The sequence below is a fragment of the Trichosurus vulpecula genome, chromosome 8 (genome assembly GCF_011100635.1).
Source record: "Trichosurus vulpecula isolate mTriVul1 chromosome 8, mTriVul1.pri, whole genome shotgun sequence".
NCBI lineage: Eukaryota > Metazoa > Chordata > Mammalia > Diprotodontia > Phalangeridae > Trichosurus > Trichosurus vulpecula.
Genome location: NC_050580.1, coordinates 31,965,030 through 32,035,863, shown reverse-complemented (window position 1 = coordinate 32,035,863; position 70,834 = coordinate 31,965,030). Strand labels below are relative to the sequence as shown.

At 46.8% G+C, this 70,834-nt stretch overlaps 2 protein-coding genes across 3 annotated transcripts; both read right to left on the bottom strand.

The window, feature by feature from the left end:
* Positions 1 to 34,241: 34,241 nt before the first annotated feature.
* On the bottom strand, positions 34,242 to 48,896 carry LOC118829999 (kinesin family binding protein). 2 transcript variants are annotated; one of them, XM_036736861.1, is made up of 7 exons: positions 48,438 to 48,896; positions 45,060 to 45,158; positions 42,511 to 42,590; positions 41,973 to 42,156; positions 39,461 to 39,551; positions 37,583 to 37,692; positions 34,242 to 35,687 (listed from the first exon to the last, which is right to left on the bottom strand). In XM_036736861.1, exons 1-7 carry the CDS (start codon positions 48,876 to 48,878, stop codon positions 34,809 to 34,811), a joined length of 1,884 nt encoding a protein of 627 aa, XP_036592756.1. In that variant the 5' UTR covers positions 48,879 to 48,896; the 3' UTR covers positions 34,242 to 34,808. The 2 variants fall into 2 exon arrangements, with proteins under 2 accessions (XP_036592756.1, XP_036592757.1); XM_036736862.1 differs by having other exon boundaries at positions 39,467 to 39,551.
* A 1,626-nt stretch (positions 48,897 to 50,522) lies between these two features.
* DDX21 (DExD-box helicase 21) lies at positions 50,523 to 70,483 on the bottom strand. The gene is made up of 16 exons (XM_036734678.1): positions 70,335 to 70,483; positions 67,470 to 67,964; positions 66,612 to 66,800; positions 64,928 to 65,003; positions 63,574 to 63,752; positions 62,662 to 62,779; positions 62,343 to 62,528; positions 61,747 to 61,892; positions 60,018 to 60,167; positions 59,314 to 59,475; positions 57,459 to 57,578; positions 56,935 to 57,008; positions 55,471 to 55,630; positions 54,858 to 54,992; positions 53,625 to 53,669; positions 50,523 to 53,324 (listed from the first exon to the last, which is right to left on the bottom strand). Exons 1-16 carry the CDS (start codon positions 70,419 to 70,421, stop codon positions 53,064 to 53,066), a joined length of 2,583 nt encoding a protein of 860 aa, XP_036590573.1. The 5' UTR covers positions 70,422 to 70,483; the 3' UTR covers positions 50,523 to 53,063.
* Positions 70,484 to 70,834: the final 351 nt, after the last annotated feature.

Sequence of the window (70,834 nt, the reverse complement as noted above, 5' to 3'; positions counted from 1 at the left end):
TAGCTTGAAATATCTAACACATTCTAAGAAGCAAGGGGTCTCTCCTCTCCTCTGTCCTGGTCTTCTCCACGTGCTCCTCATAGAACAATGTCCCTGATTCCAGAGGGACAAAAACCTAATGACAGAATGACGGCGACAAATGTAACTTCAGACTGTTTTTCCCCCACAACACACCTGGTTCTTAAAGTCCTAGCACCTGTAGTCCCTAGGAGGGCATAGAGAATCAAGGGTTTAACTGTTCAATTTTAAGTTGTTAAAGAGAAGAGAAATCCATTATAAGGAGGGTTTAAAGTGACTCTGCTGTGATCTTTTTTTAAGCTGCTAAGGCTAAACTTATTGAATAAATTGGAGAAACCTCCTTTTCTAATATAGTTACTCATCACTATATATTAAGTCCCTTAATCTCCTAAGATTAAATATTAAAGTTATTCACTATGTAATTTCTTAATAAAGAAATCAATTGAGACTTTTGGGCCATCTTGTCTAGGGAGGGAGGGAGGAGAGAAGGTCTAGACGGGTCTAGAGCTATCCTGAGAGTTAGAAATCCTGCCTCAGACACACACTGGCTGTATTACTTGGCCAAATATTTAACTTCTCTCTAAGAGACAAAACTCAGACAAAACTCAGTACCCCAACAAAAACTGTAAATTATCAGCAGGTTGCAGATCTCTAATCTGCAAACGGTAAAGAGTGTTCCCTGAAGGGATTGGATGAAATTTTAGGTCTGCTTCATTTAAGTCTGAAGGAGAGCCCTCATCGCAACACCTCAACAAAGCAGGAGGCAGGATTGCCCAGTGGCAAGAATGTTAAGTGTAGAGTCAGAAGACCTGGGTTCAAATCTTGCTTCTGACATCAACCACTGCGGTTACTACGGCTACATCATTTAATTTCTCTAAACCTCAGTCCACCCCTACCCCACCCCCTGAAAAAAAATCCTCTTCATCTACTCTTAGCTTGGAGTTCCTTGGAGACAGCTGATCCTACTTTTAGAAGGCTCTATTTCTTAAGAAGTCTTCCCTCATATTTGGCTGAAATCTCTCTTCCTGGAGCCAAGCAGGACAAATGCCATCCCTCTTTCATGGGACAGTCTCTTCCACTGCCTTAAGACTACTATGGGCCACCCAAGCCTTCTTCAGGCTAAATGCATGGAGGGCTGGAAGGGACCTCAGAGAGCATCTGATTCAACCTCATAACTGGATGGATCAACTCTGAGGCTCCTAGAAGAACAATGATTTGTCTAAGGTCACACGGGTAGTAAGCAATGGAAGAGATGGTTTGGTTATATGAATTCCCTGCGAGAGCTTCTTCAATTAAAACTGAAATAATTATTCGGCACCCCCAATTCCTTTGCATAGATGGTCACTCAGCATGATCTCTTGGCAAACTTGCTTGCCTTCCTCTAGACACATCACCTGGTTTGTTAGTGTCCTAAATGAAGGTACCCAGAAACGTACCCCATACCGCACGTGGAGGCCGACCAGGCAGAAGACAGGTGGCACTGCCCTCACGCACGTCCAGCCAGTTGCCTGAGTCCTACCAATCAAACCCAGCCAGTCTGTCATCTAACAGGAGCCGCATGGCAACAGCATGTTTGACAGCATCAGGAAAGTCGGGGTCCATGTCCTGCCCCCCTGACACTTACTAGCTGTGTGATCCTTGGTTAGTCAGTTCACCTCCCTGAACCTCAGTTCGTCCATCTATAAAATGGGGAGAGTAGCACTGTCTATGGTCTCTACATCCCAGGATGGGTGCAGGAGATAAAAGAGAAAATGTATATATAGAAAGCATTTTGCAGAAATCAGATCCCACATTTAGAAAAGGCCTCAGAGTCTCCCTCATTTTAATGATAAAGAAACTGAGGCCCAAGGTCACATAGGTCATAAGTATCAGAGGTGGGATTCATACCCAGGTCCTCTGACCCCAAAGGCAGCTTCCTACTCCTCCTCCTCCTCTCCCCTCCTCTCGCCCCATGGGGGCAGGGCCTGCCTCCAATGTCCTTTTGTGTCCTTAGCATCAAGCATGAAGCCAGTGACAAAGCCAGGGCTTAACCAATGTCTGTTGAACTGAAGCTTCCTAGGGGTGTGTGTATGTGGTTTCAGCATTTTTTTTTTGGTTTGTCTAAAATAAAACTGGTTGGTGACTTTTCTGTGGTTTCCAAGGCTGAGAAAGGTAACAGCACAACGAAGCGAAAGGAGGCAGATGCTTCCTTGTCATTCATAGCCTGATGGGAGCCTCAGCTGGGGCCCCCACCCGGCAATCCCCAAGGCTTCCCCAGAAACTTGAGCAAAGAGCCCAAAGTCAATTGGGAAGATTTGGAAAGAGGGTTGTACAAAAACAGCTTTGGAAGGAACACCAGAATGGGCCCAGTTTGTGGACAGCTCAAACTGGGGGCCCCCAAAGTTCTGAGACTTGTTCCACTAGAGGGGGGGAAAGGAAGGCCTCAGGAACCTCTCCAGCTCCCGGGCACCTGGCTCCCCCTGCCTGAGGCCAGATGGTGCAGTCAGCCCAGTGGTGAGGCTCTAGGAGCAAGGCTCCCACCAATCCAGCCTGAGTGACTTTACACTTGAACTGATGCTATGTAGGAACTGAGGTAAATTGTAAGCCTAATCACATACCCTGCTCCTCAGACACTCAGGTACTAGCAGGAATACACCCTGAGGTGTCGGTCTTGCTGTATCTTTAAATGAATATCCCTCTGTAAAAGCGAATCTGATGTCAAATGGTTAATGGAACTGGACTGTCACCAGCCTCCACAAGGGGTGAGGTGGGGAGACACAGTTAGTGGAGGTTCTAGCCAATGGCAGAGGAGAGACTTCCCAATGCTTTCAGGGCATCAGAAAACCAGGAGGGGGTAAAATGGCACAGGCTTGGCCCAGAAAGGGGGGCCAGAGCAACCTTGATGCACTGGGCAAATCAATATCAACCCTCTGGGTCTCAACGTCTTCGCGTGCAAGATTGGGATAATAATCACATCTGCCTCACTTATGGGGTCAGTGGAAGGATTCAGTGAGAGAATGCATCTAAAGTGTTTCGCAAGCCTTGTATAAAGTGATATCTAAACTCTAGCTATATTATTATTATTATTAAAGTAGAGAAAGGACTGTGGGAAAAGGAGAAAGAAAGAGGAGGAAGGCAGAAGGAGGCTAACACTCAAAATGTTGCAGAGAACTGGGAACCAGTCAGAAAGTGGGCTTAATGTAGCACAGAGGGCATGTGCATAAAGGGGCTTAATTAAATACAAAGATTCCTTGTGGAAGAAAAATCAGTGGGGAACTTGACCATCAACCTCAGACTTAGGGGAGGAAGAAGAGAGGGAATAGAGGGAGAGAGGAAGTAAGGAGGGAGGGAAAGAAGGAAAGAAGAGAAGGAAGAAAGGAAGGAAAAGAAGGAAGGAGGGAAGGAAGGAAAGAAGAGAAGGAAGAAAGGAAAGAAGGGAGAGAGGGAGGAAGGAAGGAGGGAGAGAAGGAAGGAAAGAAGAGAAGGAAGAAAGGAAGGGAAGGAAGGGAGGGAGCGAGGGAGGAAGGAAGGAAGACAGTAAGTAAGGAAAGAAGGAAGGAGGGAGAGAAGGAAGAAAGGAAAGAAGAGAAAGAAGAAAAGAAGGAAAGGAAGGAAGGAGGGAAAGAAGGAAGGAAGGGAAAGAAGGAAGGAAGGGAAGGAAGAAAGGAAGGGAAGGAAGGAAAGAAGAAAGGAAGGAAGAAAGACAGGAAGGAAGGAGGAAGGAAAGAAGACAGGAAGAAAGGAAGATAAGAAGGAAGAAAAGAAGGAAGGAAGGAAGGAAAGAAGGGAAGGAAGACAAGAAGGGGAGGAAGAAAGGAAGGAAGAAGGGAGGGAGAAAAGTAGGGAAAGAAGAGAGGGAAGAAAGGAGTTAAAGGAAGGAGAGAGGGAGGAAACAAGTCTTTATTAAGCCTTCACTTTGTGCTAAGAGCTGGGGATAAAATATAAAGAGTCAGTCCTTGCCCAACTCTCAGCCCTTTGCTTTACCCTTCTCCAAGCACATTATTAGTTATTGTGATCAGAGGTGTTGTGAGCTCCCTGGGGGCGGGAAGTATTTTGAGGTTTTTTCGTCTTGCATTCCCAACCCCGTAGTAACAGTGCCCAGCACATAGTAGGCCCTTTAAAAATGTGTGTTGATTGATTGATTACTTGGAGGATGTATGATTTTATTCCTCTGGCTGCCCCTTCCACTGGTTCTGTGTTGCTGTGGCCAAAACAATCGTCCCCACCCATGTCTGGGGATGAGCTTCTTTGGTCGTGAGACAATAACTAGGCCAGGGTGACCAGAGCACCAAACTGAGAGGTCACCAGGAGCCCTTGCCTTCTCAGGGAGGTATCTAATGCCAAGAATAATGAGGTAGAATAGGATTCAGATGCTTTCCAGGTGATCTCCTCCCTGACTCTGATGCCAACCCCAGGGGACACTTCAGGCTATTGACTCCAGGCTTGGTTTGGCTTCTCAGGGCAATGCTGCCAGCCTCTTCCTAGACCTCCATCATAGATCATAAATTCATAGCCGGAAGGGCCCCCCAGAGGCCGTCTGGCCCAGGGCTCTGGTTTTCCAGAGGAGGAAGCAGATGTACTTGCAGATGGAGAGCTCAGAGCGAGCAGAGGCCTCCGAGACAGCGAGGGTAGAGAGTGCTTTCAGGTTTGCCAAGCTCTTTACGGACAGACTGTGTCTCATTTGATTCTCCCAACAACCCTGGGAGGTGGTGCTGCTGTTATCCGCATTTCACAAATGAGGAAGTAAGGCCCAAGTAAGTGAAGCTGTTTGTCCAAAGTCACACAGGTAGTGAGCTTGGAAAGCAGGGTTTGAACCCTGGTCAACTGAATATGCGCCATTGGATGCAAGCTTGGGCAGAGCCAGTGGTAACTTGTGTTCTTGGCCTTCAGGAAGAAGGTTAGTTTGGATCACCTCCATCAGAGAAGGCCTTGAGGGTCAGCGCCCAAAGCAGAGTAGCAATGGCCACCCCAGAGAGTACCTTCCCCTCCCCCAACCCCCCCAACCCCCCAGCCCTCAGAAGGGGAAGCTAATGGACAATAACTGTGATTTCACTGGCAGCTGAAAGTGTTCAGTGGGAGACCCCCCCCCACTTTCTTCCAGTTCCATCCCCAGGGGAGCCTCACAATCACAGGCCTTCACTCCTATCGGCTTGAGGCCTTCTCCGGGAGTCTGGACACACCTAGAACCAGCACCAGGTGTGTTTGTACCTGGAGGCAGCCTCAGGGCAGGGAGACTCCATCCAAAGGCATTTATTAGGCATTTACTATGGTCCAAGCTCTGATAGGATCTGGGGGTACAATGAAAGGCAAAAAGCAGTCGTTGCCCTCAAGGAGCTCCTAGTTTAAGAGGAGGTAGGGTATAAATCATTACATCCATTCAAGGTATCAGCAGAGTGGACAGCAAGGAATCTCAGAAGGGAAGGCACTAGTAGCTGGAGTGGCAAGAAAAGGCCCTGTAGAAGGTGGAGTTTGAGCCCAGAATTGAAGGAATCCAGGAGGCAGAAGTGAGGAGGGACAGCATTCGAGGCAGAGGGGACAGCCAAGCCAAAGGCCTGGAGGTGGGAGATGGAATATGATGTGCAAGGAATGACAAGATGGCATGGAAGAGAATGAAGTAGGAAATTGGAAATGGAGGAAGAGCTTCAAAGGTCAAAACTAGGGAGCCCTGGGTTGGGAGCCTGAGCATCCCAGTTCGAAGCTGCGCTTTGCTCTTAGTGCTGTATGATCTTGGGGACAGGTCCTCTCTTTCTCTCTCCTCTTCAGCTGAATAAATCAATGGGACTAGATGTTCTCTACAGGCCCTTCCAGTATGGAGGGTTGGCCTTAAGCAAAATAAAGGAAGAGAAATTTGTCTGTTCCCCCTGCTCTGGGAATCACAACTCAGCAACTGGAAAGGGCCTTAGAAACCATCGAGGCCCAGGGGAAGTAACATGCCCAAGGTCACAGCAACAATAAATAATAAAGCGTGTATCTGAAGTAAGCTGCAGGTGCATTCCATCATATCATGTCTCCTTCATGCCGCATAAGCTAAAGTCGGCTAGGCAGAGGTGGGGGCCTATGGGTGTGGAATACTGCATACATTATCAGACTCGTGTAAGATAGGCATGTACATATGGGTTATCTAAATGTAGAAATGAGGTTCCTGGATGGCATGGAGAGGTAGGATCTGACACCTGGCCCATCCCAGTCAAGAAGAGGAAAGCCAAGATCCGGTCTGCAAACTCAGCATGATGGCTAGCAGGGAGGGACAGACGAGCCACTGCTGAGGCTGGACACCCTTTTCTCCAATCTCAGACCGGAATGTGAGGCTAGAAGGACACCTACCTGCCACCCCTCCAGTATCTCTGATCTAGAGGCACAAGTCTGAGCTCAGAGGGACAGCAGCTGCCCTGGTCACTCTTAAGAGAAGCACAGCCCTTCGTCTACACTCGCCAGCTTGGCTCCTTCCCACCAAACACCGGTTACACAACAGACCAACACAAATAACAAACAGTGAGTGAACAAATTTATCCAAGCAAAGCCGCGAACAGAAATCAGGGAAGTTACACACAGGGAGTTAGGATATACAAAAGCCGTGTGAGCATCTATGAGCTTCTTAGCTGGGCCAGGTCTCGCGCAGACGAGGTCCATCCCAGCAGACTCCAGAATTTCAAGGAAGTTCAGAGACATCATGAGTCTGTTTCCTCACACGTTTCTTTGTACAGGGCCGGGCACGCTGTGGGCCTGAAATAAACTGACCAGGGAAGCGGTCCTCCATTTTACGTGTCCAGTGTCTCTACTTTCTGCACTCACTTCCGGGATGGGGAGGAAGGGAAAAAATCAGTCTGTGTCAGATTCATATCCTGGCCCTGCCTTGGAGTCAGGGAGACGGGTTCAAACCCAGTCCCAGACACTCACTTGCTGTCCGACCCTGGACAGTGAGTGAAGGAATTCTAAAGAAGCCCAGAGTCACACAGCCAGTATAAATCTCAGGCCTTCCTGACCCCGTCTTACGTTATTACCTCTGTGTGACAAAAACTGGCAGAGACCTTTGGAAGGACATCAACGGTGCTTGCTGTTCGTTGTGGGTTCTTGTTTTCTTCCTGTATAACTGCTTAATTTCACAATTTATGAAAAGAGGAAAGAACCCCAGCCAAATGTGTCTTAGACCATCGATGCCTGCTGGGCGTGGCGGCCAGGGGTGATGACTCCCTATTCTTTGCCATCTTTCAGAGACTTAGTGCTGGACGGGCCTTACAGATTCTCTCCTCATAAATCTGGGGGCAGAGCAGGCTCTCAGAGAACCAGGCTCCTGGGGCACCAGACCCATCTTTTTTCCCTTTCTATCTCCAGCACCTGGCACACAAGAAACACTTAATACAGGTTTCCACCCCTCCCCCATTCATTCATCTACTCCAACTCTCTTTTTCTGCCAGGAGCCTTCCCCAGCCCACCTAACTCTAGTGCCTTAATTCTGTTGATTATTTTTTATTTATATTGTAGATAGCTTATACATAGTTGTTTACATGCTGTTTCTCTGTCATACTGTGAGCTCCTCCAGAGAAGAAGAAAATGGGTTTTTTGCCTTCATCTGTATCCCTGGTGCTTAGTGCAGTGCCTGGCATACAACAGGTGCTTAATAAATGTTTATTGAGCGCCCCAAAATCTTACAGGCAGCGAGGAGTAGAAGTGGGATCCAAGCGTAGGTTCTCTGCCTCCAGATCCAGGGTACATCTAACTCACTTCTGCTTAATCTGTGATGTTCTAACCCCCTCCTGAGGGAACTGAGACTCGGAAAGAGGAGGCGATTTATCCAACGTCATACGGCGAGTCAGTGGCAGAACTGAGAGCCCATCCTGGGTCTCCTGACTCCTAGTCCAATGGGCTCCCCAACATCCGAGTCTTGAGATGTCAAGATACAGAAAAGGACCCGGCTGGGACCCTCGAGAGTTTAGCCTCCAAGGGATCCTCCATTCACCGAGGAAGCAGATCCATCCCCAGAGGAGCAAGGGGAAGCGTGTGGTACTATTGCATGTGCATCCTTTTGCAGGGCGAGAAAAGAGGATGTGACCTGCCATGCTGTGTCTCTCTCTATCTCAAGACAAACCACCTTTGAGCACCTACCAGCCGGGCATCCCTAGGCTAGTCATTTGACAGCTCTCAATCTTGACTCAGTTTCCTTATCTGTAAAATGAGTCTCCTTCCTATAGGTCAGTAAATAAATAAACCTGCTGTATTTAGAGTCAGGAAGCCTTGGTGGGAGAGCCTGTCTGAGACACTTACTAGCTATGCAACCCAGGGCAGTCACTTCTTTCCTTTCAGACTTAGTTTACTTCTCTGTGAAATGCGAGTAAAAATAGCACCCTACCTTCAGGTGTGGTGAGAACCAAATGAAGGAAAAATTTTGCAAACCTTAAAGGGCTAAATAAATGCAATTATGGAGCTGTTATTATTTTATTATTAGCAACACCACCCCCAAGTCTCTAGAAGCCCCGCCCACAGGTTACCTTTGGGCTGCTCTCCTCAACTGGTGGATCAGGGCTTGGGCACTTCAGGCTGGGCTTCCATCGCTTTACACCTGAAGTCTGAGGCTCTCTTGTGCAAGCCGGGGCTGCTTGGAAGCCAGTCAGCTGATACCCCAAGATGGAGGGAACCAGCTGGCCTTCTCCAATTCCATCCTGCCCCAGAAAAGGTAGCTGCCAAGCCCAGCGACAGGTGCCCAGCCTGCAGTTAAGTCCACCTGTGGCCGGGGAATGATGCCAGAGAAAGGAGGGGCCAGAGTTTCAAGCTGCTCTTTCTTTCTAGCTCCCTGGCTGTGTGACCTTGGACAAGTGGCTTCCCTCTCTGGGCCTGTATCAAAGGAGAGGATCAGGGCTTCCTAACCTGGGATCCACAAACTTGTTTTTTAAAAATATTTTTATAACTATGTTTCAATAGAATTGACTTTCTTTGTAAGTCTATGTATTTATTCTATGCATTAAAAACTATTATACTGGGAAGGGGTCTATAGGCTTCACCAGACTGCCCAAAGAATCTTCCACATTTGAACCCAGGTCATCCTGATTCCAGATCCAGCAGCTAGGTGGTAAAGTGGCCAGAGTGCCAGGCCTGGAGTCAGAAAGACCGGAGTTCGAATGTGGCCTCAGACACTGATAGCTGTGTGACCCTGGGCAAATCACTTAACCCTGTTTGCCTCAGTTTCCTCATCTGTAAAATGAGCTGGAGAAGGAAATGACAAAAAGTAACTGTGTTGGGGGCAGCTAGGTGTCACAGTGAGTAGAGCACCAGCCCTGGAGTCAGAAGGACCTGAGTTCAAATCCGGCCTCAGACACTTGATATATGTCCTAACTGTGTGACCTTGGGCAAGTCACTTAACCCCAATTGCCCTACCAAAAAAAAAAAGTAACTGTGTCAAGAAAACCCCAAAATGGGGTCACAGAAAAATCTCACTCATCTTAAAAAAAAAAGACAACAAAAATGCTAAGAGATAGGAATTCAAAGAAGTGGAAATTGTCCCTGCCCTCAAGGTGCTTACATTCTAAGGAGGGAGACAACAGGTACATAAATAGCTGACTACAGAGAACCTCTGAAGACCTCTCCAATGGGCTGGAGGCATTCCTAGAGGTCATTTTCTATTTTGCAGAAGCTGGTTATCCCTGACTTTCTCAGTAAGAGGCTGACGCACTTCCTTTTCCAGCCTCATGTTTCTTGGATCCTGTTTTTTTTTAATGACATTCATTGTTCTACTGTCATCATCAGCAATATGAGACAGATCACATGTGCCCTCCAAGCATCTCTTTTAATGATTTAGTGATCTATCCTTCCCATAATCATCCAATGAGCAAATAAAAAAAAAAAGGAAAAGAAAGCGCCAAATACGTATTTACTGAATCCCACCATTGGACAAGTCTAAAAATATACATCTCTGTCTTCATCTTAAGTTCATCGCCTCTCTCAGGAGGTGAGTGATGAATTTCACCTTTGTTTCTCTGAATCATGCTTTATTGTTGTGTTGATCAGAACTCCAGTCATTCAACGTTGTTTTCTCCGTGATACTGTCCATATATAAATCATTCCCTTCATTCTGCTCTCTTCACTCTGCATCAGTTCATAAAGCTTTTCTCTGTTTCCTCTGAAACTGTCCATTTCATCATTTATTATGGCAGAATAATATTCCATTATATTAATATACCAAAATTTGTTCAGCCCTCCTTCGAATAGGAGGACACCCCCTTGAGTTTCCACTTTGGGGCCACCATTAAAAGATGCTACATGTACCCATGGTTTTGAACATATTTGTACATTTCTTCCTTCTTTGATTTCTCCAGAGAGTGGGTCTGCTAGTGGTATTGTTGAGACTTAGGGGTGCTGGGACCCTGAAATAGCGACACACGGGTCCTGCACAAATGAATTTGACTCAAGCCTTCTTTCAGCCGAAGAAAAACAAAGTTCATTTAAAAATCCTCCATTTTGGTTAAGTGACTTGCCAGGGTCACATAGCTAGTAAGTGTCTGAGGCTGGCATTCATCTAATTATTAGCAATTTGAGTATTTTTATGTGGTTGTTGATAGCTTGGATATCTTCCTTTCAAAATTTCCTATTTATATCTTTTGACCATCTACAGGGAATGACTTTTGATCTTACAAATTTAAATAATTTCCTTGCATATGAGACTTTTATCAGAGAAATTTGTTGCAAAGATTTTCCCCCTACTTACCTGCTTCCTTTCAAATTTTTACTCCATTTGATTTCATTGTTCAAAATCTTTAAGATCTTACATAAATACAACCATCCTTCTCGCCTTCTGTGATCCTCTCTGTCCCTTGTTCAGTCACACACTTCTCTCCGTTCCACTGGCCAAAAGGTGATTTCTTTCTGCTCCCCTAATTTTTTTAGGATGAGACCTATCAGAGCCACCCATTTGGATCTTCTCTTGCTCTGTGGGATGAGGCTTGGGTCCAGTTTCTGCTAGGCTGCTGTCCAGCTTTCCCAGCAGTTTTTGTCACAGTCCTTCCCCCAGTCACTGCAGCCTTTGGGATTCCCCACCCCTGATCCAACGTATGCACTAGGTCTGTTTGCTTCTCTATGTAGTGTCGGACTTAATCTGCCCCACTGTGTCCCCCCCCCCCCCCCGCCTTTTTTAAAGCAGTGCCAAATCCTTTTAGCGACTCTCGCTTTGTAGCACAGTTTGAGGGCAGAACAGAACAGAACGGGAACAGCATCATTTTTCCATTGATTACTGCTGAGGCTTCTTTTGCCTTTTATGGCCACATCCTCAGGAACCGAAACTATTCATTGAGGTAAATTTTGACAAATGATAGAAAAATACTTATGAGTCGATTTTGTGAAAGACCCATATCCCTGGAATACGGACACCCAAGTCCAAGGAAATTGAGTCACTTGGCTCCTCTTCCCTGGGATTTAACAACCCTGACTCCTCCAATAGACCCTCCCACACAGCATCTGGAGGTCTTGCCTCATCCTGGTTGCCCCACTCTGGGGGGCCCTTCAGCTCATCAGTGTCCTTTCTAATGAAGAGGGTCCATCATCCATGGAGCCTGCTCAGCTTGCTGAGGTTAAAGGACCAGGCTTTTGTTTGGAACTCTGACCATGTTTCCTTGATAGATCCCTCCTTTGAGACTTGGATCCCCCATCTTCGGTAGCCCCTTGATCTGGGCTCTCATTGACCCATTCATACCCTACCAGGGATGAGCATGTAAGGCCTGGATAATGTGTTATCTGGTTTGGTTCAGTTTGGCCCAATGCTCTAGCCTGTCAAAACCTCTCTGTATCCTGATTCTTTCATTCAGTGTTTTAGCTCTCCCTCCTAGATTTGTATCATCTGCATATCCTGCCTCTCTGCTTTCATCCAAGTCATTGATAAAAAGAATTAAATGGCAGAACTGCCAAACAGATCACTGGGGCACTCCACTGGAGACCCTCTTCTGAACTGACATCAAACCATCGGTGACTACTCTCTGAGCCCTTTGAAATCCTTCCCAAACTCTATGGAGCGTGTCAGACTATGCCCAGCTGTCCTCTCCTTCCTTATCACAAACCCAAAGATCAAGAAGTCACTTCCTGTTCACAGTTGCCATCATTTCAGCCCCCAGCAGCCAATTCTTTCTTGCTAGTAGGAATCAGATCCTTGTTAATTCCTCTGTCCTTAAGGCAAGTCGAGAAATTATTAGCTGCTCTGATTTTGGCAGAGAGATAGAAACAGATAGAGACAGAGACAAAGGAGACACAGAGATGAGAGAGGGGAGGGGGGAGAGACAGAAGCAGAGAGATGAAAGAGAGGGAGAGAGAAAGATGAGAGAGAGAAGGACGGAGAGAAGGAAGGGGGGGGAGAAAGAGAGAGAGAGAGAGATGAGAGAGAGAGAGAGAGAGAGAGAGACGAGAGACAGAGACAGAGAGAGAGACAGAGAAAGGAGAGAGAAAGAGAGAGAGAGAGAGAGAGAGAGAGAGAGAGAGAGAGAGAGACGAGAGACGAGAGATAGGAGAGAGGAGAGAGAGAGACAGAGAGAGGAGGGAGAGAGGGAGAGAGAGAGAGAGACAGAGAGAGAGAGAGAGAGAGAGAGAGAGAGAGAGAGAGGAACAGGGAAGGAGGGAGAGAGAGGAGGATAGAAGAGACAGAGTCAGAGAGAGCTACTGTAGACATCCAAATAACTGAGCTTTCCAGTCCCTACTTACATGCTAAGATTACGATCTGCCTATCCCTTCCATTTCTGTCCTGGTGGTCTGTAGTGTACATTGATGGCAGTTTCATTTCTGTGTCTGCCTCTATTAATTTTCACCCTGATGTTCTCCATCAGGCTTCCTCATTCCAGGTTCTTGGATTTCCTCACAGGACTGTGCTTTTTTAATATACCTACCCCACTCCCTCACATCTAAGATTTACCTTCTGTCTGTTCCTTCTGAGTAAGGTTTGTCCCTTCAGATTCATATCATGAATTTCATCCTTATTACAAATTGTGAGATGTAGCGGTCATATCCCCCCCAAAGTTCCCATCATTTTCATTCCAGCAACCACATCTTCCTTATTGGTCAGAATCATAGATGGAATGGAATTTCCTCTTGTTGGTTCCTGTACCAAGTCTCAATGACACCAAGGAAAATAAATTTGCCTCCTGGCATTAGGATCTCTGGGCATTTAGGTGGCACAGTGGATAGAGCAACAGACCTGAAGTCAGGAAAACCTCAGTTCAAATCCTGCCTCAGACATTTACTAGCTTATGACCCTGAGCAAGTCACTTAACCCTGTCTGGCTCAGTTACTCATCTGTAAAATGAGCTGGAGAAGGAAATAGGAAACCATTCCAGTATCTGCCAAGAGAACCCCAAATGGGGTCACCAAGAGTTGGACACGACTGAAAAAACAACTGAATGACAAAAATTAGCATCTCTAGCTCACCTTGCGTGCCCCCATACAATGTGCATTTCTGTGTAGACTGTCTGTCATAGCTTTTATCACCACCTGCTTTCTTGGATTTTTGTCTCCTAGGAATTTCTGGGCATCTCTGTTGCAGGTCTTCCTCTGACACTGTTACTTCTCTGATCGGCCTCTAGCTCAGCAGGTGGGCAGTTTTCTTCCTCCCCTTTCCTTTTGAGTTTAAAACTCTTTCCATTAAATTTAGAAGAGTCTGGACAAATTTATTTTTACTAACTCTGGTTAGATACAGTCCACTGAGGGACATGACTCTGTCTTACTTGAATGTCAGGTTGCTGTTTGTCCTTTGTTCTTGAAGAGAACCGTGACATTAGGAATGTGATGCCATGACATGTAAGTGAATTGGATTTAAGTGAGGCAGGGCTGTGCAATGTCACCAGCCTCACTTTCTCCTCTGGAGCCATCTGGGTCCAGTGGCAAGATATACATCAGGACGACTGGAGATGGCCCAGGATGCAGTGGGAGATCCTGGCCTTTTCAAGCTAAGGTCTTTAACAGGTTTCAGTTTGACTAAGGAAGCGCCCCTTCGATAATTAGGGCTTAATAATAAATGAGGCAAAGAATGGCCTCTTTAAAAAAAATAGATCGGGGAGGGGAAGACCATCAGGGTTTCTGGCCAAAACAGAAACAATTGCTATTTACATTCATTCTGAGCCAATCAGAGCCCCAAAAATAACGAATCTAGGACCTACTGTTGGCCAATGAATGAGAGCCAGAGTGATTTGGGATTAAGGCTCGTCTTTAAGAGAAAAAAAAAAGAAAAAGAAAGTTTCAGAGATTAAAATTTACATTCCCAAGATGGCGGCTGGTAAGCGGGGAATAGTGTGAGCTCTGTACGGAGACCCTCCAAAAACTTATGAAAATGTCTCTGAACCAATTCTAGAATGGCAGAACCCACAAAACAGCAGAGGGAAGCAGGGCTCCAGCCCAGGACAGCCTGGATGGTCTCTGGGTGAGGTCTATTCCACATGGAGCTGGGAGCTGGGAGCTGGGAACGGAGTGGAGCAGAGCCCAGCCTGAGCGGCATGGACCATCCAGACCAGAAGCCGGGCGGAGGGGGCCCTAGCGCCCTGATTCAGTGAGCTGCGGCAGTTACGGCAGTTACGAGACTTCTCAACCCACAAACACCAAAGACTGCGGAGAAGGTTAGTGGGAAAAGCTGAGAGAGTGGAAGGAGTTCGGGGTTCAGCTTCCAGCCCCGGGGGCAGCGGAGGTGGGGCAGCTACAGCTGTTGTTACTTCTGGCTCCAGGCCCACCTGGTGGGAGGAATTAAGTGGCGGATCAGAGCAGTGGTGCACAGCCTGCTGAAGATCTAAGCCCAGTTCGGGTTGGGGGTTGGGGAAGGAGCAGTGCTGGTGTGGCAGAGCTGGCACCTCCCCCCCAAACGTGGAACATAGAACTCTGTAATCTACAAGCAGTCGTACCCCACTGAAAAACTCAAGGGTCAAGTTAGTTGGTTGGGAATATGGCCAGGCAGCGAAAACGCACCGAGATTCAGTCTCAGACTTTGCATTCTTTCTTTGCTGACAAAGAAGATTAAAACATACAGACAGAAGAAATTAATAAAGTCAAAGAGCCTACAACAGAAACTCCAAGAAAAACAGGAACTGGTCCCAGGCCATGGAAGAGCTCAAAAAGGAGTTGGAAAAGCAAGTTAGAGAAGTAGAGGAAAAATTGGGAAGAGAAATGAGAAGGATGCGAGAAAACCATGAAAAACAAGTCAATGACTTGCTAAAGGAGACCCAAAAAAATACTGAAGAAAACAGCACCTTAAAAAACAGACTAACTCAAATGGCAAAAGAGCTCCAAAAAGCCAATGAGGAGAAGAATGCCTTGAAAGGCAGAATTAGCCAAATGGAAAAGGAGGTCCAAAAGACCACTGAAGAAAATACTACTTTAAAAATTAGATTGGAGCAAGTGGAAGCTAGTGACTTTATGAGAAATCAGGATATTATAAAACAGAACCAAAGGAATGAAAAAATGGAAGACAATGTGAAATATCTCCTTGGAAAAACCACTGACCTGGAAAATAGATCCAGGAGAGATAATTTAAAAATTATTGGACTACCTGAAAGTCATGATCAAAAAAAGAGCCTAGATACCATCTTTCAAGAAATTATCAAGGAGAACTGCCCTGATATTCTAGAGCCACAGGGCAAAATAGAAATTGAAAGAATCCATCGATCACCTCCTCAAATAGATCCCAAAAAGAAATCTCCTAGGAATATTGTCGCCAAATTCCAGAGCTCCCAGATCAAGGAGAAAATACTGCAAGCAGCCAGAAAGAAACAATTTGAGTATTGTGGAAACATAATCAGAATAACCCAAGATCTGGCAGCTTCTACATTAAGAGATCGAAGGGCTTGGAATGCGATATTCCGGAGGTCAATGGAGCTAGGATTAAAACCTAGAATCACCTACCCAGCAAAACTGAGTATCATGTTCCAAGGCAAAATATGGATTTTCAATAAAATAGAGGACTTTCAAACTTTCTCAGTGGAAAGACCAGAACTGAATAGAAAATTTGACTTTCAAACACAAGAATCAAGAGAAGCATGAAAAGGTAATCAAGAAACGGAAATTGCAAGGGACTTACTAAAGTTGAACTGTTTTGTTTACATTCCTACATGAAAAGATGATGTGTATGATTCATGAGACCTCAGTATTAGGGTAGTTGAAGGGAATATACATGTATATATGTTTATGTATATATATAAGTGAATGTGTATGTATGTATGTATCTATGTGTATGCGTATGCATGTGTATGTATGTGTATATATATGTGTGTGTTTTATATATATACGTATATATATGTATATATATATGTATATATATGTATATATATATGTATATATATATATGTAAAAGAGAGAGAGCAGACACAGGGTGAGTTGAAGATGAAGGGAAGATATCTAAAAGAAATAAAATGAAATTAAGGGATGAGAGAGCAACATACTGAGAGAGGGAGATAGGGAGAGATAGAATGGGGTGGATTATCTCGCATAAAGGTGGCAAGAGGAAGCAGTTCTGTGGGAGGAGGGGAGAGGGCAGGTGAGGGGGGAATGAGTGAACCTTGCTCTCATCAGATTTGGCCTGAGGAGGGAATACCATACATACTCAGTTGGGTATCTTACCCCACAGGAAAGAAGAGGGAGGAAGATAAAAAAAAATAAATAAAAGGGGGGGGATGATGGAGGGGAGAGCAGATGGAGGTGGAGGTAATCAAAACAAACACTTTGGAAAGGGGACAGGGTCAAGGGAGAAAATTCAATAAAGCGGGATGGGTTGGGAAGGAGCAAAATGTAGTTAGCCTTTCACAACATGAGTATTGTGGAAGGGTTATACATAATGATACATGTGTGGCCTAGGTTGAAGTGCTTGACTTCTTAGGGAGGGTGGGTGGGAAGGGAAGCGGGGAGAGAATTTGGAACTCAAAGTTTTAAAAACAGATGTTCAAAAACAAAAAAAAAAGTTTTTGCATGCAACTAAAAAATAAGATACACAGGCAATGGGGCGTAGAAATTTATCTTGCCCTACAAGAAAGGAAGGGAAAAGGGGATGGGAGGGGAGGGGGGTGATAGAGGGGAGGGCTGACTGGGGAACAGGGCAACCAGAATATATGCCATCTTGGAGTGGGGGGGAGGGGAGAAATGGGGAGAAAATTTGTAATTCAAACTGTTGTGAAAATCAATGCTGAAAACCAAATATGTTAAATAAATAAATTTAAATTAAAAAAAAATTTACATTCCCTTTGGGCAGAGCACCTGCAGAGGACAGAGGGAGGGTGGCAGAAAGGAAGGAAGGAAGGAGAAAGGAAGGAAGGAAAGTGAGAAAGAGAGAAAGAAAGAAAGAAAGAAAGAAAGAAAGAAAGAAAGAAAGAAACAAAGCAAGCTTGTGGTCCAAAGGGAAAAGGGGGAGAAGACCCAGTTTCCCTGAATTAAACAAATGCTCCTGAGGTGACAGCATCTAGGCAAACCTCTGGCCTGATTTCTTTTCAGATTTTACTAAAGAAGGTGATTGAAGTTACTAGGTCATGCTGGTTTGGTTCTCAAAGCTCTGAGCCCATGAAGTAAGACTCCTCATCCTTCTCTGGGGAAGTATCAAGGTCAGGGAGGCCATTACACATTTCCTTTTTGCTTCCCCAGAAACAGGGGAGCCCAAGGTGAGATTCCCTGAAGAAAACCCAGCAGCCACATCTCTTCTGGGTAAGTCAAAGTCTCTAAATACAAAATCGAACCCTAGAAAGTTGAGCTAAGTGATAGTTATGAAGCTTGCTTTGTACTCTCTCAGTGTTGGGGGCGGGAGAGGGACAGTGGGAGGCAGTGGGGAAGGGTCCCAAGAGATGTCACTTGGGCAGAGCTGAGGCTAGGGATGAGTGAAGTGGATGGCACCCTAGGGGGCAACACACCAGAGTCTGAGGAGGGATCTGTGGATCACAGGTCTTTTCCAGGCCCTCTGGTCATTAGACACGGAGAAGACTTTAGTTATAACCATTGTCTAGTCTTTGGAATCCCATGGAAGGCAGCATTGAGCTGAGAGCTTTAAAGAATAGGGAATATTTCATTTATTTATTTATTTAGTTTTAGTTTTAGTTTGCAACACACGGTTCTACATAATTATGAGCTCCAGATTTTCTTCCCTCCCTCCCCCACCAAGATGGCATGGAATCCCATATAACTTCCATGTATAACTTCGCATTGAATTAATTTACACACTAGTCAAGTTGTGGAGAAGAATTATGACCAATGGAATGAATCATGAGAAAGAAGAAACAGAACCATAAAAAAAAAAAAACACAACCCAGCAACAAATACAAAAGAGAGAGAAAAAAAAAGAGGGGGAGAAAAAGGCGAGCATGAAGTGTGCCTCAATCTGCATTCAAACTTCATAGTTCTTTCTCTGGATGTAGATAGCATTCCCCATCGTGAGTCCTTTGGAGTTGTCCTTGCACCTTGTGTTGCTGAGAAGAGCGAAGTCTGTCAGGGTTAGTCATCACAGAATCCATATATCTGTGGTTGTGTATAATGTTCTCCTGGCTCTGCTCCGCTCACTCAGCATTATGTCGTGTAGGTTTTTCCAGGTTGTTATGAAGTCCGTATCATCCCCATAAGAACAGGGATTCTAAGGGGCAGAGGGGAGGTGTCCCAGGCACCTCAGACAGACCAAAAACCCTTCCATGAGAGGTAGAATGTCCTTGGGTGAGAAACAGCCCCGGCTGGGAAGTTTGGCTGGATTGTGAAGTGAGTGAAGGAGAGTAAGATGTAAGTAACAAGGCAGGTGTGACTCTGGTTATTAAGAGTTCTCCACATTGATAAAAACCACAGGCCTGGACCAGGAGTAGGTGGGCAAACATTGAGCTCATAAAGAGAACCAGGCAGTCTCTGCCCTTAAGGGGCTTACACTTGACTAGAAAATGACAACTCCCTAGACCTTAGTACAGAACATAAGAAAGAAAGAAAGAAAAAGAAACAAAGAAAGAAAGAAAGGAAGAAAGAAAGAAAGAGAGAGAGAGAGAGAGAAAAAGGAAGGAAGGAAGAAGGAAGGAAGGAAGGAAAAGAAATACTGCGTAATTTGGGAAGGTGAGGCCACTAATTACCCTCCATGTGCTGTATTATTTTAGCCCCACTTTGGAGATGAGGAAACCAATCCTCAAAGAGATAAAGGAATTTGTCCAAGGTCACACAGATGGCCCAAGATTCACAGAGGCAAGACTTCAGCCCAAGTTTGCCAACACATTTCACTGTGCCTGGGACCTCCTGAGAAGCCTCAGGGACTCAGAGGAGTCAGACCCTAGGGAACCAAGCTTCTCTAAAACTCAAACTTTTCTTCATTGTCTTTCTTTCCCTCCCTCCCTCCCTCCCTCCGTCCTTCCATCCTTCCTTCCTTCCATCCTTCCTTCCTTCCTTCCTTCTTTCCTTCCTTCCCTCTTTTCTTCCTTCCTTCCTTCCTCCCTTCCTTTCCTTTTCTCTCATCTCTTCTCCTCTCCTCTTTTCTTTTCCTTGAGACTAGGTCTCCTCACCTCACCCATGCTACAAGTGCTGTGGTCACTCATAGATCTAATCCCACTAGTCATCAGCATGGGGGCTTTGACCTGCCCCATTTCCAATTTGGGCCACTTTGTCCCTCCTCAGGCAGCCCAATGGTCAGTCCTCTGCTCCCAGAAGCTCACCATATTGATGCTAAACATAGTGTGAACACCCAATTGCCTTAGGCTCCTGCAGCTCAGAACTCCTCAGTTCAAGTGACCCACCAGCCTCAGGCTACTCAGTACCAGAGATTAAGGCCCCACCCCTCCCTGTCTTCATTTTCTATCAAAGCTCCTACATGTCATCTGACCAGACTGGGTCAGGCTGGGAAGGTAGTGGGGAACTGGGCATACCAGAGAGTCACCTTCTCACCATCATCCACAAGCCACTTGAGTGATTTCCAGTGGGGCAAGGAAAATAGAAAAAAAAAATACACCTTAAAGAAAAAAAAAAACCTTTTAAGAGCACCGTGGGAAGCTCCTGAGATGAGTAATAACTCACATTCCTGTTGGTTTTCAGACTCACCAAGTGCTTTCCTTCCCCTAACCCACTGAGGTTGGCAGTATGAATGTTATCACCATTTCTGTCCCAAAAAACAACCTGTTTGACCCAGGCCAGCAGTGAATCCAACCAGCAGCCAGGATACTATGTCATGCCAGCCAGGGAATGACTTGTATACAGGTCATGCCAAACCCGAAAGCAAACTGGGTGGCATGAATGGGGAGAGAAATTGTTGGTAGTCACCACTTTAAGTTGGAGTCTATCTCCCTTGGGACTGAGACGGTAGACAGCAGGCTTTTGGTTTTGTACTTAATTCTTGATAGATTTTCTCAGTAAATACCCTTTGTAAAAATTAATTGATGTTAATTGGTTAATTGATATCAGGCAAATGGTTGATGAGTAGTTGATTAATATTGGGAGGGAACTCACCAGATGAAGCTCAGGAGTGACAGTCTTAGAAAGCCACCACTACCCTTTCAGGTTCCCCCCTAGAACCCTAAGGGGAACATTAGCCAGCCATGCTCTAAACCCCTAACCCGCCAGTACAGCCCTAGAACCTCTGTATTCCAAGCACATCTCCTCACTCTTCTCCAGGGCCATTATATTACTCGTAGTCTTGCTATGTTTTGTCCAAGCACACTTTTCATTGCACTACAAAGTCTCTAGATGAGGAAAAAACAAACACCAGCAATTGGTCCATAACTACAGGCCATAGCTTTGACCAATGCGGAGCACAGGGGCTAAGTCTGGCCATAGGGTCTGAGCCAAGGCCTGCTGCCACCCGTCTTCCTGGCGAGTCACGGTCAGAGTCAAGGTTCCTATCATTCAGACCTATCTTATCTTGGCAGACCTGGGTGACACAGCCTCTAATGAAGTCCCTTCTCTGCTCTGGTCCTCTCTTTTTCTTTTCCTTTTTTAAAATGTATTTTTAGTTTTCAACATTCGCTTCTATAAGATTTTGAGTCCTAAATGTTTCCCCCTCCCTCCCATCTCCCCTCCCCAAGACGGCGTGCAATCTGATATAGGCGATGCATGTACAATCATGTTAAACATATTTCTACCTTAGTCATGCTGTGAAAGAAGAATCAGAACCAAAGGGAAAAACCTGGACTCATTTTCAATGGTCTCTTCCAGCCCGAACATTCATTCGTTCATTCGATGAGCACTTATTATTTATTATTCAGCTCCTAATGAATATTATAAGTGCCTACTATATACTGACACTGTGTTAGGTACTGGGGTTACCGGGACAAAAGCACATCAGTCCCTGACTTCCAGAAGCTTCCATTTTATTGAGGAGAAAATACGTACCCAGAAAAATCAACGTTAAGACATAAGCCGAGTATGTTACAGCGATGATAAAAGCAGCTCAGATCTATCTAGCACTGGAAGGTTTGCTAAGATCTTCAAAGGCTTAGTTCCTATCTCCTGGGAGGCTCTCTCCCACCGCCTTCTGAACACCGAGGATTTCCCTGTGTGCCTTTCGAGGAGGGAAGACAGAAGGAAGCCTCAGACAGGGATACTATCTGGAGAATCAGAAGAAAAGTCTGTCTCAAGCATCAACACCCCCAAAGGAGTGGGAGGGAGAATCCTGGGCTCTGAGGAATGGCAGAGGATGGCCTCCCAGGGAGGGGGAAGGTGAGACCCAGATGCTAGTGTCCCGGGATCCCTGAAGCAGTTCTGTAGTTGACAAGCCTGAGAACCAGCCTCCACCCTGCTGAACAATGGCCCTAGAGGAAGTTAAAGGCCCTGAGTCAGAAGGTGGGCTCTCCGATCCTCTCCCGCTCCTCTCTGTTCCCTGAACATTAAGGGTGTCATTAAAAAAGTACCCAGTTGAAGGGTTTTTAACCTTATTTTGAGTGGTCTTTTTTTCTTTATATCCATTTTATTTCCAGACATGTTCCTTTCCTCATCCCTAGTCAGTGAAATATCCCTCACAATTAAGATTAAAAAAGAGGAAGAAAAGGCAGCTCACTCAGCAAAACCAACCAACATAACAATGGGGTCTGACAGTGTATGTGATATTTTACACCCATAGTCCCCCACCTCTGCAAATATGGGAGGAGAAAAGCACCAGCTTTGGAGACCGAAGTCCTAGGATCAAATCCGCCTCTACTTCTCACTGCTCATGGGACCGAGGGAAAGTAACGGAAAAGATGAGGAGATCTGGATGAGGGGACATGGGCTGGGGGAGTATTGTGCTTGTAACCAGGGAGACCTGAGTTCAAATCCTGCCTCACATACTTACCAGCCATGTGACCCTGGGCAAGTCAGTTCTCAGGCCTCAGTTCCTCAGCTGTGAAAGGTGGGGGTTGAAAGTGATGACCATCAGGGGTCCCTTCTGGCTTGAGATCTATGGCCCTCCCTGGGCCCAGAAGGTACCATTAGTTCGATTTGGAATAGATTGAATGGTTGGATACAAAGACAGATCAGCTTGGCAGGTCTTGGGGGAGTGCCCCAGGGCTCTGCACCTGGCCCAGTGTTGCCTCACGTTCTTTAACCAGTGACCCGGGTGATGTCAAGTTTGGTGATGACACACAGCTGATGGCGACAGTCCAGATCCAAACAGATGTTGACTGCTAGACCCGGGGGTTCTTAGTCTAGGGCCTGTGAATGAGGAATTGTTGTGTGTATGTATGCTGAGTGTGTGTGTGTGTGTGTGTGCACACACACACCACAATTCCTTGTTGTGTGTGTTTTATATATATATATATATATATATATATACATACACACACATACATACCCCATAATTCCTTGTTGTGTGTGTGTATATATGCACATATACACACACATAGATACACATACATATATGTACACATAAAATATACATATATTCACATACATATACATACACGTATAAATATACATATATATCTAAAACTATATTTCAATATAATCGATTTCTCTTGTAATCTTATGTATCTTATTTTATTCACTTAAAATGTTATTCTGAGAAGAGGTTCGCCGGCTTCATGAGTCGGCCCAGTGGGTCCCAGGACACCCAAAGTGGTTAAGACCTCATAAGGGATAGAGAGAGGGCTGGATGGGGAGTCAGAAGCCCAGCTCTGGCTGGGCGTGTGAACCTGGGAAAGTCCCTCAGTTTGTCCATCTTGGTTTTCTCTTGGGTCCGCTAAGGCTCATCACTCCTCTCCAGAGGCAGTGTGGAACTGTAGCTGGAAGGCTGGGCTTGGGATCAAGATCTGGGTTCTAATCGCTCCTCTAATGCTTACTGATTGGGTGGTCCTGGGCAAGGCGACCTGGGGGACGTTTTGGGGGTGGGAGTGGAGGGAAACAGGGATGGGAACAGGAAAGAGTGACGGTGAGTCTGACTTTTGGGAAGCAGGGTGGGACAGTGGGCGGGGCAGCGGATGGGGAATCAGATGCCAGGCTCTTTTACTCTCAATTGAGAAATGGGCAGAATGCCCTGGCCCTGTTTCGTGGGGAGCCAGGGAGGAGCGGGGCTGGGCTGGTTGTGTCCGGGGCCTCTGGGGAGAGGGGAGGGATGGACTGGCCGATGATGTCGGCAGCCAGAGTGGAAGGCAGGGCAGGGGGAGGTGGGCATTTCCGCCTCTCCAGAGACTAAACTATCTGGTCCTCTCCTCCCTCCCATCACACGTCCACAGGGAACACACTCCCTCCTTGGGATTCTCCATTCCCTAGGACCCATCCCGAGCTCCACAATGCCACATCACAGACCATTTAGAGTCCCCTGTCCCCGGGAGAGAGGGCTGGACATCTTTGGGTCCTCACAAACAAACCCGAGGCCCCGTGGGCTGAGTTCTATTTCTGCCCCTATTACTGCTGGACGAGGAAGCTCAGAAAAGCCATACACCCCAGTCCAGTGTCGTGTTTCTCCTCTGCTCAAACCCCTACTTTGGCTCCCTATCACCTGGTGAGGAAACATCAACTCGGGATTGAGACACTTGCCACTTTCCAGCCTTAGCATTTACTCTCCCCTCTGTTATCTAAGCTCAGACCAGACTGGAGCAGTCTCTGACCCCATGCTTATCTCTACCTCTCCAGGAAACACTTTGCTTTCCCTACCTCCATACTTTTGCTCACACTGTGCCTTATGCCTGGAAAGCCCTCCCCTTCATCCTTTTTACTGGATAAATGCCGACTCATCTCTTAAAGTCCAGCTCAGATGCCACTTTCTCCAGGGAGCCTCTGTCCCACCTCAGATCCCTTTCTGGCTATTTCTCTGATGTTCTTGTTCTCTAAGATTATGAATCAAGAATTTTGAGCTGGGAGAGACCTTGAAGATCCTCTCACTTCCTCATTTTACAGAGGAGGAAACTGAGGGAAAAAAGTGGGTCAGGGAACTGGCAAAGTCACCCGAGTATTACGTCGCATGGCTGAGATTTGAACCCAGGGCTTCTGGTTTTAAATCCAGTCCTCTTCCCCCACCCTCAGACGTGTCCCGGCTACTAGACTGTAAACTCCACGAGGGCTGGCAGGGGCCATCTCATACCTAAACGCATCTCCTCTGTGCCAAGGACAGAGTGCTGCACATGGCAAGTGTGATAAATGTTCACTGAAATGTGGGCAGCTTGGGGGCTCACTCCCCTGTAAGGACTACCCGTGAAAGTTCAAAATAATGGAATTAGAGTTAATAATTACATTTAATTAGGATTAATAATATTTACATAGTGCTGTTAGTACGTTAGGTTCCCATGCCAACCCTGTGAGGGAGAGGCTAGAATTATGCCCATTTGACAAGTGAGGAAATGCAGGAGAGTGACAGCGGATGGAGCACTGGACCTGTGTGACCTTGGGTTAGTCACTGCTCCTCCATCTGTACAAAGAGACTGTCGAATCAGAAAGCCTCTGTGGAACCTCTAAGCTCCAGACTCTGCCCACTAGAAATCCTCCAATCCTAACACTGGGTGGGGGGGGGCTTGTCCCCACTTTACAGTTTTGCGGGGGGTGGGGAACGCTGTTCATTGTCACAATAAATCTGCGATTAAGAGAAACTGAGGCACAAAAGTCCAAGTATAATCCTGTTATTGGTAAGGCTAGCAATGACCAGTAATAGAGGTTAATGGTCTCAGTGTGGCCAGAGGCACACCCCTTCCGGCCAAAGCAGCTTTTTATACAGTTTGGTTATATAAGTTCATGACATAAAGTTTACCGGATTCCAACTGAACTAGTGCTGAGGCTGGTCCATAATTATGCTGACTTGCAAAAGAGGGTCTCCAGAATCCATAGTAACAGGGAAAACATGCTCTAGAAAGTCCCCGAGCCAGTGCCCCACTATACCAGAGAAACCCGGTGCTAGGAAAAACATCTCCTGATCAGGCTGAATCACCCCCCCACCCATCTCCTTTACCTCCTTCAAGAGGCAGGTCCAGTTTCAGTTGTAAAAACTGTAAAAAAGTAGACAAAACTCAGATTTGAGCCCTGGACCTCCGTAGATCCATGCTTCAAGACCCAACTCAACCTGACCCTCAAATGCAGCATCCTTCCCGCTGGGCAGGGCTCGCCCTCTTGAAGGTCCCTCACCTATGGGACTCTAGGCCTCGTTGGCTGAGAGACAGCAGGGCGCAGAATCTGCAGATCCTAGAACGAGATGGGAAGCTGGAGTGGAACCAGCAGCCACAGTCCAGCCCCTGCTCTGTACAAAGTACGATAACAACAAAGACGACACCCACAGTGATAACTTGCCTTTATATAGCCAGGAAAGATCTGCAGAGCGCTTTACACGTGTCATCTCATTCCCTCTTCCCCGCCTTTCCAAAGGGGCTGGTATTGGTCCTGGTTCTGTTGGTTTCTCTCCCCATGTCCCTTGGCCCATTCCCCCCATCCCAGGAGCAGCAGAAATCCACCAATCGATGAAGTCCTACTGTGAGGAAGGGCTCCTAAGATAGAAAGGAAGACAAGACATAATCCCATCCCTCAGAGGAGTTTATTCCCATGTTACAAAGGAGGAGACTAAAACTGAGAGATTAAGCAGTTGGCTGTGGTGACCTAGGCTTAGATCACGAGCTCCTGGAGAGCAAGGACTGCCTGGCGCCATTAGCGCAGCGCCTGGCTGTAGGAGATGCTAAATAAAGGCTAGTTAACCAACAAGAAATAGGTGCCAGAGGCAAGATTTGAACTCAGGTGTTCTGACTCCAAATCCGGCACTCTTCTCACACTGTACCTCACCCCTTCTCCTATGCCCCTACCTAGATAATAAATTCCTAGAGAGAAGAGATCCTGGCTTATCCTTCTCTCCATCCTGGGAGCCCTTCACACGTGCCTTGCTCATGGTTGGACTCTATCGATTGGTGGAGGGTCATGGGGGGTGGGGGTGGGGAGAGGTAAAGCCAGGGCCTGGAAACCTGAGCCAATCTATTGCTTAACCTGCCTGGGCCGTAACTGTTTTGGAGGTGACTCATTCGTGGCCAGTTCCGGTCGACCTAAGACGTATGCAAGATGGGAAACCAGGCTGCTGAGAAGCACCTGACCACATCCAGAGCGCCCTTGTTTGTTATCTGCATGTGATGCTTTTGGTTTCAGAAACCCGAGCCGTGTTGCAAGATTCATTTCCCGACCAGGCATTGGGTACTCTCCGCTTGGTCAGCCGGAGGAAGCCCGGAGTGGGCCTCTTCCTCAGAAGGCCTAGCTTCCCACAGAGAGGAACTGAGGAACGCACGGACAGGAATTATCTCCCCCACCCACACGCGCACCCCTGAAGCAGGGGAGGGAGCTGGCAAGCCCCCGGCCGAGGAGTCAGGACATTGGAGCTGGGTTCTAGCCCCTAGCTGGACCTGGTAATTAGCTGTTACTAGTAATTTCACTTTGAAGCAGTAGGGTGCAGTGGAAAAAGCACAGGATTTGGGGTCTGAGGACCTGGGTGCAAATGACTGAGTAAGACATTTCACTACCCCAGAACTCAAGTTTCCTTCTCAGTAAAATGAGGGGATTAGACTATGAGATGTACAATATCCTTCCAGTCCTAAATCTTCGATGAGTCTATGAACTCTCTCTGAGCCTCAGCCCCTCCATCTGTAAAGTGGGGTCATCTCTCACAGTGCTCACAGGAACACAGATTAGAGCTGGAAGGGGCCTCTAACACCAACTTATCCAACCCTTTCATCTTACAGAAGAGGAAACCAAGGCCTAAAGACACCAAGTAATCTGCCCAAGGTGACTCGGGGCAGGTCTGGAGCACCTCAGAGCTCAGGGAGGGAGGGGACATGCCCAAAGTCATTCCCTTGGTTAGGGAATGGGATCTGAACCCCAGGCTCCCAGATCCAAATATATACAAATAAAGATAGGCTTGTGGGGCTCGATGGTCACAGAATCACAGAGTTGGAGAAGAAGGGCGTCTTGTGGCCACCTGCTTCAATTGCTCATTTTACAGAGAAGGAGACTGATTACATGGCTTGTTCAAGGGCATCAAAATAAGAAGTCAGGATTTGAACACAGGCCCCCTGACTTGAAATCCAACGGTCCTTCCTTCCAAGCTGCCAAAGCTCTAGAAGGAGGATGTGGAAAGTGGTGGGTTTCTGGAGGCTTTTCCAAGGTCACAGATAATAAGGAATAGAGATAGGACAGGACTGTGATGGTCCTATTAACTATACATGTGTATTGATAATATTGAAAGCAAAAAGACCATTGGGTTAATAAAGTTTTTTTCAAGGAATAAAATAAATAAAATAAAAATAAATGAAGTTAACCTTATTTTTAAAAAAGACAAAAATGAAAAAGAATTTACAACTGAAGAAAAAATTATATGCTAACAAAACTGGCAGCTAAGGTGTGCCCTAGTGCAAACAGCGTTGTCAGAAAGACTCCTTTTCCTAAGTTCAACTGTGGCCTCACACACTTACTAGGCAAAGATACTCACCCCACTTAACTTTTTCATTTCTAACTTTAGCTGTGTAGGGTTTGTTTGTGAAAAATTCTTTAAGTACCTGTAATCAAAATTGCCCATCTTATCTTCTACAATCCCTCCGTTTTATCATCAACTGTTCCCTTCTCTGTAGATCTGAAAGGTAGTTTCTTGCTGGCCCCTCTAACATGTTTATGTTGTAATCTTTTATATCTAATTCATCTACTCATTTGGAAGCTCCGCCGAGCTCGAAATCTAAGGCTGTTGCTACCAGGATCAGATTAGCTGCAGAAGGACCCCTCCCTAAGAGATACTGGGTTCTTGATGGGACTAAGAAATCCGAGAAACAGCCTGGAGGAGACCCCAATCTAACAAGGAACTCAGGGTAAGATAAAATGTGATCTATTCAACTGTCTTCAGAGACCGAACTAGGAGACAAGCCTCTGAAACACGGTCCAAGAAGAGGAGGCCATATCTTTCTCAGGAAAGCGTGCTTACTGACAAAATCTTACTATCTCTGCAGCTGGAAGTCCAAGAGCCTTGTTACACCAGGAGGGTGGGCCTAGAAAGAAAAGAGTCAGAGAGGAAGGACTGGTCACAATCTACCTGACAATGTCCAGGGGAGACGGTGGCTTGAGTCAAGGGGACTCTCCTAGTTCAACAAAGATTTAATAAGCATCTCAAGGTGATCTGGTCCCATCCAGAGCTGCTAATGCCCTTTGATGCATTAGCCAAAAACAGTCCTCTAGTCTCCCCTTGGAGACCTCAGTGACCAGGAGTTCATTCTCTCTCCAAACAAACCACTCCATATTTGTATAGTTCTCATAGTGAAGAATTTCCTTGTCTTTCCGTAACATCCACCCACTGTTCGGCCTTCTGGGGCCAAGCAGAATAAATTATAAGATCATAGATTTAGGGCTAGAAGAGACCGTAGCAGTCATCTGATCCAACTCCTTCAGTTTACAATTGGGGAAACTGAGACCCAGAGATGTTATGTGACTTATCCAAGGTCACATAATAACTTCAGGGCAGGGGTTGGGGAGGGTTCCCGTTTGTGGAGTAGAGAAGAGAACTCATGACCCAGGCCCCCATCCCCAAACCCCAAGCTGGTTCTCTGGCATGATCTCTGGGGAGATATATTGACAAAAGACATTATATTGCGCTCCATTCCCACAGAAATTAGAAAGTATCAGAGCTGGGAGGGATTCACGGGTCAGATGAGGAAAGTGAGTCTCAAAGAGCTTCACAGACTGGCCCAAGGCCAAGCAACCAGCAAGTGATGGCTCTGTCTTCGGATTATCAGTTCAGAGCTCTCTTCACCAGATCCTTCAGCCTGTCCTGGAACATCCTGTAGTCAGTCAATAAAAAGCCTACTGTGTGCCAGGAACTGCATTAAGTGCTGGTCTTTCTGCTAAAAACAAGAGAATCATGTGAGAGGAATAGGTATCTTGGAAGTCAATTCCATTAATCAAACATTTCCCCAAGCATCTTCAAAATGCAAGGGACCGCTTTAGGTGCTGGCCTCGTGATGGATTCTGTGATTCCATCTGGAGGCGGGATCTTGTCCCTCTACAAGTGTAGACACAAACACTTGGGGTGTTGTCTTATCCTATTCTCTTCCTTAGGGGATCTATCCAGGAAGCTGCAGGGCAGCGCTCCACCATCTCCTGGATACAATGGAGAACGTGGGCCATCCTTCACTCCTGCTGCAAGGCCAGTCGGGTCCTTTCCAGGCTTCCCTTGCACAGCTCTCCTCTGGTAACATGCTGTAGCTACAGATGTCTCCTCCTATGTACAAGGTGGGCAGCAGTGCGGCAGAATGGGGGGAAGGTTAGCCTACAAGTCAGGGCCATTTTCCATCCTAAGTCCTTTGTGTCTTGGTCCACTCCCCATCTTTACTCAGCCTCTGCAGCTTCATACCCTCACAATCTCCTGGGAATCCACCATCCCCCCATCCCATGGTCCCATGGTGGTCCATGAGTCACAAAGCCATGGGACAGTGGTCTCTGGACTGCAGCAAAAGGGAAGTATGTTCCACCATGTTAGTGCCTGGACAAAGCCCCAGCTACCCCACCCTTGTTAAAGCCCTGAGATACACATTGACTCACGTCCTTTTCCAATTACCCATTTCCAGGATGAAATCTTTCACGCAAGCTCCTGTGCACAATCCTCTTGGATGAGGTGCTGCAGCCTACTCACACCCATACTTGTCATTTTGAGTCTTTAGAGACAGTCGCCAGTCCAGTTCAATCAAGGAATCCTGGGAGTGCCATGACAAAATGGAAAAGCCCCTGCCCTCCCGAAGCTGCCATTTTGCTGGGAGGACAGACACAACCACAGCACAGCAAGGGAGAATATTGCTATTAAGTGGGTTTTACAGAGAAGAGACTAGAGGCAACAGTGTAGTGGGGAAAATGTGGACCTTAGAGTCAGAGGACCTGGTTTTGATTCCAAGCTTTGGCCTGCGTAGGGCCATGGACAAGGCACTGAACTTTCCCAGCCTCAGTTTGCTCATCCCTAAAATGAGACTATGCCAGGTGTCCCCCAAGGGCCCTCCCAATTCTAAATCTACAGTTTAAAGAAAAATAAAGAGACAATTAACACATTCATAAGAGAAAACCCGGTGCCATCTTGAAGCTCCAATGGAAGTGTCTTTACGTTGACGCGTCCTTGTCCTAATGGTGCCTTGAGTAAGAAACTGAAAGCATTAGCAGGAGGGAAGGGGGCTCACTGAGGAGGGAGGAAGGGGATGAGGTCTTCTGATAACACAACCTGCATTTGAATGATAATAGGAAAGATGAAGGAGGCAAGATAGCTGGGAGTCCAGAAGAGCTAGAGATAGCCAGCAGAGTAGGGGAGAGGCCCATGTGGACAGAAATGCCTGCTTCACAGGCTCACTAAGTGAGCAACTACCGGACACCGTCTTTCTTTAATGAAAAAAGAAGAAAGCGCTTTAAACTTAAAAACTGGTGATGAAAGAAACAAAATGAGGTATAAAATCATATGTAAAAATTAGAGATATAACGCTATGCTTTTAAACAAAGTAGCATCAAAGAAACCAATCAAAAAAAAAGTTTGCTCTGAGCCCCTTACAATCCTGTCTGAAGTCCCACTGTGCGTTCTCCATACACGTGTGTGCACATACACACATGCATAACACACATTTACATTACACACATACACATGTACACAGTGAGCCACGAAATTACGTACACACATACACTATAGACGTAAGCTTGTAATCTAGCTCTGGTGACGTCCGTTTGGTGCGGTAGTGCAAAGAACACTCCATCTATACTCAGAGATCATAGTTGTCCAGTCATTTCAGTGGTCTCTCTTTTTTGGGGGGGGGGGGGAGTTTCTTGACAAAGATACTAGAGGGGTTTGCCATTTCCTTCTCCAGCTCAGTTGACGGATGAGGAACCTGAGGCCAACAGGGTTAACTGACGCGCCCAGAGTCACACAGCTACTAAGTGTCTGAGGTTACATTTGAACTCAGGTCTTCCTGACTCCAGGCCCGGTACCACCCAGTTGGTACAAATCTAGCCTCTGACGCTAAGACTGGTTTAACCTTGGGCTTCAAGCTCCTCATTAGCAATTTTTGAAAAAGGAAACTCTCCTTTCCCCAACTAATCCTCCACACAGCTGCCCATTTCACACCATATTCCAAGATAAGCTCCAAATGCGTATATGATTTAGTCGTAAAGGGTAACATCGAAAACAAATTAAAGGAACAAGGAAAAAAATGACCATTCATTTATATGGATAGGAAAAGGGTCCATGAACACACAAGGGAGAGGATTACAGAAGACAGACAGCTCTGACTACATAAATTTTAAATGATTTTGCACAACTAAACCCAAGGCAGCTAAAATGAGAAGGGAACCAGATAATCAGGAAGAGGCAGGGGGAATCTTTCAACCTAAGTTTCTCTGAGAAAGGTCTCATTTCTAATATATTTAAGTTGATTCACACTCATAATAATAAAAGCCATTCCCCAAATGACAAATGGTCACAGCATTTAAGCATATAGTTGCCTGAGAAATCCAGGCTATCGATAGTCACATGAAAAACTACGTACTGGAAAGCGTAGTGGACTCAAGTCAAAATACAGAAATTGATTCTTGGTTCGGATGCTAAGCAGCTGCATGGCTGTGGGCAAGTCATTTCATTGGAGACTCAGTTTCCTTATCTATAAAACGGAGATGATAAAAACCCACATCTCCCACTTTACGAGGTTGTGGAGAAAGTACTTTGAAAATCTTAACAGCACCAGATAGATGGGAATTACTAAAGGGCCCTTGCCTCAGAGCGAAAGCGCCAAGAGGACAGTACTGAGAGCACAATGCAGAAAGGCAGACTTTGTTGTTCAGTTGTTTTCCAGTCACGTACCACTCTCCAAGACCCCATCTGAGGTTTTCTTGGCAAACATACAGGAGGGGTTTGTCATTTCCTTCTCCAGCTCATTTTACAGATGAGAAAACTGAGGCAAACAGGGTTAAGTGACTTGCCCAGGGTCACACAGCTAGGAAGCGTCTGGGGCCACATCTGAACTCAGGTCTTCCTGACCCCAGGCCCGGCTCTCTGTGCACTCTGCCGCCACCTAGCTGCCACAGGTCCTAATTTACTACATAAAAATCAAGGTTTTCTAGTAGAATACAGCCTGTTTATGCTTCCCTTGGTTTACCTAAAATGTAGCATCAGAGAATTTAAGAAGTGGAAGAGTCCTTAGAAACCATTCAGTCCAGGGGTCTCATTTTTCAGGCTCTGAGGAAACCAAGCATCACAAAACCCTAAGTGCTTTGGCCAATGAGGGGACATGTTTTGCTGGACACTCCCATGTTTGTAACAGGTTTTGTTTTCCCTGCTTTCTCAATGGAGGGGAGGAGGTGGGAGGAAAATTTGGAGTTACAAATAAAACCAAACTGAATTAACAAACAAAGCCTGAGTGCCGGTAAGCCCCAGAGAGGAATGACTGGGAGGCCGGGTGGGGCCCTTGACAGTGATTTTGGATATTTAGGACATGCTGAGTTTGAGATGCCTACAGGGAGGGCATCTAGTTGGAGATACCCAATAAGCCAAGGAAGTGAGAGACCTAAAGTCAGGAAAGAGGGTGGGGCTGGATAAATGTGAGAACTATCTGCAGAGAACCTATAGAACAGAGATCATCAACTGGGACAATGAAGAGGGAAATGAGGACCTGGTATAGCCTTGACACCTGCAGTAAGCAGTCATGTCCTTGATGGATAACCAGCAAGTTTGAGCAGCGACCTGTGGGCAGGAAGAGAACCAGGACAACGTCAGGAACACCTAAAGGAGAGAGTGAGTACCCCCGGGGAGGAGGTGGTCTACAATACAGAAAGGAATGAGTGCTGAGAAAAGGTCACTGCTAAGTTTGGAGAGAGTGCGGTCAGAAGACAAATTGGAAGAGAAGGCATGTAGAAGAGGTAAAGCTGGGGCACCAAAGGGAGGTGGTTTTCTCAAGTTTAGCCAAAAAGAGGAAGAGAGAAGCAGGGCCACAGCTAGCAGGGGCAGCTGGATCGAGTCCCAGAGAGCCCTATCAGGAACTCTACTAGTCACACACACACACACAACTCCAGTAATGGGTAAGAGAACCCTCGATGTCACTCAGGTCCTCATTTACAGACCAAGATCCCTGTTCCCAGCCTGAAGGCGCATCCTAAGCGTCCAACATCCTTAAGAGTCTGAAAGCTGGCTTTAGGGGGCAGCACAATGTGAAGAAATGCCAAGCGGGTGGCATTTTTCTCTCCAGTCTTCTACGAGGCGGTACTCTATTGGTAGGGCAGCACTCTCTCCACTGAGAAAGATCACACTCTCACATCCAATCTCCTGGGCTGTTCTCATCCATGTTTTTCTATAAATGCTCCCAAAGCAGCACCCAGTGCTCTGGAGGGTGCCTCCTGGGCTTTTCTCTCAGTTAAACTTACCTGGTTTTGTTTATAATAAGGATGTCATCATGGGTATTTGCTTCTCTTCCTACAGATCACTTATGGGTCAGCCTACTGGCCACAGAATGAATGTTTGTAGATGGTCTGAGTCCTGAGGGATTCCCAGCAACCTTTCTTCCCTTTCCCAGCCTAGTCATCGCAAAAGCAGAAATGAGCAATTTAGGACCAAGGGTCATTTTGCATTGTTTCCTAGGACCCCATAGCTCCCAAACTTGAGGTCCCCCCTCCTGGTGATGGCCTGCAGACAGTGATGCCGCTGCCAGGCCCACCCTCAAATTGCCTGCAGTCTGGCAACACCTGCTGGAGCTTGTACTTTGCAGACACAGCTCCAGTCACCTCTGGCCATGACAAGGCATCAGGGCTTCTCTGGGGGTCTCAATGTGATGACTCTCTGGATTTTTTCACAAGTTATACATCTCTAGTTTGAAATAACAGTGTTAACTACAGGACTGGAAACAGACCGGAGCGATGAAGACGACAAAAAGTAACTAAATGAATACTGTTAGTGAAGCAAGTCTGTTTATTACATCCCTAGTAATTTTTTCCTATAGTATAGACAAAGAATTTTACAACATACAAAATAAATTACAGGTTAGTTATCATAAAATTGTAATGGGTAAACATGTCTTTGGGGAGTTAGGATTCCAGAAGGAGGAACTGCAGGAAGCTCATGGGTTTTTTTTCCTAGAAAACTGTATTTCTTTTAAAAAATACAGGAACTTTTGTCCACCAGCCACATCAGCCAGAATCTTCCTTTGAGTCATCCTGTGAGTACTATTCTGTAAGTTAACTCACATTTAGAAAGTGGATCTTGTGGTGGAAGAAGATAAGGCAGGAAAGCTAGGAAACAAGCCATCTAAAACACCAACCACAAGTTTACCAAAGAAATGTACACAATCAAAAGAGAATCATGAAATGGTTTTACTGCCAAGTGAATGGAGGAGAGCCCTGCCTGGAGCACTAGCTGCGCTTCTCTGCTCACTAGAGGCAAGGACCTGCAGACGGGCCTGGGGCTAACAAGGACACTGCTCTATTGCACATTCCAGGATGGGCAGGACAAGGATTTAAGTAAAAGGGCTCAGCTTGGCTCGCAGCCTCTCCATCTTGGCTGGAAGCAGCCCGGCCATCTCTTTACTGAGCTCTAGCTCAGTCTCTACAGCATGCACAGCCTCGGGGTACCTCTCACAGTAGTCGACCAAGAACGTGTAGTATTCCAAGGAGGCCTGCATGTTGTCTAGCTCCTTCCTACCATCAGAAGTGATGAGTTTGCCATAGAGCCGAGCAATGTGGAACTTGGCTACCAGAGCAGGGCGGAGAACGTCTTCCCCGAGCTGCTCTGGAAACACCTTATTGGGGTCCTTAAGGGAGTCTAGGAAGAGTTCGTAGTACTTGATGGCTGACTGGGCCAGGGAATTGATTTTCTTTATCGTGTGGGAATCGAGCTCCTCTAGCCTGTTGGCGATGGCCACCTTTAAGTCCATCATCTCATAGTAGGTGTGGGCGAGCTCAAACTGGAGCTGCCGGTTGATCAACAGATAATACTGTGGATTTAGGTCTACAGTGAGGGGCTCTAGCATGTCTATTCTCCGCTTGTGCATCTTGCAACGCCTCTCATAATCCTCTTCAAAGAATGCAAGCACCTTAAACAGAGAACTGTGGTCTTGGACAATTTCGATATGGTCAGTGATGTACCCATCAACCTGGAAGTACTCTTTCGCCTCAAAGACATAGTTCTGGCCCACTAAAAACACCTCCCTGGCTTCCCTAAAGTCCAACGGGGGCACGCAGGCCACTTTCTCTTCCATGGCCAAGATGGCGTCACACACATCACTAGTGCCAAAGAGCACCACCTTCTTCCTGCCGTTCTCCTTCTCATCCTCCTCTCTTTTCCTCTGAGCTTTAAGTTCAGACTGTTTATCGAGGTCGAGCTCTCCTATGTTGTCCTGAAAGGGAAGAAAAGCACAAAAGGTAGGACCCTCATCTGCTATCATCTCTAACAATGTGAATCTTTTTTTTCCTTACACTCCCCAACCACTAACACAAAAGATGTAAAACTTTCCCCTAGAACAGGGACGGGAAACCCGCGGCCTGAGGCCACACGTGGCCTTCTAGGTCTTTGGGTGTGGCTTTTGACTGAGTCCAAGTTTCACAGAACAAATCCTTTTATTAAGGGGGTTTGTTCTGTGAAGTTTGGATTCAGTCTAAGGGCGAAACTTGAGGACTAGAGGCCACATGTGGCCTCCAGGCCTCAGGTTCCCCACCCCTGCCCTTGACGATGTTAAGAAGTCAAGCAGAGGCAAAGTATTTAATTAAACAAAGGGAAAAAAGTAAAGAAGCTTCTTGGACAATATGATCTATCCTCTAGGTCATTCTCTAAAGATTCACCTACCTGTTATATAGCTCCTATTTCCTTCATTCATCTCCTTCTGAGGAGGGATACTATAATTACTGTGTATACGGTATGACTATTTACAAAAAATATTGCAGAAATATAAAATGATCTTCTCTAATATGGGAAGAAAAAGAGGATAAAGTTGACTAAACATCCAGAGCTAGGGTGACACTTTTTCCCCTGGGCCTCAGTTTCTTTTTCTATAGAATAAGTGGGTTGGAATGGTTGATTTCTAAAGTCCCCTCCAGCCCTTATTCCTGCAATCCTTGGATGAGAGGAGGGTAAAGAAAACTGAAGCTGGTAAGGAACAGTGAAAATTTTAAAGCTATCCCTCCCCCCCCCCCCAAAAGGCCTAGTATAATAAGCCCAATTAAGTAACTGAGCAGGCAGGTCAAGGCACCCAAAATATTCACTGCCTTAATCTGGCCAAGACATGGCTTTCAGGAGTGGAAAAGCCAAGTGACATGATAATGGCTGAGGAGCATGTGGTGTTCCTTCACACATCAACAAAGCCAACCTTACCAGCACAGGCTGGATACTGATGCTCTCCTCCAGGACATGCAGACCAATGAGCAAGGCTCCATTTAAAATTCAAGAGACTAAAAACCCTTTCAATTCTTTCTGAACACCTTCCCCTCACTAGTTCACCCAACCATATCTCTCAAATGGATCTTGCAGTCCTTTCTCCTCAATAAAGTCTCCCTGGATTGAAGTCAGTGTCCTCTGGCCCCACCTGGGCAGACACGGGGCTCCAAGAACCACTGTCCAGTCCAAATAAGCCTCACTCCAAAGTTCACCTCTGCTGTATACATTATATCAAGTGTCCAGAGGTTCTCTTGGCTTAACATTTTTATTCTGTTCTTCACTGTATTCATCCACATTCTAACTAGTCGTTGCCTCCTGGAGCTTCCGCAGATTCTCTTCTTTTTTGCTTCCTCTTTGGGCCCCTCTCCACCTCAGCCCCCTGACCTGCTCAGCTCCCTTTGAGGGGCTCATAGCCCGAGGGCAGAGCCTGTCTCTTTGTTTCTATTTGTCCCCCAGAGCTCGAGCCTGGCACATTAAATTCTTGTTCACTTGAATGTCTGTCACAGGTTAGGTTCTCACAAAGCAGGGACCATTACTGTCTTCCATTACTTACTGCCAAACTCTGTCACTAGAAACCTTACCTTTGGGGAGATGCTGGGGAATCATGGAAAGCACTGGATTATTTCCCAAACGCAACAGAGCCTGCTCTTTTTCTCCTTTTCAATTCTGGACCCTACTCACTGTCTAGTCACAGCATCTATTCAAGGCCAAGACACAGATCTCTGGGCTGCCCATGTCTGTCCAATAAGCACTTGGCTCACCCTGGGTGGGTCACCTGGCCAAACTCTTAGGTGATTACAGATCTTATTTAAGAGGCTCTGCACCCTTAAACACAAAAGCAGCTCTTTTTGTCAGTCCTACCTCCAGAGAGGCCTGTGCATTCTGCAGGAGATTCAAGCAGTACTTGATCCAGCATCTGGCAATTTCTGCTTTTCTTTGACGAAGATCTTGTTGGTCTTGTTCTGTTTCAGCTGATAAGACACACGATACAAGGCATCTTTAAATTCACAGGGTAGCTGACTTTCAAAGTGCTATGCATTAAGAATTTTAATCAGGCATCTCAAACTACCTTTTTTAGCCTTCCAAAAAAAAAGATCAATCCTCACTACATCCAGTGGAGGTTGTTAAAACTGTGAAAGAAAAGCATCCCAACTATTTTGTCTATTAAAGGTACCTCCACCTCTTCCGAATCTGTAACTTGTCCCTATTTGTAATTAGAATTTCTTTTTGTGCAAAGGTCAGAAAGGAATTTTTAACAGTCAATACCCTACAAACTAGCATATTTTCTTTTAACCAGGTACCAAAAAATTGGATCCTATCACTATGAATTCAATGAACTAGTAAAAATTTCAACAGAGAAACACTTTTAGGATGAGATCATGTGTTTGGTGGTAAAGTGATTATGACATTCTTACTCTTAACCTTGGGCCTAGTAGCAATGGAGGCAAAGGGTTCTGTAAAGATGAAACCGATGAAAACTAATGAAGTAATAATCTGACCCATGCCCAGGGTAGAATAAAGGTGTGTAATTTTCTCTTCTCTAGATTTGTGCTTTTTGATAACTTCATTCTTAGAAACAAAATAGTTTTTACATCCTTTTACATATCCCAATTCAACCATCTGTGTCTATTACAAAACTGACATTCAATGAATGTCCTCGGAAGACCTAGAAAAGCCCAGTCTGAGGATCCCAGAGTTGGCCTATAGAGTCCATAATGAAAAGGAACCCTCACAGGACATGCATATGGTCACTCAGCTTTAGCACAAGAACTAGGCCACAATCTCCTGAAGGAGTCCATTCCGCTCTTGAACAGTCCACTATTAGGGAGTTTTTCTTGAGATTAGGTCTAAATTTGCCTGGTTTTTTTAACTTCCAACCACTGTTTCTAGTGTCCTCTGAGGACAAGCAGTCTTTGGCCAAGGCCTAATCCCTACTCCATGTAACAGTCCTTTAAATCCTAGAAGACAACGATCACGCCTCCCCACCCCTGAGCTTCTCCTCTAACAGTTAAACATCCCCAGTTCTTTCTATGGAAGAGACTCAAAAACTACACCAGACTTTTTTGTGATTAAGATCTCTTAATTCTTGCCCAGTGCTGATTTTCTCAAAATACTTTAGAATCATCTAAGGAGTAACTCTTGCTTGACTTTATAAAAAGCTTAGTCTTTTCTGCTACAGAAGCAATTTGGTATAATTAAATGTCAGGAGCTATATATAGTGTACAGGAATTCTGGCCTCAGAGTCAGAAAGACTTGGGTTTACATCCCACTTCTGACCCACACTGGCTGTGTGATCACAAACAAGTTACCGAACTTCTCAATCCATACATAGTAATTGAGCACTTTGAACTGTGCTAATAATCACGAGGCATAAAAAGAAAGGCAAAAACACAGTCCTGGCCCTCCACAAGTTCCCATTCTAATTGGGGAGAGAACATGCAAATAGTAAATGCAAGAAACATACAGAGCAGGGGAAAGGAAGCTCGTAGGTCACTGGCAAAAGCACAAGCATGTTCTCCAAGTCTGAATATTTACTAGATAGGTGAGAAAAAGGATCTTACTTCCAAACTTAAGGATTTCAGTTTAGAAGCGACTCAAGGGACACTACTACTACACAAAAAACCTGATCAACATATTATTGCAACTGCCAACTGACAAACATACCCTGATTTCTGATATGTTATCTTCATCACAGTTAAGGAAACACTTTCGAAAACCATGTAATATAAAAATACCCACACTCACTGTCTTCTGTCGATGCAGTCTGTTCGGCCTGGCTAAAGACGACACTTGCAGCTGATAAACAATGCCTGGACTCCATAAAACATTGCTATGAGAAAAGCAAGCAACAGTGAAATGAGATTTGAATTTCTAGACTGGCAACTACCAAAAGAACATGCAATCTTTAAATATAGCTAGAGCAATAAAATCTACAAAAAAATCCCACCAAAAAAGCCTCTTTTTCAGCACACAAGATACATTCACATGTTACAATCTCTCATTTGTTTGCCTGGGTAAACAACCTCATGAAAAAATTCCAGTATAGTCTGCTAAACATGATTGAGAATACAATCTAGAGGAGGGCTTTTTAAACTGGAGGGAAAATATTTTCATACCATACCATAATTCAAGATAATTGGCTTCCTTTGTATTCCTACGCATTTTATTTTATGCATTTAAAACGATGATTCTGATGGGGGAGGCGGGGGGGGGGGCCCCACAGGCTTCATCCAACTGTCAAAAGAGCCCGGAACACAAAAATGATCAAGAAGCTTTGGTGCAGAGGCCACAGACCTCTAAGCGGGCGGGTGGGGGGGGGGGGGGGGATGACGGGGACGGGGGACGGGACTGGAGAGGGGTATGGGGCTAAGCAGCTGCCTAGCCCCTCCCTCCACCTGCATTTGGCTTCCCTATGAGGAAATCTGTCCAGAGCCCTGGAAAAAGCATCTCATGGCTGTGTCTTAGATTTTGGGGGTTCCTAAATCCCATGCCACTCTCTGAAAGATTAAAGAACAAAGCAGCATCCAACTTAATAATAATTTGAGGGCATAAGAGCATGGGAAAAAAAGGAGCTCTCCTTGTGCTAACAGTGAGTGGATAAGAGATATTATTAACCTTTATCCAAACTAATCCTTCCTCCATTAAGTCCTTTAGTCTAAATTACTAAAAGGTTAATCCAGACCTGCCCTTCTAGACTAGATAAAGGGAAAAGTGAGCTAAATTTTAAAACTAAACCCCCTGCTCTTAACATACAAAGAGGTACACTCTGATAGCCAAGTACTTCCCTCCTCTAACCATCAGAGAGGCCAGGAGGATCTCTATCTAGCGGGGTTTCAAACAGAGATGTATCTCACACGGCTCTGAAAGGCCACTACCCAAGTCTGGAAAAAGAAATGATCTTAGTAACAGAATTCAAGAATTTGTAATTCAAAAACAGACACTGTAACTAGAAAACTAGTTTTAACTACCTCAAGATTACCAAGGAATTCTCCACAGTGACATGCTGGCCAGAGGAGCACAGCAAGTCTCTGAATGACATGTGACAGCTTCTGCTGGTAAGCATGACACCAGGGCAGCCACACCTGCCCTCCACAGCTAAGCTGACACCAGCGGGTGACATAACCAACTCCCCACACCCTTTATAAAACAAGAGCTACTTTATTCTACAATAATGGATTTTCAAGAGGAAGCTCAAGGGTAGCCGATGTAGGGAGATATTAATCTGGATTTGATCTTCAGTATTAAATACAATGTCCCAAAAGTCTTAGAGCTGGAAACTGAGGCTCTGAACTAAGTGTCTTGCCCATGGTCACACAGTAAGTGTCAGAGGTTGGGTTAAAAATCTGTGAAGGAGGCAGTTTGGGACACATGCAGAGGCTTAGAACACTAAGCTAATGTACCAAAGGACCTGTGGTCCTGGGCATAGTAACTTATGTGGGAGGCAGTATTTAAGACTCCCAAGGACTCCATGACCTGGCAAATGAAGCCAGCTATGAGTGAGTCCAAAAGAGAAACTTCACAAATACAGTGAATTGGAGATAAGCTGAGATCATTTCTTCTAGTTGTAAAAATTATCAGAGAGAAGCTAATTCTCAAAATAACCGAAAAATATTACACTATTTATCAACTTCCTTTTGAAATTCAGACGATAGTTGTTATAAGATTAGTTTCCTAAAGAGCACCCATAAATTCACAGATAAAGCTATTTCTGCAATCAAGATAAAAACTCAATTTAATATTTCACTAAACCAAACTTTAGAAAATGATCTTTACTCAAGTGACTTATCAAAGGATAACAGAGTAGTGACAAAGAATCTTACAGACTATCTAGTCCAACACCTCAATTTTACCAATAAGGAAACTGAGAGGCAGAGAGGAGAAAGGGAATTGTCCAAGGCGACACAGTAGGTGGCAGGAGTAGCATTTGAACTTTGGTTCTCAAAAATGTAATGCTCTGTCCCTCCCCACCAGGCATCATAGATGATACAAGGTCACAGTATGCTGAGGGGCCCCTTTCCATCCAGGCCTGGAAGATCAAGGAAATAACCAAGCCCTAACATTCCCCGAGCCCAGCTCCCTGCTTTACGCCTTGGCCAGGAAGAGGCCCAGGCTAGACTCATGGCGTGGTCCCCATCAGGAATTCTTACTAAAGGCACAAGAAAGAAAACAGAGCCCTGGTTTCTTTCCTCAGGACCCCATGTCAAGACCACCCAGAGCACCCACTGTGCTAAGCCTTCTGGCAAAGGCTTACCTTATTGATGTAATATTGGGATAAGGTGGCAGCATTGATTGCCCACTCTACAGGGTGATAGCCACTATATTCCAGTTGGCGTTTAAGGGTGGTGTGGCAATACTGAGCGGCCTTCTCGATCATTTCCAAATGTTGATAGACTTGAGCCAAGTAATACAAGGTATGAGTATACGCCTTCTCAAATCTGTGATGACAAAAGGCCATGAACAGAGAATCACAGAACTGCAACGGTACAAAGGAACCCTAGTCCAAACTCTGCCCAAAGCAGGAATTCCACCTGTGACATCACTGATAAGAGGGATACCAAGCATTTCCACTTAAAAACCTTCAACAACAAGAAATTCGCTCCACCCGGGAGGTACCCATGTCTGGAACCACCTGACCCCACCCCCCCACCCCCCCACCCCCCCCCCCCCCCCCCCCCCCCCCCCCGCCAGTCACCTCTAGGGCCCAACACAAAATGAATCGCTTGTCCACACTGAAGCACATGGCTTGCTGAGCTTCCCTGAAAGGTCACTTGGGACCCCTGAACACCCACCTTCTGGATCTCTCCTGCTCTGTAAGCTTCTCTTCCTCAGCCAAAAAGTGCTCATTGGGATCAAGAGGAGGGTTCCCAATCTAGAAGAGGAGACTCTTTGTGAATAGCAAGCTCCCTCTTCTGGTGAAAAAGAGAAACCCCAAAGTCTTAGGTTCTCTTCAGTCAAGACCATAACGCTATGAAACCCACAAGAACATCTCACGCAATTTTACTCAAACCAAAGTCTATGAGAAGAGGAAACACTACTGTGTCCAGGGCTTTGTTTCCAAACCCCTCAAAGTCTGCCCCTGCTTAGAAACCATCACAGAACATCTTCACTGCCTGGGCTAGCCAGGCTCCCCAAGTCACAGCTTAGGAATGAGTGCGGCAATGATTCCAGTGAGCAAATCCCCGACTCCGGCTCTTTCTCACACATTCAGAAGTGGAAACAACTGATGGACAAGACCTTACATGGCAATACCATTTAAAACTGACAATTAGGAAAAATTAAGTCCAATTACTCAGTCATTCTCAGCTTCTCCTCCAATAAGGGGCAAACGTATATCCCCCTTTCCAGAATAAAAAGGGTTTTTCACTCTAAGATTCCCTCCTTGGGATGACCCTGTTCATTACATCCCCCAACAACAGAGTGTTTCATCTTTATTTTGTCCAACTTTGCTTTTGCTAGTACACAGCCATCACTGATGCACCTTAAACTGGATTAACCTGCCAGCTCCAAGCAGTAACCCTACCCTTTTCTGAAAGAAGCCTATCCTGCTGATGGGAGCTCTGAACAGATTTCTAATTCAGCTCCTATGCTGACTGAAGCCTCTGAAGCAGGAAAGCATTGCTAAGGCAGGTCACAATGGACAAGTCAGTCTCCAGAGGCCCGAACAAAGGCGCTGCTGTGGCAGCACTATTCGACAGCTCTGTCAACAATTCAGAAAACTATTTAATATGCATAAGACCTGCCTCGTTGATGGGGACATACACAAACACAATAACCTATGTCATGTCTATCTTTTGCAAAAACACCCCCCTCCCCAGAAAAGTCAAAGCAGCCTTTCCCTCACCACTCTCATTAACTGGTTCCCTGTTTTCCTACCAACACGACATAAGTGAAAAACAAGACTTTACAATGTATAGTCATGTTCCCACATAAATTCAGTGACATAAGGAAATACTAAACTCTATTTAAATGTTTTTCTCTATACATGTAAATAGAGTCCTGACATTTAACATTGTAGAAGATTCCTTAGTTTATGTGCATGAAGCCATTATTAAGCATTTTGCTGGGGTTTTTTGCCTTCCTCAAGAGGTACAACCGAACTGGGGGTGGGGGGGGGCGGGGGGGGAATGTCATTTGAATTCCATTTACAGCTTTGACTTTCAACCATTCCTTCTTACCAAGAGGGTTTTTTTTTTTTACTATAATTCCATGTTACACAGCTCGTCCTTTAGATTACAAAGCTTTTGTAGCACCTTAAAAATCAGTGCCTTGGACTGACCAATTCCATGCCGATTGTTATGTGATCTGTGATTTCACTTGTGTGAGAGATCTATCTTCGAATCCCTCCTAAGAGCAGTCAGGAAATCTCCTTTCATTTGTAAAGGACACTCTTCAATACCTACTCACATTCAGGGTCTTGGATCTGCTGCTTACAATGACCCGATGAGATAAACAGAGAGCAGTGCTGCCATTTCACAGATGAAGAAAGAAGTCACAGAATGTGCTCAAAGGCATATAACTAGTTAGCATCTCAAGTATCCTGATCAAGGTGCAGGTCTCTGCACTATGTCACCTCAACTTTTTTAAGAAACGTGTGATTCTTGTGTGTACTCTTATTTAAAAAAAAAACAACACAAAAATAATGAAATTATGATTTTTTTTTGCTATCACTAGTATGAAATGTGTTCAGTGTTCATTCACAACATCAATAACTGAATAATACAAGTATCTACAAAACCACTACAAACAATACAAATGTAAACTCAAACTGAAGTTATACATATTTTCTAAAACTTGAATTTGAAAATAATGATGAAAATAAAGGAGGGATTTCTATCCTTGGTTCTGAGAAATAGTTCTCCAATTATTTACGCTATGCCCCCAAATTCTCAAAAAGATTAATTAAAATTCACCTTAATGCAGTTGTTTACAAGCTTTCTGAAACTGTGACGTCCTAAAGGTTTCTGATAATACAATACACGTTAATTTGCTCTCTGTAAGCACAAAAATTCTTAATGTAAGGCTGAAAAAAACAATTCAGAATTTTTAGATCATTAGTGGGGCTAACAGTAACAGCAGAGAATCCCGCCATCATATAAATTCCTGTTGCAGACATAATCCATCACCCTCCAATCCTGTTGAAGGGGGTGTACTTACTAAAATATCAGGAAGACACATTGTAAAACTGCAATGTCATTCATTAGCTAATCCATGGCACGACATTCACAGCAGCTAATTAGCGAGGCTCCGGGGATCTCCTGAAGTCTCACCAGAACATTTTTTTCCTATCAGTTTCTGACTAGCTCACAGGTCAAAAGTGATGCCTGAAAGCTTCCCATACCTCTTTCATATACTGATTGTACAGTGCTTCTGCAGACTCCAGGTAACTCTGCGCGGTCTCAATTTCGTCTCTCTCAGACCACAGGATACCCAGATTATTCTACGTTGAAAAGAGACATGAATTACGATTCAGAGAAAACGTTGCACATTTGTACTTAAAGTCACTTACATGGCATTTGAAAATACACCCGTCAACTGCACCAGTGCTGGACGACTCTGAAATTGACAACTCATGCCTGGAAAGATGAAGCAGCAAAGTTGCTGCTTCCACGAGGTCTGTGGAATCTCTTAGATTCCAGCATGCAAAGCTGGAAGGAACTTTTGAGGTCACCTAATCAGGCCTCATTTTACAGATGAGCAAATGAAGGCCCAAAAGGACCAAAGTCACTTTCCTAGGGTCAGACAGGCAGGAAGTGGAGGAGCCAGAACACCCAGGGCCTTTCTGCTACACCACACTGTCTCTTGTGTCACTTTAAGAGTGGTCAAACCTGGAGGAGAGGAGGAGGTGAAACCCTCGAGTCACTTCTAGTCTAATGCTCCAAAGAGGCCCAGCAGTAAACCCTGACAAATATGCCTTCTTACCACATTCTACCTGGTAGGTTGTAGATGTCATGTTTCCTCAAGTGGATTCTAACTCCCCTGATGTCCAGAAAGTGTTTTGGAACTGCTGTAGCAGCAGGACGATTTGTGCTCTGTTTGAAAATCTGCTACAGGCATTCGAGTACAAAGCAGGCAAGATGTGTCTGCCAACACAGCACCGAGGCTTCAGACGCTGTCACTGCCCCACACCACTAACCCAGGGCACAGACTCAAGAGGTGGCCACAATCCTCAAGACATCAGTTAGTTCCAAAGGAACAAGGTTGTAAATGGCCAATGCCTTTCAAATCCTGACTTCTCCAGTGTTCCAGACCCACACTACCACAGCCAAGACTTGTCCTACTCTATTTTAAACCATATTAGACAATAAATTCTACAAGTGAAAGGACTGCATGAACCACCACACCAAGAGTCCAGAGGATGGGCCAGGAAGGCTTCCCCAAGAGGTACAACATACAAAGGACATAAAGGACAGTCAGGACCCAGATGTGCAGAGCAGGACCCCCTCTAACTCTGACATTATGTAATGGGAGGGCCATTCCAGAAATGAATAATGAGCACTGGCAATGAAGGAACAGATTGATCTTGTAGTTGTAAGAAGGGTCTATTATAAGAAGAGTGGAAGATACGGTTGGAAAAAGAAAAACAAGTTAGAAACTAATGAGGTAGAGCCCTGAATGTCAGCAATGATTTGTTGTCAGAGGCAGGAACCCCAAGGATTCTTACCGAGGATTCACCTAAAGTTTCCAAATGAAACAAGACATCTCTTGAGCCACTGGCAAGACTGTTTTATTTGTCCACTGGAGCTTTGAGACTTTAGTCAGTCAATCAAAATCTATGAAGGGCCAACTCTGTGCCAGGCACTATGCTAAGTGCTGAGTATGCCAAAAAAAAAAAAAAAAAAGCAAGGAACTCATCATGTAATAAGGAGACAATATTCAAATAAATATGTACAAACAATCTATACATAGAATAAACTAATTAACCAAGGGAAGGCATTCCAATTAAGAAGTTTTGGAAAAGGCTTCCTATAGAAGATTGGTTTTTAGTTGGGATTTAAAGGAAATCAGGAGGAATCCAGGATGAATCCCAGGTCATAAGCCTAAGGGTGGTATTGTCCTTGAAGGTGCTGGGGAAGGGGGATGGGGGATGGGGAAGAGAAGATAAGTAGCCAAAACAGTTCACATCAAGTTGTCAACCCTCTGGTAACACACCCTCCCCCAACTGACTGTGCATCAGACTTTGCCACCAGGCCTCATGAGGAATCAGGGACTTTGACAATAATTTTTAAAGTGTGCCCCTCTTCCTTGCATTTTTCACTGCATACAACTGCCAACATTAAAACATTCTAGGATTGACAGCTAGAAGAAACCTTAAAGGTTATCCAAAGAAGAAACTTTTAAAGTCAACTGTTTTGAAGGTCACTTCAAGAACTTTTGAACTCTGACCCAAGTCAACTCCATGCAACAATGAAGCGTGTGGTCCAAGTATGGGACTAAGAGGAACAAAGAATGTCAGGGTGGCCAGGCCTCTGAGAACAAGGAACAACAGGGTCTGTAGAACTCCCAGGGTCAGGGCACCAAGGCTTTTAAAATAGAGAATGTCAACCCGAGAGGGAGCCTAGAAATCACTGAGTCTTAACCTTCCTTTGTGTCATGATTCTCCTCTCAAAATGAAGTTATTAAATGCATAAAATCAAAGACAAAGGACTGTAGAAAAAACCAATTATACTGAAATATAATTGTCAAAAAAAATTTCTTAAAGTTCACAGTCCTCAGATTAAGAACCACTGGCCTAGTTCCTTCACTTGGGAGAGGATTTTTAAAAAGCACTAATGGAGGGAATGGAAAGGATACATTAGAAAATGAACAGCAATACTGTCTCTAGCTGCACTCACAGGTCCCACCCAGGGTGGCTGCTTGTCTGGCTTAATCCCCACTCTGTGGCCAAGGTCCTGGGGATGGCAAAGAGCGGGGTCTTCATGTCTCCTGACTGGAACAGCTGCGACATGGGTAACCAGAAGTCCCACCTGTCACTTTGGGCAATCTTCTCTCCTCTGAATCAGAATTGTGTCACCTGGTCGGTCCCTCAGGTCTCTTCTAGATCTAAGATCCTAAGTCATGTTACCTCCCTGGGCCTTAGTTTCCTTCTCTGTAAAATGAGGGGGTTGGACTGGATGGCTCCTGAGGTCCCTTCAAGCCTGGCTCCTGGATGTACTCATTTCCTCTAGGAATCGGGAGTGGGGGTGCGGTAGGTCAGCTAGGTGGTGGTGGTCCATCGGTTAGAGCACCAGGCCTGGAGTGCAAAAATCTGAGTTCAAATTTAGCCTCAGGCACTTACTAGCTGGGTGACCCTGGACAAGTCACTTAACCCCATTTTTCTCAAGTTTTCTCATCTGTAAAATGAGCTGGAGAAGGAAACTCGGCAAACCAGTCCAGTATGTCTGCCAAGAAAACCCCAAATGCGGTCACATAAAGAGTCAGTACTGAAAAATCTAAACAATAAAAAAGTACAAGATGGGGTATCTCTCTCTTTACACTCCCTACCCCTCCCTGGATGTTACAAGACATGAAGGCCCAGCGGGTATGGAGGGGGTGGGGGTGTGTCTGGCCTCCAGGGCACCCTCTCCCCTCCACCACCAGACTCTAGGGAGGAGCCTCCCTCTCTCCCCTCCCCCCATGCAGGCGCAGGGTCACAGCTGGGGGTCTTCCCTCTCTCCCCTCTCCCCATGCAATCTCAGGGTCACAGCGGGGATCCCCTCCTCCAGCCCCCGGGTCTCACCTGGGCCTGCAGATGCAGGGACACGGCGGCGGGCTCGAGGCGGCTGCGGCGCACCAGGCGCAGGCAGTTCTGCAGGTGCTCCTCGCCAGCCGCCAGCTCCTCCGTGTCGATGTGATTGAGGCCCAGCTGCAGCTCCACGGCGGCCAGGCGCACGGCCCGCGCGCTGGGCTCGACCCCGGCCCCCAGCCCAGCGCGCTCCGCCTCCGGCCCCTCGTCCGCGCCCGGGCCGCCGCCCCCGCCCCCGCCCCCGCCGGCCTCCTCGTCCTCGTCCTCGTCTGCCGCGGGACCCAGCAGCGCCTTCACCTCCTGCAGCAGCTCCCGGGCGCGGTACTTGGACTTATACGGGTCGTTCTCCGGGTCCTTCTGAGACTCCACCTGCGACAAAGACAGCGACGCCCGGAACTTCTCGCAGGCCGAGGCCCAGGCCGCCGGGGTCGCCATGACGCCTGCCTCGTCCGCCCGGCCACTGCCCCTCGCGCCCGGCCCCGCCCGCACCACGCACGCCGCGCACACCTCGAGGGGCGGGACCGCGCGGGCACGCCGGCCAATGGCGGGCGGTGCCCGAGCGAGGGGGCGGAGCCTCCGCAGCAGGCCCCACCCCCCGGCGACCGTCGCCATGGCGACACAGCTGCGCCCGCAGAGAGTCTCCGCTCCCTCCCTATCTTCCCTAGTGGGACTGCGGCGGGGCGGGGGGGCGCCCCTACGCTGTGACGTCACCGCTCCTTTGGCCCGAGCTGTTCCGAGGCGTCCCAAGCCGACCGGCCTTCCCCCCACGTGACTTCCCGCCGGGCGCTGGGAGGAAGGGGCCTCAGGACCGGGTTCTATTCTGCGCACGCTCATTGGGTGTCAGCCGTGGGAAAGGCTCGGTCCAGGGAGACCGGGCAGGGCGGCAGCTAAGATACAAATGAGCTTCCATTTTTACTTATGCATGCCTGTATGCAGTCAGTCAACAAGCATTTATTAAGGGCTTGCTGTGTGCCAGGCACTGTGCTAATCAAAAACACCGTCCTGCTCCCCTACCCCAAAATTACGATGGCTAGCATTTATGTAGCGCTTTAGGGTTTTCATAGCGCTTTACAAATGTCTCCCCTCTAGGAGGAAGGGGCGTTTGCTATCTCAGAAGTGATGCAGAGCTTAAGTGACCTGCCTTGGGTCGCAAGCTCGTGTCTGAGATCTCTTTCGAGCTCAGGTCTTCTTGACTCCAGGTCCAGCGTTCTGTATGCTGCGCGCCAAGCGGGCACTGTAATGCGTGCGTGCGTGCGCTGTGTCAGTAACTGGGCACGTGCAACGTGTGTGCGTGCAGCCTACAGCCTTTGAAAGGCGACTGGAGGGAAAGCATGACCAGGGAAGTTGAGGCAGCGGGGAGCCCCTGCCTAATGGCCTCTCCTACGGGGTGCCCAGCGGCTTCCGTCTGGTCCTGGGGAGGACTCCGGCCGCTGGGCAGTGCATTGGAGCCGGAGCAGCCCCCTGCAACGTGCGGCGTCCCTGGTGAGGGGGTTGAGGGCCTTCACTGCCCCCAGTCCCCAGCAAGGCGGGTCTGGCAGGACAGCCCGGTGCTCAGCGAGGCCCGGGCTGTGTGTCGTAAGTCTGCAGAGGCCGGTGCGAGCCAGGAGTTTGAGAGGGAAATAAAATGTGTTTAGTATGTGGACTCCGCAGAGGGATTAATTGGAAGCCTAGGGCACTGCTCTAGGAGAGAGGCCCTAATTGGGAGGATTGGGGGGTGGAAATGGAGGACGCAAGAATCCTAGCCCTAGAAGGTGCCAGTTTTGAAGCCCAAACCCAGAGCTGAATTTCACTAACACCAGGAGAGCCCTTGGGATATAAATTTGAACTCTGGCTTCTTTCCACTCCCCAGTGCTCCACGGGTCTTTCCCTACCCCAATGCCCAGAAGCACAGCCTGAGTCTTTGCCTCTATAAAATGGGCATAATTTCTGGCCTGTACAATATTACAGGGTGGATGCCAAATGGAGTAATGGGTACGGAATCTCCCGAGCAAATGTTTTGTTAATAATCACCCCCCCACCTTTCAGGTCTCTGCAAGGCCCTAGCTGCTGTGATACGTGGGGAAAAAAAAGGCACAGGCATTAGGAAACTAAGTTTTTATTAAGGCTTAAGACAATATCTTAGAAAATATTTACCTTCAATAATCCATTGACAGTTCCCAATTCATTACCAGATTGTATTCTAAAAATTCATTTGTAAAAAAACATTTGGAACTCAGAACACCTTCTCACACAAACTATAAATGGTGGTGAGGTCCCCAGGCCAGCTGTACTAAAGAATGTAATGTACTAGCACAAGCCCCCAGCCTTTTGTAATGAACATTCGCATTTTCCCTCCAGAAAGTCCAATTCTGCTAAGTTTAAATGCCCCCACACTAGCTTTTATATTCAAAACTGTTTTTCTTTTGTTCACTTACAGAAACATTCCTGAAAGCACAATGCTGTATACCCACAAACCACTCCCCTTTAGGATACCTCTCCAAATTCGAGGAGACACCAGTTCCAAACCTAATGCTGCTGGCTGCCTACCAAATGTTTGCCCACAGTAAGGGGGCGCATTTCTTGAACTGTAGTAAAAACCTCTCCCCACCAAGGTGGACCCAGTTAAAAGGAAAGGTGTGAAATGCTGAGAACCCTGGGCTAAAAGAGGGCTGACTCAGGGCCAGAAGCCCTGGGTTCAAGTCGGAAGCTCTGCCACATACTCAAAAGGAGGTGACCATATCAGTTACTTTCCTTCTGGGGAGTCCCCTTCATCATCTGAAAAAATAAAAGCTGGACTGCCAGGCTTCCCAGAGCACCCTGTGATGACAAGAGGGGCTCTGTCACCAAGCACCTACATTTCTGAGCCAAGCATTAGGACCCAGAATGGGAATGAGTTCAAAGGATTTCCAACATCAAAAAGTAGGTATTCAGTTGATCATGAAAATATTTGTTAAAATGGCCTTTTCATTGTTTCTGCACTAACCAGGCAGCTGAGGCTGAAGTTTCGGGAGACAAATGAGAAAAACAGGTGTCACCAAGGCTGCAGGAGGCTGTGGCAGCCCTGGAGAGCATTTGGCCCACCCCTCACCCAATGTCACTCAGAGAGTAAGCAGCAGGGCTGGGAGTCAAACCCAGCATTCCTTCCACTAAACCTGGCTGGGGTGACCTGAGGTTTGGAAGCAAAAGAAAAGCCATCAAGCTGGGGAGCAGCACAATGCCAGGCACACCAGAGGGGCTTCATAAATGCTTGTACCGCCCTCACACTGAGAGACAAGGGTTTGCAAGCCCCACACCACCAGCGACAGGCAGGACGCCCCAGCGGCTGAGACATCATCAGGGAGCCACAGAAGGCACCCAGAAGAGGGATGGAAACTGAGCCAGGGAACGCTGTTATGAGGAGGAATGGACATGAGCCAGATCATCGACCGAGCCTCCAAAGAGACTTTACAAAGCACGAAAAGTACAGTGACCCAACCAATCCCCTCTGCTGCACATCCAAGGAGTTCTCAGAACAACCTCCAGCACACAGTAGGTGCTTAGTAAATGTTTGTGGAATCAAAAGTAAATGTACACATTCTATAACATTGTAGGGTTATGGAAATTTACACGATGAGAATCAACCTAATATTTTTCCTATTACTAACAGAACCTGCTTGCCAGTCATCACTTCACCAAGTTTTATACATCCCTAAATGGTGGTTTTGAATTTTTTTTTCTCATAATCGAAAAATGTTATCTAATTTTTATTTTATCTGCTTAGCAAATCAAGATTTTTAATTTCTCCAAAATAAATAATACTTCTTTCCCAAATGGAGAAGAGTTCAAAGCCAGTAGACAAACATCTGCCTTCCTTTCTTCCCACCTGGGAATGGGCATGAATTATCTTCACACGTCTGAGATTCTAACAGATGCCTTCTGTCAAATTTGCTAGTTTTTCTTCTACCACGAAGGAAGATATGATAGAACCTGGTTAAAACCACCTGGGTCCCATGTCACTGAGGAGAATGGCTGTGATTTATTTCTGAAGCACCAAAATAGCATTAGATACACGAAAAACATGTTGTTTATGAGACATCGAACCCACGGCATTGTCAGCAGGACCCAGGCTCTAGAACAAGCTGATGCCCAATGCTCACCAATGCTATTAACCGTTAGCTGATGGCTCCCCAGGAGAATCCATTCAGCTGGTAGACTGGGAATAGCTGTTGCAAAAACAAATCTTTGGCTGTGCAAGAAAGATCCCTTGAGCTTGAGTGCCCTGGGAGCTCGTCCTCAGGGTAGAACACTACCCAGAGATACCGTAACTACCTTCCAAAGAGGGCAGAGCCTGGGCAGAAAACAGACTTGATTGACAGCACTCCACTGACATGAGTTTTTGAATGAGAACATGTGCACTGATATGCTCTCCCCAAAGAAAAGCTTCTGAAGACATGGTAGACAAACAAAAGGATGGCAAACATCCCTTTGAACGGGACGGGCCTCCGACGCAGCAAGCATCATCCCTTGCTGAGGCTGCCCAAAGGACAACAGTTGTGCTGGTGAGTGGCAGAAGGAAAGCAGGAAGCAGGCCTAAGAGTTTATAAAAGTCACTGGGGAGGGTGGTACTGTCTCTCCAAACTTAATCCTGTCCTTTTGTGCATCTTAACGATGAGAAAATGCTCTCTGAAAACTTCGCTTCTGGCCTCTATTCTGAAATTTGTCATTCCTGTTGAAGCTACCGCCACCACTCCGGCCGCCCCGGCCACCACCCCGGCCGCTGCCTCGGCCGCCACCTCGGCCACCGCCTCCCTGCCTCTGGTTGCGGAAACTGGAGAAGCCTCTGCCTTCATCAGGCTGTTGCTCCAGCTCGGGTCTCTCGGTGGCCACAGAGAGCTGCCAGCGCCTTGAGTCCTGCCATTGTTCCTGGGGAACACAAGGTATGTTTGTCCCAATTCAGTTTGTCTAGACACCATCTGAAGGAAAGCAAGCATCTCCCATCCTCCCAAAGAACACCCACCTCTACAGTCTGTGCAAACCCGAAGGTGACTTTCCTTGAATGCCAAATGCTACAGGCACTTTATGGGCACCCATCCTGTCTGCTCTGCTCACTGAGGCATGATGAGAAACTCCCCTCCCCCTACTTTGGAAAAGGACCCTATATTCCCAAGCCATTTGCTGGATCCAGAGGCTATATCCCAGCCACACTATGCCAGATGAGAATACCTGGAATGTCTTTGCTTCTGCAGCAGGGACATCAAAACAAACGCCCTGAAAAGGAAGGAACATGATGAAGAGTTTCACAAAGGGATCCTTCAGTCCCTGACAAGGCTCAGACAGATGTCTCTGCTCAGCCAGGCACAGTCCACATGTCATCTGTGTGACAGACTGAAGAGGGGAGATTTGCCGTCCAGAATACAGCGCATTTATGGAATGTAGAGGAACAATTTCTAACATGGAGCTGCTCTCCAAAGCCAGTCAAGAGAGCATGAGTGGCCCTACACATGCATCTCCTCCATAATACAGAGAGCATGGACTGCAAGAATGGAATGGGAATGGGATCTTCCAATCAAGATTCCATGAGAAAGCCACGGGGAGAGGGAAGTGCCCTGCTGTCCTGTTAACTCGTGTAATTGACATCAAGGAGAACAATGATGAACGGCAGAGGAAGCAAGCCTGGTGTGGAATGAGCTATGCTGAGGTCCTCAAGTCACGCAAGGAGGTAAGGGACAGACTCCAGAGCGTGGAGAATTTGAAGGAGGGAGGCTTGCAACCCGCACCAGCGGAACACTTGGTGCACTAGAAAAAAGACTGGTGTAGTCAAGAGCCCTGAGTTCAAAACACAGCTCTGACAGCACTTGAAGATGGTGGGCGAGTCTCCTCATACAGTGGCATCCACAGGTGCCCATGTCAACATCAGGAAGGCAAAATTGTCACAGTCTATTTTTATCGCGGAAATTTAGCTTCCTATGAAAAACCAAAACGGAAAGATCTTACCCCTTCCAGGGTAAGATCATTCAGGCCATAAAATTCGTCTCCGTACAAAGAGGTCAAATGTTGCTCTAAACATGAGCCTACAGAGAACCCTCCAGACTTCAGTCTCGATCTCAGTTCTGAATGTTCGTAGGATGCATTGACCCAAGCACGACACTCCCAGCCTTCCCCTCCTCCCCTCCACTCCCTCTTCTTGTTCCCGTCCTAGTAGGTGGGATCTAGACTGAGGTTTCTCTGGGTAAATGTCCCACTCACTGCAGATTCCCATCAATCCACTCACAAGCCCTGATTTCCCAGCTCCTGGGTGCCATGGCCAGTGTTGGGCATGCAGTGGGGATGAAGCCCCACTCACCGACTTTGCTCTTTTCAGGGACCTCAGTCAGCTTCTGTCCACGATAGGGAAGGTCTCCCACCCTGCTGCCTCCCATCTAGGGAGGCCCACATTGCCAGATGCTCCAGCCTTACCATTTTCCCCTTGAGGAAGGTCATCCGGGTCACTTTGTCATCGATCTCTTCCCCAAGCTGCTCTTTCAATCCTCTCCAGGCATAGCCAATGTTGTGCATCTCTATGGAGCACTGTAAGACCATCGTCACAAAGCCCTGAGCAGGGGAAACCAAAAAGAAATGTTAGGAAAAAGGGGGGGGGGGCAGCTAGGTGGCACAGTGAGTAGAGCACAGGCCCTGGAGTCAGGAGGACCTGAGTTCAAATCCAGCCTCAGACACATGACACACTTATTAGCTGTGTGACCTTGGGCAAGTCACTTAACCCCAATTGCCTTGCCTCCCCCTCCTCCCACAAAAAAAGAAACATTAGGCACCAGAAGCAGCTGTGACTGTCCTATTTCCAAAGGGCATTAGAAAACAGCAATTCTCTCTAAAAACAAGACACTCTTTAACAAGACACTCTTAGCAGAAAGACTGAATTATAGACTTTTTTAAAAAATGCACACAAGCGATTTACTTCATGTACAGAACACAAGCAAACTTCACAGAAGACAGAAACCACAGGACACGATGATATGAACCAGGCCAATCTCCCCCCACCTCAAAGGTGACAATCAGACTGCAGGCAGCTCACCACATCAGAGTTGATCAAGGATCGCTGTTCAACGGTGGTCGCCCCCGAGATGTGAGCTAATGCTGCAGCCAAGGCTTCCACGGCCCCCTTCTCATCAATCAGTTTCTGAGCTGTCTGTCTGAAGTTGTTAATGGCTGCAGGAGGCACCGAGTCAAGAAACCTAGGAAGTCACCAAGAGCAGATGATTTTCAGGAAGGCTAGGATCTAGAATCATAAACAGCTGGCCTTTGTCTTGCACTGTGACATCTACAATGCGCTTTATACACATCACCTCCTCTGGGCCCAACCACAACGTCATGACTCAGGTGTGACTATTCTGGTCCCCATTTTAGAGATGAGGAAACTGAGAGACCTGAGCGGGTGACTCTCAGCCCATGGTCACCCAATCAATAACTCCCATTGGCAGGGGCTCTCCTGACTTCTAGTGCTGGCTCTTTGCCCTACCCCAGTACACAGCCTCTAGAGAACACCCGAAGCTAAAGCAATCCCACTTTTTATCCCCAGAGAGGCTGGATAATACAACTGCAGTACTCCCAGGCTAACTGCACATTTTAACCTTGAGGCCACTGCACCCATGTAACGGTCCTAGATAAAGGGGAAAGAGCCTGCACCACCACCTGGCACACCTGGCGAGCTGTTTATAAATACATCCATCCAGAGTATCTCACACTGAGGAGGCCTCTCCCACCTCCTTATTCACAGCTCTCTTCTTTCCTGCCCTGCACGAGCATTCCCAAGCCTCAACTATGCCCCACCCCCCATCTCTCTGCCTGACTGCCACAGAATCCCTGCTAAACTACGAAGCAGTTGTTAAGTGATCATTAAAGACACTAATCTAACAAATGAACCTTCCATGAGCTATCTGGATTTCAACATGGAATTCAAAAGTGATATAAAATGGTAGGTTGACACTTTTGGCAACCGTCCCCAGGCAAGACCTGAGAAGGGCACATAGACATACAGAGATACAGAGAAGTCTATGTACAGATGCAGCGAGGGACTTCTGCCTCTGACAGTCCCTAGCGTGACCCTCCCACCCCCCAGGACATTCCCTCACTGCTTCCTGGCTCAGGAGTTCAGCCAGACTTCGCCTGCCAAATGACCAAGAACCTGAGGTAGCCCCTCTGTACCTCCTCATGAGGTAAGTGGATAAAGCAACACTTAACATGACACCCACACAGGGCAGCCAATTCCTGGGATGGCCTAACTCTCTACCAGTAGAATGGGACCCATCTTAGGTAGTAATCATTCTAAAAACTCTTGCCTTCAAGATCACCTTGATCTCTCCTCCAGCTAACTGCTTTTATTTATTTCTTTGCAAAAACATCAGACTCAGTTTCCCAAATTCTCCAACACTGAATCCTCCCTTATACCAAAGAATATTGGAGGCAACAAAAAACCCCAACAACTAAATAACAATGAGCGACCCTTAGGACAACAAACACCCCCCAGGCCCATACACACCTGATGGCATCTTTGCTGGAGGCTTTAATTATTTCAGAGGCACTAGGAACACCCACACGTTTGAATGTGATCCCCTACAAGACATCAGATCAGAACAGACACAGTGTTAGCTTTCTCTCAATCATGAGCATCACCCAAAGGAGCTGGGCTGTGATGGGAACACTCTTATCTCCACTGTCTCCTACACAACACACAGTTCTTAACTCAGGCAAATGTCAAGCTGTACCCACCAACACCCCACCCCAGAAAACAGCTTTCAGCAGCTAAGACGGCCACTCTGTAGCTGTGAATTTGAATGCCCAAGCTGCTGGCAAAATGAACAACAAAGGTTCTCCTGACTGGCTCCAGATCACAGGATGACACAAAAGAGTCAACGTTCATTTGTGTAACCACCAGTTTTTAGTGATCCTGCCTGAAGGCTGGAGGATGAAGGAGGCTGGCCCAGGTGTCCGAGGGCTGGATCATCCCCTGCCCCCGGGGCTACTGTGATGTCTAGCAGCCTGACAAGAGGCACACACACTCACCGCCTGCCGTTCCACCTGCGCTAGCTGGTGTTGCTCCTTCTTCTGATAAAAGCAAATGCAGATCCCGGTCCGTCCAGCTCGACCCGTCCGCCCTGAACGATGAATGTAGGACTCCACATCCTAGGGCAATAAAATGGAGAACTGACATTTGGAAAAAAGGGGAATATCTCCAAGCAACAGCTCACAGAGAACCAGCAGATGAAGAAAAAAATGGCATCCTAATTAGGTGATCCCAACAGCACGAATGAGCAAACTGTTTTACAAAAACCCTTAGTCACTTGAGAGTTTTAATGACACTGTTTTCTATCGAAGAAAATAAAAGCAAACATTTCTTAGAGCTATAAAGCAAAAGAATTTGTATGTGATTATTTTAAGGCTTATTAACTCATACAACTGTTAATATCACACTAAAGTAAACCTACAGACTTTCAGGGGTTGTGCTTTTAAAAAAGTAACCAAGGCAGACCCAATTCTCAAGGGACAAGGACTCAATGTTTGTAAAACTAGAAATCAGTCTTAGTGAGACTAGGTTCAGACCAGGGTCTTCTTACATCACAGACCACAGAGAAACATAACCAAGATATAAAAGATCACATTATGAACAAATTAGAGGAATAAAGAGGAGCTGCCTTCCACAAAGATGGATGGGGAAACTTCCTGACCAGACAGAGAAGCATTAGGTCACAGGACCTAGAAAATGGATAATTCTCATTTCATAAAACTGAATGGTTTTTACAAACAAAATCAATGCAGTTAAAATGAGAAGGTAAACGGCGAACCAGGAAAACCAAGGCGTACGGGGAACAGATGAAAAAAGAGAGAGTGCCCCTAAGTCTTCTGTAGCACTCGGCACAACAGGAGTTTTATCTTCCACAGGGTGAACGGCTGAAGAGTATGCACAAGTAGTTCTGAAAAGAGAAGCTAACTATCAACAGCAATACGGAAAAAGTGCAACAATCCCTAATAACTAGAAAATTGCGAATTAAAACTCTTGAGTTTTTACCCCACAACCATCAGACTGGCAAAGATAAAAAAAGAAGAGGAAACAAAACAACTATCAGCCGTGCTGGGGAACGTTAGGCAAATTAATGCTGTTTGTGAAACTGTGAACAGGTCCGTCTATTCTGGAAAACAATTTGGAAATGCCCCCCTGAGTCAGTGAAGTGCGCCTGCACACACGGCCTTGCTCTGGCCTTAGCTCCACTAGGCACAGGCCCCAAAAGAGGTCAAAGATGTACACAAGAAACTTGAAAGCAAAAGCATGGAAACTAAACATGTGCTCATCATGTGGGGAACGGCTGAACAAATGGAATATGACTGAAGAAAGGGAGAGATCGGAGAAACCTTGGAAAAATGGTCTGACGACGCAGAGTGAAGAGAATCCTCTCTACAGTGGCACCAGCACCCACGACTGCAGTGCCCGGCAAGGCCAGCTTCTCCCCACCTCCTACCAGAGAGGAGACGGACGGAGGTGCAGAATGACACGGGCATTTGGGGAAGTGCCCGATGCATGAATCCGTGCTGCTGAATGGCGTTGGGTGTTACAGGGGGGTCTTTTTAGGAGAAGGGAGGGGGGCACAACTAGTGCAGAAAGAAAAAAGCATCAGTCAAGTCTGAAAAATAATGACAGAAGAGGTTCAGAGGGACACAGACCAGCAGAGGAGCGGACAAGCCTGGTGACATCATGATCCACTTAACATCCACAATTCCACTTCATATTCATTCCTCTCTTCTCTTCATATACAGTAATGTTCGTGCTCGTTGGTGTTTGTCAAGTTCAGAAAAGCAAAACCCAAAAGTCTCTATTCTACAATTAGCCAAATCAGAAAGAAGGAAGCGGCAGTGCAGCCCCTACCTTTGGAGGAGAGCTCTGTATAACCAGGTCCACCTCAGGGATGTCCAAGCCCCGAGCCGCCACGTTAGTCGCCACCAGGACACCAAATTTACCATTCCGGAAGCCCTGAAGGGTGATTTCCCTTTGTTTCTGTGGAATGTCTCCGTGCAACGACTGGGCATCCTGACAAATAAAACAAACCAGGTCTGAGTAAGGAACCGAAGAACTGGAATTGCTAACATGTTTAAATAGCTGAATTTTCACACAGAGCCCCAAAGTACCCAGGCCCGTCACAATTTCAGTCAGAAAATTACAAACAGAAAAATGTGTGTAAGTTCCCTGGCACATTCATTACCCAATGGCCAGTTGTAATCATACACTCCAACAGGGCACAGTGACAAGGAGATAAGCAAACCAGCCAAAGGGGAAAGGAAAGCGCCTACAGCCTGGAAGTTGGGACCAAGATTCAAGTTCTGTGGCTCTGATCTTGCTGTAGGGCCCCCTCTATCTCTGACATGGGATCCCATGAAGAATGCTGTCTGCTCTGCCAGGAGTGTCCTGGTATTTCCTACATCCACCATGTTGGCAGTTGGAGATGGAAACACAGCAGCCCCACCTCAGAGGCCCCGAAGGGAAACCTCTGTGGTCGCTCATTCCTATTCAGTCGTTTCTTGGGTGGCAATGGGAACTCCTGTCCACTTCCCAGGCCAGGGATCACTTCCTACCTGCTTTATTGATTCATTCAGGGAGAGCTCCTGAGCCTCCTTCTTTGTCTCACAGAAGATAATGGTCCGCCCATGACTCCCACTGTAGACCTGGATGACATCGCCGATGACTGCTGCCCTCTGAGACCAGTGACAATTGATGGCCAAATGCTTTGAGAAGGAGAAAAAGGTCATCAACGCCTCGTCTGAGGGGATGCAGAGGCCAGCTACTAGTCACAGGGAGCTGAGTGGCTGGACAGTCATTAGAGCACGAGGGCAGGGACTGATTGTCTTATGTCACTCTTTGTATCCCCCACATTAAGCACAGCACCTGGCACATAGTAGGTATGATAAATAATATATGAATGACTGGTAGATTGCTACTCGCAGCTCTCGAAGAAGAAAAAATCTTTGTGCAGAACCAAGTTAGACGGTACCCTTACTCCATTATAGGACCCCACTAAGAAAATGGGAGGGAAGAAGGGAGCAGCTGGAGCTGGCATTCTTAGGCCTGTCTGTGTCCTGGACCCCTGTGGCAGTCTGGTGAAGCCTACAGACCCTCTTCAGAAAATCACAAAGGGAACCAATGACGGAAATGCAGTTATCAAATACAAAATACAAATTTCCAGCCCCCAGGATAAAACGTCTAAGCTTCCCACACACACACTGCTACTTCCAAAGAAGTAGGTGGTAGGCAACAAGAAAAGAGACCCCCCAGGCCCCCTGACTGCAGAAAGCAGGCCCTACTATGCCCCTTCTGATGGCTGATTGGATGAGGAAAATGCGCGCTGCTGCATGGAGGTGGACGGCAGGCGGCGTGCCTGGCACCTGAAGAGGCCACCCGAGGCCTCCCCCAGGACTGTTGGCATCATCTAGATTTAGAGTATCAGGGCAAAGGAAAGTGACAACAAGCTCTGTCTGGGGCTTCCTCACGTTTTAAAAAAGGGGCTCATCTGCTGAACTAAGGACTAGTTTAATTTTCTTCCACTTCTTTTTTCTTTTCAAACCTTAAGATAGCATTCTATAAAGGCTACCTCCTCAGATTCCTCATCTGTAAAGGGGGAACATAACGCCTACAGTCCTTAGCTCCGACCTCCCAGGGCTATAAAGCCCTTTGTCTATCTGAACTATCAGTCAGGACAACGCAGATGTCACTAGGAGAACATTCGCACCCCTTGCCCCAAACAACCCAGACCCCTCTAAGTCAGAGCTAAATACAGATGGAAGCGCCATCATGTCCACAACTCCCTTGGAGTTCCCCTGACCACCCTTTCTGGTCTCTTCCTTCCCCAATTGTTTCAAGAGCCTGTATCTCCCATCTCCAAGGAAGAATGTCCTCCAAGAGGCGATCACTTCTAGTTGCCTCCAGGTAAAGGTACAATGCAGTAATCAAGTCGAGGCAGAACCATGTGCCAAAGAGAAGCCACAAAGCCATGAAATTTAAATCAAACACTAAGAACTTCATTGGCCCTTAGACTCTGGAACCCAAAACAAGAAAAGATGACCTTTCTATTTCTGTTCTCAGGAGTGGTTTTGTTTTGTCTGCAGCCTTGTCCAAAGTCTGTTCTCGTCACTGCTAACACCAACAAGGCCCCATCACTCACCTCCACGGTGACGGCGGCCTTGTCCAAAGTCTGTTCTCGTCACTGCTAACACCAACAAGGCCCCGTCACTCACCTCCACGGTGACGGCGGCCTTGTCCAAAGTCTGTTCTCGTCACTGCTAACACCAACAAGGCCCCATCACTCACCTCCACGGTGACGGCGGCCTTCTGCGTCTTCTTCCCAATGAGGTCAACTTGCTCATAAGTAGACTTCATGTATTTCTTAGCAACATCGTAGACCCAGTGAGGACAAGTCGCAGAAAAAAGCAACGTCTGGGGGTTGTCTTCTGAATCTTTAAAAAGCAAAGAATCCTCGGTGATTCCATGGTGGGGACTCAGACCCTTGCTTTCCTTAAAGCCTGCGTGAGGCTTCAGCACTAAATGAGGAGGCCTGACAGAGAACTCTAACCCAGCACAGTAAGGTGAACAGTAGGCAGGTGACCCCTGACAAACGCTACTCAGAGCAGGTGAATGAAACAGCAAGAAGATGCCTCAGAAATGACCCAGTCCAATCTCTTCTCTTCCCCCCCACCCAAAGGTCTTGCAGACTCCACACCAGGACACCCACACAAATAAGGAGCATAGGCACCCACCATTTAGGCCTCAGGTTGTGTCCCCAAAATAACCAAAAACCACACCTTTAGGGCTCACATAGGGCTGAACTCCTCATTCCCACCCTGATGTGGTTTCTGGGCTACCTTCGAGTACCATCCCAGGCTCTTGTGGATGCCGTTCTTACTTACCTTTCTTATAAGCCACGGTTAAAATTTCCTCCACCTGCTCAGCAAAGCCCATGTCCAGCATCTGGTCCACCTCGTCCAGCACAACATGCTGCACCTTGGTGAGGTCAAGTCGGCCATTCTGCAGATGGTCTTTGATGCGACCCGGAGTGCCCACCAAGATATCAATTCCTCTCCGAATGAGATCAACTGTCAAGTAACCACCAGAAAGCCATTGGTATTGGGGCTCCTTTTGCCTCCAGGCCCGATCCCAGCACCAAAGGACCCCAGGTGAACACAAGAGTCACCTCCTTCTTCCCCCATCCCCCTTGTTTGTACGCACTCTGGCCGTTATAGGGAGTTCCTCCATAGAAACAAGCCACCGTCAACTTCTTGGTGATATCGCTGAAGTCTTTGCTGACTTGGATCGACAGCTCCCGCGTTGGGGCCAGGACCAGGATCTAGGCAAGAAAATTCAGGTCTGAGCCCAACCGTGACAACTGTGCCCAACAAACCAAAACCTCGACAGGACCCCATTAGCCAAACTGCCTGCTCTCTCTTCTACGGCAGTAAGGTTCACCCCCACCCAAGCCAGCCCAGGCAGAGAAGAGGCTATGATCGAGGAGAGGAAGAAGCCTTGAGGAAGCACCTACAGGGTGCGAGCTATCCTCTCATGTCGCTGTCACAACAACCCTGCTGTTACTGGCCCCCTTTTACAGATGAGGCAAATAGCAGCTCAGTGACTTGCCTAGGGTCACACAACTACTAAGTGTCAGACGCTAGATCTGAACTCAGGTCTGCCTAAGACCAAAGCTGAGCCACCAAGACGCTAGGAAATCAGTGCAGTGAGTCAAGAGCAAGAATTGCGGATGTCAGGCCCCTGTTGGAGCCTTGGTGTGACCTCCTGCCCTCCTCTGGTCCTTCTAGTCATGCTCTTTTTCGCCATCTCTACCAGCCCCACTAGTCAATGCAGCCCCAGGTCCTTGAAGCAAAGAAGCAGCTGCACCTCCAGATGTGAGGCCCCTGGCAGCCACTGGGAGGCTCAGGTTCTCCCTACCCACAGAGTGGTGACCAGCTCATGCCTGATGACCCTGCAGGGGGTCTTCCTCTAACACCCCTCATATTCATCTTTTTTTTGAGCATTTACTGCACAGAAGAGTGTATTTTCAAGAGGGTTTCCATTAGCAACAACTAAAAACTGACCAGGACAAGGCTGTAGCCATGAAGCCTCTGTGGGCAGCTGCGCTGTGGTTACCTTTGGTGCACGGCCTCTTCCTCGGGGCTGAGAGTCTCCCTGAAGTTTTTCAATTAAGGGGATGGCAAAGGAGAATGTCTTCCCCGTCCCTGTCCGGGCTTGGGCTATTAAATCTTTCCCACTAGATACATGATGAAACGTCTTCGCTTGTATAGGAAACAGGTAGGTCACTCCACGGGCTGGGAAAGAATCCAATTAATTTTTAAAATGACATTGCAATACAACAGAGACACCTACCAGGAGCTGCACCTCAAGGTCATTCCTCGACACACCACCTACACTTCTGGTAAATGGCAATCATGTGAGTTCATTCTTTCAAAATCATTATAGGCTTATTACTAAAACCTCCCACAAGAACGCCTGCTTTCTAACAATGGTGGTGGACTTAGGATAGAGTTGGGCGGTGTGAATGACTGGCGATCTAAATCCCTGGAGACATCCAAACCAAGGAAATGAAGGCTTGAGCCAAGAGCTGCACATGCCCCAACTCTGCAGACCCTCGCTCTGGTTCCCCTCAGGATCCTGCTGGCCTAAGATATTCTTAGGGCCTTTTCTTCTTTCATGTCCAGAGTGAGTGTGTACTCTGCTCTGGGCCCTTCCAGGGCTTCTGGGGAATTAGAAAATTGCCATGAAAACCTAGGAACAGGGAGCTTGTTTTCCTTTGCAAAAAAAAGAAAAGACATGCACAGGGATTTTGAAAGAACTTGTTGAAGCCAATGCTAAGGCCATTTCTGCTCCCACCCTCTGCCCCAGGTTTCCTGCTCCCTCTTATGTCCTATCTCCCAGTTAGACTGTCTGCTCCTAAGAAAAGAAGCCACATTTCTGCATGGCTTTGTATTTCCCAGGCTTAGCAGAGGGCCTGGCACACAGGAAGCTCTTAACAGAGGCGGCCTGACCTGTTTGGGTGACTTCTATTGCCTACTGCCAGACCTTTGATAACTTTCCAATTCTACCAGCAACGAATGCATTACCCTGTGTCTCCCACTCCCCAATTTTGTGGGTGCAGGAGGGACTTCACAGCTGTGTTTCACACACAGATTTAGAAGTCACCTAGTCCAAGCTCTCATTTTACAGACGAGGAGAACTGAGGCCTGGGGAGGGGATGGGAAGTGGCCACAGTAACTTACACCTCCACTGTATCTGCCATTTTCTACTACCTGAGGACTATTGAAGCAGATGCTCCCAGATGAAATATACCCCCCAAATTCTTACTTCCTTTATTAGAAGACCTGGGATTTTAAGGGACCTTACCCTACCTAGATTTTTACTAAAGCACCTCAAAAGAGAGACCATTTTAACAATGAAGACAATCTCTTTCCCAACAAGATACTAATTTAGCAGCAAATAAAATTACCTTTGAGGAGTTGAATCGTCTCTTCAGAGATGGGGAAATTAGAGAAAGCTCCTTCTTTCTGCTCTTCAGATAACTCCTATTAAATTAAAGAGCACATCAAAAGCAGGATAAATGAAACCAATGGCTTCCTATATCAGTAACACAGTCTGTACCCAAGAAACAAAGCTGAAGAAGGGAATTCCTTCATTTAGGCCATGAGATATACAGACTTTGCTTTATCGTCCAAAGGTGGAGAAATAGTGCATCCTCGTTACAAAAACCAGACACTTCTAGAACATGACACACACATAAGAGAAATAAGCCCTTTGAGGACAAGGACTGTTTTGTCTCCATTCCCCCAGACCTGGCACATGGCAAATATCTGTGGATTAATTTAATACAATGGATATACTAAGGTCCCCAAAACATTATTACTAAAGGTCAGTCCTACTCAAAGGAGAACCATTATGAACCATTCAAAACCAACTAACTGCATAAATACACTTCAAAGATTGTTATTTAGCAAGCTATATGTCAATTTACAAGGGAAGAATAGACAAAAAATATAAAGAACCTACAAGAAAACTTTTATGAGATATTTGGACTTGGAAAACCCCCCACGAAGATGCTTTTAAAAAGCAAGCCAGAACTGGTTTCCAGGAGACAAGTGTTGGCTATTTTTGCTTACCTCAAGGCAAAACTATCCATCAATCAAGAAATATTATCAGGTACCACTATATGCCAGGTAGTAGAGATACAAAGACACAAGTGAAACAGTCTGACCTCAGGGGGTTTCTATTCTATCTGGGGACATAGTCAGACAGACACACACAGACGTAGACACACACACAGACACACACACACACACGGTAATCCGGGGGAAGACCCAAGGAGGGGCTTATAAAGGCCAGTAAAGCTGGTGCTTGAGCCCAGTGGTCCCTCATGGCAGAGGTAAGGTGGGGGTGGGGAGCCTGCTTGGGCCAAAGCACCTAGGAGGCAGGAGGCATGTCACAGATAAGGATCCCAGCAGGCCAGTCTGGCTGTACTGAGAAGCACAGGAAGGGGAATGTGTAGCTCAACAACAGCATGGGAAGAGAGCTGGGAATCACCACCAGAGGCATCTGAACTTGATCCCAGAAGCAATAAGCAGCCATTGGAGTGACTCGAGAATATGCACAAACTAAAAAACTGGTAACGGAAGCTGTCCCAAAATGGCTTTCTCAAAAACCCATGTTTGACATCCTCCTACTTTCCAGACATGCTTCCTTTAAAGATAAGGCCTCTGCAACTAGATTCGCCAAGGCATAACGAGATTCAAGGACCTGACCAAAATAGAAGCGTAGGACAGTCACCTGAAGAGCCCACCAAATCTTAAGGACCATTTAGGGTTCTCCCATAACCTGTTCCATGACATGGCCCCACTAGGTATCTGATGAAGCCAATGGGCTTTTTCCATAAAATGTTCTCTAAGTAACTGAACGAAACGCCCAATTTTAGTTAAGGGTTAATGAAAACCAAGTTGATGTATTTTTCCCCACCCAACTTCACAGATTCAAGGTTAAGAACCCCAGCTCTAGGACAATGAAGATTGGACTAGGGTACAAGAGGGCTGGGGGAGAGGAGGGAACATGAATCAGAATCTCAGGGATTAATTCTCCACATCTAAATTCTACCCCTAAAAAATGCCTAAAATGTCCAGACATACCTCAGTGTCTTCAGATTTGGAATCTTTCTCATTTCCCTTCTTTTCATCTTTTTTGGGTTTCTCCAACTCTTCTTCATCATCATCATCTTCCCCTCCTTCAAACTGTTTTGTCAGTCCAGCTTGCAACTGGGATTTTACTCCTTTAGAACTAAGAGCATGGCTTTCTACTCCTTTACGAAGATCATTTCCCTAAAGGAACACATATTAGGCATATAAATTAATTCAATCTTAAAGCAAAAACCAAAAATATGTAACTAAGCAACAGTACAACAATCTTAAAAGCATCCAATCAGTCCCTTCTCTTACAGGCGCTGTCCTCCCCAAGAAGAGCTCCAGCGAAGGTGCCAGGCTACACCAATCCAGGAGCAAGGCAAAGTGTGGAGACCCCCAGACCTGGCCTAAACTTCTGGTTGGGCATGTCTCCTCTCCTCTCTGGCTCCACAGTGGGGGTGTACCACCCCTACAACAGCCCTGCTCTCTTCCTTCCATGTTAAGAGCTATCAAATCCATCAAGAAATTTTTTTCTCTTCTTTTAAAGCAGCTCCACCTTAAGAGACTTAGTTTTGAAACAAGAAAACCCAGCAACTCACAGAGAGATGGAGGGATTAGTTCACATTTGGCACTTCCACTTAAGAAGGCCTAGGGTGTCAAGGGGGCAGAGAGAGAGAGGGCAGGAAGAGGACAGGCTTCAGGAACATACACTACAATAGCCAGAATAAGGGGCCTTGGGCTCCCTGGCTTCTGTTCTGCTCAGACCATATCTGGAGTAGAAATTTATTAACTAGAGCCAACAAATAAAAAAAAAAACAACCAACCAATTACCCACCACTATCCTGCCTGGTGAAAACACCACCTCACCTGCTCAGCCTCGCTGTCACTTTCTTCACTGGATGACTCCGCTGAATCAGAATCAGAAGCACGCTTGGAGTGGGGCACTCCATTACCCACTGATGCCTTCTGCAGCTTTGGCCTTGTCTCTCCTGTGTCTCCATTTACTTCTCCCTCCTTCTTCTTGGCCTTCTTGGGTTTCTCAGAAAGCTCTTCTTTCTCTTTGCTCTTTTTGGCCTTAGAGCAGACCTCATTGCTAGAGACCTCCTCCTTCTCTTTCAGCCTTTTGGGCTCCTCCACAGACCCCTCCTTGCTCTTTTTGGCCTTTTTGGGCTTAGGGGAAGTATCTTCCTCATCCTCTGGGGGATGTTCTTTCTTCTTGGCTTTTTTGGGCTTTGGAGAAATGACTTCTTCTGGAAGCTCCTCCCTTTTAATCTTCTTGGGCTTAGGGGAATCAAGCTCCTCAGTCTCTACCTTGCCTTTCTTTTCCAGTCTCTCATTTTTTGATTTCTCTTTTTTATCTTTCTGCAAAATTCAAAGATAAATACACAAAAAAGACATGCATTAAGTCCAAAATCTACTTAGTTTTAACTAACAAATATCTTCATTCCTTCATTTACAAATGCTAAACATAGCAAAGAAAAGTTAACTGCACCTGGCCATCTAGTTAGAATCCTAGGTCTACAACTGGAAGAGATGCTAGAGACCATCTGGAGCTACCTCAGCTCTCGAATTTTACAAATGAGGAAACTGATGATCGGAGAAGTTATGTCACTTCTCTAAGGTCACAGAATTTAAATTCAGGTACCCAGTACCCCAACTCCAAGCTCAGGGACATCCTCACTGAACCATGCCGCCCTCCCCTCCTTCAGTAATTCTTTTGTGCTGTTTGATCCCTCTGCAACCCCATTTAGAGTTTTCTTGGCAAAGATACTGGAGAGGTTTGTCATTTCCTTCTCCAGCTCACTTTATAGATGAGGAAATATGAAGCAAATAGGGTGAAGTGACTTACCTAGGATCACCCAGCTAATAAGTATCTGAGGCCACATTTGAATTCAGGTCTTCCCAACTCCAGGCCTGGGGCTGTACCCGCTGCACCACCTAGTTGCCCAACCTTTCTCTAGCTACTCTTTTGAGGGGCAAGAGAGAAAAGAGTGGGAGAGAAAGCCCACCCAGGGCATTTAACTATCCTTTACCACCCTCAATCTAGGAGAGTGCTGGGAAATGAAACAAAATCTATCAGTCCCATTTTTCTACCGCCTTGTTTTATTTTGGAGATTACACTGCAGTCAAGAGCTGCATAAATCAGACTAACAGGTGATAACGCCCCAGAGGACAGTGTAGTCAGCTGCTCAGACACACCACAAATGTTGAGTTTATTAGGAAGAAAAGTCATTGACACCGGTAACTCATCTTGACAGATTTTTTTCAATTGTGACAATTCGATTCTGTAACATAATTTTATACCGAAAGAGGTATAAAATATCTAACCCCCAACCTACCTTGTCCGGATACCTGAGGGATAAACCAGGTGATGTACAGAAAAACACTTTGTACTCCTGACTGGAGCAAAACCACAGAATTCCAAGTTATTGGTAGTAATCAAATTTTCCTAATCTTTTCCAATTCATAATCTATATGGAAAAATAGATCAAACACTAATGCTAAACTTCTAACAATCTTACTGGAGATGTGAATCCTCCGGGAAAATACTCTACCCCCAGCTCATGCTATCATTTCAGCACTGGGATGCCAAGAAGCACACCAAGGTGCCCTAACCACAACTCACTCGAAACGTGATTTTAAAGAAACGTTACTTCACAAAAGTTAGAATTCTACAGTAAGAAATGGAAATCATTTAAGCAATAATCGTGATCTCTGAGCACATCTGCAGCCCAAAAGAGCATGCCATTGTTTTAAGTGGGTATAACATAATGTCTTTACCTGACTCACCTTCTAGGAAAGGTCCCTGCTCCCCTTTACCTGTGGTCTTTTCCATTACAATTAAAGTCTCTGAAGGGACCTCTTTGTTTTCCTATGTTTGTATCCCCAGCACAGTGCCTGCAGCATGGGAAGCGCTTAGTAACTAAGGGCTCTATGTATGGATAATTAGGGCTATTTCTGCCTTTTCTTGGTATCCCCACACAGCAAGTGACCAATACGCGCTCCATCTACAAGTCTTTTCTCTTTTGCCCCGCGCATACAAGTCCTGAATGGATGCTGCGGAGCTGGCCGGCTGCGCGGGCCCGTCACGCACGCTTGCTCCAGCGGCAGAGAGGGGCCGGCCCCCCAGCCCCTCCCTAGACCCCGCCCCAGGACGGCCGCTCATTGGGCAGCAGCTCCAAGCCAGCACCGTGACGTGGGGCATCCCCGGGGCAGCCGGAGCACGTGCAGGCAGCTACCGGACGCCGGGTCCGGCCCGAGTCGCCCTGGGGGGCCGGGGGCAGGAGGGGGTTAACCGCAATGGTGATGACAGCCGGCACCTCCTGGGCGCCTTACAGCCGTTGGCCCGCGGGAGCCTCACTCACTCGGTTAAGTGAGGACATTGTGTTACACCCACGTAAAACGCACCCGCAGCCACCAGTGACCGCGGTGGGCAGTCTCCTCCACTGTAACGGCCCCCAGGCCCACCCGTGACCCCGCGATCTGGGATCTTGGGCCCCTTCGCCTCCCTGGACCTCAGGGCCGCAAAAAGCAGTTGGGGGCTGGTACCGGAGGTCTCTTGTAGCTAGGGGTCTGGGTCGCTAAGGGTAAACTTAGGTCCAGAGGCTTCAGGAATCCCTGAGCGCCGAGCCCGGCCACGGCTGCACGTGGAGCCGGCGCCGGGAGGCACCCCACCCAGTACCCCTCTCCCCCCACCCCAGATTGAACCCCCTCTTCCCTCCCCGCCCGCACCTTTTGCTTGTGCTTCCGCGTCTGCTCCGTCGCCTCCATGGACGCCTCCGACTCGACTTCGGCCTCTGACAGAAGCTTACCCGGCATAATCCTCTGGCCGCGAGCTCACACCACTACCGACAACCGCGTGGAAAGGAAGCAGAGAGCCGGCAACGTCACTTCCACAGAGGCCGGAAGCAGGAAGCGGGGGCGCACTCCCGGAGACCAGGTGAGGGCTCCGGGCTCCCGGAAGTGCCGGAGGAGGAGCTGGGATCTGCGCTCGCGCATGCGCTCTAGACTCTGCGGCCTTCTTAGGGTCTGAACCTCACTCCCATCTGGGGCGGTGCACGATAAGGGTCAGTCCTTCCAGGCCCCCTCGGCCCCCTCGATCCCCCGGTCTTCCCTGCGGCTACAAGGCGCCTAATATCTTAGGACTTGAAAACACGACGCAAACCGTAGACTAGTAAATATGCGTGGGCGGCTTAGGCTCCTCCCAGGGCCAGAGCTGACAGCTGGGAGAG

Excerpts from the sequence above, each read along its gene's own strand:
- DDX21 (XM_036734678.1), bottom strand. The coding sequence starts at position 70,421 with ATGCCGGGTAAGCTTCTGTCAGAGGCCGAAGTCGAGTCGGAGGCGTCC. Across the intron at positions 60,168-61,746 it reads AGGCCGCCGTCACCGTGGAG|CATTTGGCCATCAATTGTCA; the intron begins GTGAGTGATGGG and ends TCCTTCTCAAAG. Across the intron at positions 54,993-55,470 it reads CCTTGATCAACTCTGATGTG|GGCTTTGTGACGATGGTCTT; the intron begins GTGAGCTGCCTG and ends TCCCCTGCTCAG.
- LOC118829999 (XM_036736861.1), bottom strand. The coding sequence starts at position 48,878 with ATGGCGACCCCGGCGGCCTGGGCCTCGGCCTGCGAGAAGTTCCGGGCG. Across the intron at positions 45,159-48,437 it reads CCCTGCATCTGCAGGCCCAG|AATAATCTGGGTATCCTGTG; the intron begins GTGAGACCCGGG and ends TTTTCAACGTAG. Across the intron at positions 42,157-42,510 it reads GAGCAGGAGAGATCCAGAAG|ATTTGAGAAGGCGTATACTC; the intron begins GTGGGTGTTCAG and ends TTGTCATCACAG.